The sequence below is a fragment of the Symsagittifera roscoffensis genome, chromosome 9 (genome assembly GCF_963678635.1).
Source record: "Symsagittifera roscoffensis chromosome 9, txSymRosc1.1, whole genome shotgun sequence".
Lineage (NCBI taxonomy): Eukaryota > Metazoa > Xenacoelomorpha > Acoela > Convolutidae > Symsagittifera > Symsagittifera roscoffensis.
This window is the reverse complement of record NC_087070.1, coordinates 39,281,189-39,352,069: the sequence shown is the minus strand read 5'-3', so window position 1 is coordinate 39,352,069 and position 70,881 is coordinate 39,281,189. Positions and strand designations below refer to the sequence as shown.

Below are 70,881 nucleotides of genomic sequence, written 5' to 3'. Positions count from 1 at the left end.
TTAAAGTTTTGTTCAGACCCAAAAGTACTATTTCCTTGATTGACTTTTGATTTTTTCTAGGTCAAGCTCATTTCCTTTGACCCAAGAAAGGCAAACTGCACTATCGAACAAAAAGTGTAAAAATCACAAAAAACGTAATCGACTTCTAATTCAAAGTGAATTTGATTATCGAATTTTTCAGCGGTTTAAATGTTTTACCTCTTGATCCAGTTTTCTCAAATTGGGTCATTATGAGTGCTCATACTGTTTTTGAAGCCATGGTGTCGTCGCCTATTATTTTGCTCGTTTTTTAAACAATAGCACAATTTTCTTTTCCTTTTTATAAACTGAATTTCTAGTTTGGTCAGTATGAAGTGGTGTTAATTATGTCATTGAGAGCTTATTGTTTCTACCACCAGGTATACCTATATTGCCGCAACCAGTTGCACATGTTTGCTTATGAAGAGGTAGTTTTGATTTTGATCATTCTAAGGTTGACGTTTTTAAGCTTCGATGAACGTATTTTAGACTCTTAATTATGTGGCGATGATTTTCAGGAAAAAACTTTTAATTTTTTTCAGTTTTAAATGTTCTTTTTCGTGGATTGACTTTTAGTTACTTAAGTTCAGGTCATGTTTTTGTTAGAACACCGACAAACTACCCTATTGATCAGCAAAAGGTAAAGGCCACAAAAGTATAATTGACTTCTAGTTTCGAAAATGAATTTGATTATAGAATTTTTCTGCGAAATAAATATTTTAACCTTTGATCCAGTTTTCTAAAATTGGATTATTTCAAGTCTTGAAACCGTTGTTGAGTCCATAGCGAATTCGACTATTGGTGTGTTTATTTTCAAACAATAGCACAAGATAACAGTTTTTTATTTCATTTTTTTTAAAATTGAGTTTCAGTTAATTTTGTCTGTATGAGTGGTGGTATTTTTGAGCTCATTGTTTGTACCAACAAGTACAATTACTTTGTCGCACCAGCTATACCACGTATGTATTGTCGAACCAAGTAGGACATATTTGCTTATAAAGAGGAAGGTTGTGATTTTGATCACTCAAAGTGTGGTGTTTTTAAGAGTCTATAAACTTATTTCAGACTCTTATATAGGTCGCGATGATTTGTTTTCAGGAGAAAATCTGTTGAGGTCCGAATGTAATTTTTTTACTGATTTCCTTAGTTAAAAGAAAGGCAAACTACACTATCGAACAACAAAAATGTAAATGGCACAAAAAACATAATCGACTTCTTGTTTCAAAGTTGAATTTGATTATCGAATTTCCTTGCGATGTTTAACCTTTTAATCCAATTTTCTCAAGTTGGGGTGTTTCGGTTGCTGATGCGGCTTTTGAAGCTATGGTGTCGTCTTATATAGTTCTGCCTATTTTTTGCACAAGTAAGCAGTATTTTCATTTCATTTTTTAATTTGAATTTCTGTTAATTTGATCAGTATGAAGTGGTGGTAATTTTTGCTATTTTAAGCTTATTGTTTGTACCACCACGTACACTTATATTGTCGCACCAAGTACATATTGTCGCTTCAAGTAGCACAAGTTTGCTTACGAAGAGGAAGTTTGTGATTTTGATCAATCAAAGTGTCACGTTTTTAAGAGTCGATGATAGTAGTTCAGCCTTTTATATAGGTCGCGATGATTTTATTTAGTCTTTTCGCAGGAAAAATCTGATAATTTGTTCAGGCTCAATTGTATTTTTCCTGATTGATTTTTGATTTTTTTTTCAAGATCAGCTCAGTTCCTCTGTTGAAAGGAAGGCAGACTGCTGTCAAACAGCTTAAAGGCAAAGGTCACGAAAAACGTGATCAACTTCTAGTTTCGAAGTGGATTTTACTTATCGAATTCACCAAAGAAATAGATGTTTTTTTTCTATTACTCCTGTTTTTTCAAGTTGGGTTAGTTCATCGAAAAAGCGTCAATCATAAAATGTTCTGGAATGTCAAAGAGGTTTAAAGTCATCTGTTTTTTCTTTGAAACTCGAAAGCTGAGATTTTTTCAAAAAATGGTCCGTTTTTTTTCTGGTAACTTGCGTTCCTTGACTCTTTTCCAATTGTCTGTTGGCTATGTTTGTTTTGCAATTTTGTTTAGGAGGATTATTTCCTTGAATTGTTCAGACCCTTTTTTTTGGTTGTCTGCGAAGTGCAGCTTTGCTTTGGTGTACCAAAAAGCATCAATTGTAAAACTATCCTGCAATCAAAAGATCCTTCAATTTGTTCTATTTTACCTGTGAATTGAAAGATCTGTTCTCGTATAAGCAGTAAGCAAGGGTCTTTTTACTTGTTCCGTGCAACTTAAATGATAAAAAGTGAAAGGATAATGGGTTAATATGATTAGTGGAAACCCTGATCTGAGCTCAAAAATAAAAATAGAAATCATATTGCTCTTATCTGATGATGTGAAATTGAACTCGACCGCCAAATATAGTTCGAACAACGCGTTAAATGATAGTCGAGAGCTGTGAAGTAAACTTTGGTGGAATAAGTAAACAGACTTGTAAGCTATATCACCTATCTATTATGCTTTTACCGAGAATTCTCCATTTGTCTTTTTTGTTTAAGGAGCTAAACCCGACTTTCACATTAGCATGAAAGGAGACGAATCCAAGAAACTGTATGAAAATTTCTTGGAGACAATCAGAACTTTCTACAAATCAGAAAAAGTCCAAAGTGGAGTTTTTGGCTCAAAGATGAGTGTAAACTTAGTAAATGACGGTCCAGTTACTATTTTGTTAGATTCGCCTTCAGAAAAAGACGATCAGAGCTCAAAATCAAACACAGAAAATAGGCCGACAGTTTCTCAGGATAATTGCACAAGCGAAATGGTTTCCTAGATCAGCTGATATCAAATAATTGTAAATAGAAAAAAAATTGCCTTTGTAGATAAATGCAATTATGCTTCTTGGTTAAATTGGCATTGTTGAGTTTTTGCTCAGGAAGAGTCTTAAAAGTTGTTCGAGCTCAAATTTCATCATTTGCAGTTTGACTTTTGGTTTCTTTTTTTAAGTTCAATTCAGTTTCGTTTGCTTACAGAAAGACTTACGCCCTCCGACTACAAATTTGGAAATGGTGCAAAAAATGTGCATTACTTCTAATTTCAAAAATTCATTTTGGTTTTGAAATTCCAAAAGCTATTATAAAAACTTTCCCTTCAAATTTTTTCTCAAATATGGTTAGTTTGATGCAAAAAATGTCAATTATAAATGCTTAGAACCAAGTTAAGATTCCCCCTCCCCAAACCCGTTTAGGCGGGAGGATGTTTACTTGGTTCTGGGTTTGAATTTTCGGCAACTCAGACTAAATAACTTAAATTTAAGTTGAACGCTGGGGTGAATGACCATTACTTGGCATTTTTTTGGGGAGGGTGGGATTGTTAGCTTGATCCAAAGATTTATGAAAATTGACTAGCTGCGAGTGATATATACTGTTTATTGGTTATGAGTCAAAGAATACAAAAAATTCTCAAAATTTAATTTAAATCAACGTTATTTTCAGTTGTTGAATGGAAATTGAGGATCAAAATCAAATCGAGAAAGCAAATCCGTGTTTGGATTTGGACCAATCAGAAGCCGAAGAGAACGATGACGTTAGGATAATTCCGAAGCTAGTTGAACAGGATTGGATGGCGACTGTCGAAGTATCTTTTTCAACCACACATGCTGCAGATATTGCTCTTAATTCTCTGAAACCCGACATTGAACCTCGTGTGGGATGTTATCGCGAACTCAACTCGGCTGAGGCTAAGCTTACTGGCCTTTTTTCGGCACCAGATCCTAAAGGTCTCTCAATATCTTTGAAAGGCTTCCTAGACCATGTAGGATTGATTGAGGCCTGTTTTGAACGCTTTAGCCCAAAATCGATGCCCGAATCCAAACAGAATTCACATGTTTGCAAGTTTCGATTAGCAAAATCATGCGAAATGTTTTCGAGGTCAAATGAAAAGTTTTTCGCGGACGGAAAATATTTGATTGAAAGTAAAACTTGTGTTGATTTGGGCGAAAAGATACATGAATATTTGAAAGTATTTGTTGATGAAATTGTTGTACATAATAAAGAAAAGACAGATGAGTAAATTTTTTTTATTTCGTTCTGCAGAACTAGTGTCATGATAAAAATGTTAGATACTGTGCCAAATTTTGTTAGATACTGTGCCATTAGATTTTGTGTCAAGGGCACCGACGAATCAAGTTCTCGGGATAGTTGTTTATTCAGACCAGACACGGCGATCGAAATAATAGTTTTCAACGGTAATGTTTCTTAACCAATGAAGATATCGACACCATAATAAGCTTCAAATACTCAGCTAAAAAGCTTTTTCAGTTCTTTTTTTTTTAACCAAAGCCGCCAATTTTATTGCAAATTTTAGGTATAAGTTGCATAACGTCTGCTCTAGCTATATCATCATCGAAGCGAACATAATCTCTGCTGCCTAATTGAAGTTGGAATAAGAGACTGTCTCGTGTCTAAATTCGAATCCTGTTGTGCCCGTTTTTTTAAAACTTTTTTAAAGTTGATTTTGGTAATTTCTTTCTTTTTTCTTTTTGGAGTTCGTTTTTTTTTGGCTTGTGTTTGCGGAGAGCAACTGCACTTCTGTGTATCAGTTATAACTAGATTTTGGCTGTCATGAAGGGTGAACAAACAAAAAAATTGGTTTTAGAAAAGTTTTTAAATTGTTTTATTACATTGGTGAGATTAGTTGCATTCTAGACTTTTGTCCTGATCATCCTTAAGATAAGCAAGGGTACTGCAACCGGGTACTAGACTTGTTTCCCGTGGTTAAGCTTGTTCTTAGAGTATTACATTTTAAAACAAGTTCAAAATGGTAAATTTAAATATATGATTTTTACGTTTTTTGCTTATATAAGGGCTACAGTTTGCTTTGTAGGTAGCAGATGCATTTTTCTGTATGATTCTTTAACTGAAAATAATTCGGCTGTCTTTCAGCTTTCTAAGTGTCCGCTTTAATTCTGTCGGTTTTGTTATTATTGTTTTTCTTTATTTGTTTCCAGTCGTTTTTTGATATGTACTCTTTTTTTGATTAGGTATGTTTAAAATTTAAAAATTACTGCTCCGACCGTTGAAAATTTTACTCTTTTTTACTGACTTTTTAATTTTTTCTTTGCACTAAAGCTTTGTTCGGGTATTTTCCTCGAAATTTCTCAAAGGACCGGACTTGCTGTTCTTACCATTTTTTATGGCGAATGTAATTGAAATCATGAGGCATTTCACATTTCCCGGTATAATTTTCAATCAGTTTTTTGTCAATTGTTTTTTTTTTGCTTCCTTGCCTGTTTGTTTTGAGTAATGAATGTAGTCAATACTCTTAGTTTTTCATAAATTGTTGTGGAAATTCAAAGAGCTTAACGGGCATCTATTTTTTTCTCTGAAATTCGAAAGTTTGGAGATTTTTTCGAGAAAGTCAGTGTTTTTTTATGTTTACATGCGTCCATTACTCTTTTCCAATCTTCGATTGGCTATGTCTGTAGAATGATATTTTTTTCAAGCATGGTTTTGAGTTTAGGAGGCCTCAAGTGCTATCAGATCACAAATTACCTTAAAATTTTTTTAATTAATATTTTTTAGTAATTCAGATTTTTTGTTTTCAAATTAAATTTAGTTTATTTTCGCTATTGGTTTCTTGTACAATTGTTGTTTTGCTTTCCTGCTGTATGGTGTTTCTTTTTCTTTTGCAATTCAAATGTATGCAGGTTATTGTAATTTAAGTGCTTCTTGTTTTAAATCTAAAGAAAAAATTTCCGATAGCAAAAAAATGAAAGACAGTTTTTTCGCCAGCATATTTTTTTGTACTAGTTTGTTTGGACTTAGTTCAGAGAACCTTTTCGTCCTAATCCCTTGTGGTTTCTGAGACTTTTTTTATTTAATTGATTCAAATTAATGGCACATCGAATATTTGACTGAAAATTCAAAAGTTTTTCTACTTTAAAAGGTCCCATGATTGGGTTTTTTGGACCCTTTATACCGATTTTGTCGGCATTGTTACAAGATAATTTTCTATTTTTGTTCTATGCTGGCTGTTGTTTTCCGCCAGAGGTTTTTATCAAATTTAGTTTCATTTTGAGATAACATATGAAAATTTTGTAGATTTTTTTTGGCATTTTTTTAACGATTCGGTGGCGTTCTGTATCGCAAATGGTACGAAACTCAGCTTCACTTTTGTGTAAAAGGATTCAACCGGATTCAAGTGATCTTTGAGATCTGTTCCGTGTACGGTTCGCGGTCAGAATCTAGTCGCCTCATACTGCCTCACTTGAAAGGAGAAAATAAATAGTCAAAATAATTTTTTTTTGGCTCAATGGGCGTCTTTCTAAGTATTGTTGGCGTGCGTACTGCTTCGTAAGTTCTGTTTTAATGCTAATTTAACTCTGGTATTTGGTTCTGGCGACATGCTTTATCAAAACTAACTTCATTCGAGACAAACATCGAGAAGTTTTGATAGACCTAGTTTTTTCTTCGACATTTTTACAAGCAGTTTTTACAACTTCGGAGCTTTCGTCTCGTTTTGTATCGGCTAAATTGCCATGCTATGTTGGTGATGTTTTGCAAGTGAACCGTAGCTCTGCTTTTCATCTCTGATCAAAATGGTTTTTAGTGTTAACGATTATGTGAAGAAGCGAACTTTTAAAAACAAAAGTAGTCTTCTGCGTTTGAATAGTTTTTGCATGTTGACTGAATCGGAATGTAGTTTGCTGGGTATCTATACAGTGCTGATTTAAATTAACCGGAGAAAATGCGTTAAACTTGAAATTTAAAACCCGTTTTTCTCAAATTGGGTTGAGTTTAGGCGAAAATTTATGAGGACAAAACTTGCTTAAAATTTTAGCATAATTAATATGATGTAATTTATTTTGCGAAATTCGGGCCCGAAATTTTACTCCAAAAATGGGTCATTTTGGCTTTTCTTAGTTAATCAAAAATTACGCCAAAAATACTCGGACGATCACAGACATAATTGTATCAAAGTGAGCCCCTTACGTAGCCCAACAAACTTTAAGAAGGGTATTTTCTCCAAAAAAAATTGCAAATTGTTTAAAAATTGTTTTTAAATAAAAAGTTGGTATTTTATATAGTAAAAACGACCTTTTTTGTCTATCAAACAAAAATAAAATTTTTTATACAATATTTTGGAGGTTATGCCCCTCTTAAAGTTTGTTGGGCTACGTAAGGGGCTCACTTTGATACAATTATGTTTGTGATCGTCCGAGTATTTTTGGCGTAATTTTTGATTAACTAAGAAAAGCCAAAATGACCCATTTTTGGAGTAAAATTTTGGGGCCGAAATTCGCAAAATAAATTACACCATATTAATTCTGCTAAAATTTTAAGCAAGTTTTGTCCTCATAAATTTTCACCTAAACTCAACCCAATTTGAGAAAAACGGGTTTTAAATTTCAAGTTTAACGCGTTTTGTCCGGTTAATTTAAATCAGCACTGTATTACAGGTTTCGCATGAAATCTAGTGTTTTTTTTTCGTTTGAAACCTTGTGTAAGAAGCTTTATTTTCATGAAAATTTGAATAATCAGTCCAATTACGCGTTGTTTCAGATAATTTATGTTCTGATTGCTACCAGCGGAAAAACAAGAATGACATTGGGAGGTTTTTCGCAGAACAACGCAGGCCGAGCAGGTATGTTTAATCTTTCTATTACTTCATATCTTCAGCTTCGGACTAGTTTGGCTCTAGTTTGCTATTTGTTTGTCCGAGTTAACATAAACTGCGCAGAAACTAAATCTGTAACAAAGAAAGGCTGACATGGTTAAAGTAACAATCACCTCCCACATCTTGCTGTTTGATAATTTAGCCACGGTTTATTGGTTTGTTTTCTCTAAAACCGACACTAGAAGAAACTTACCATCTAAAAGAAAACTCTATTAGCGTCAGTTTAGCTTCCTGTCCTCGATATTTAGCCATAATATGATTAGAGACTACTCATTTCATAGAAACTGAAATTGAACTTATTACATTGATTATGTTGTGTAAGGACATTTCCGGTTTACCGTTTCATTTCGTGTTCCATTTGGGTTTATACTAAGTTAAAAAAATTACCTTGCTTTTGTACTTTCGGTAGCCTTGAATTTTGCCACGAAAAAAATTAACCCTAAACCTTTGTTTCATTTTCGCAGCTTTTTTGAATTTTATTCGTTAAACTTGTGGAATCTCAACCGCTTACGATAAATTGTAATTGTTATTTTCCACCATAAAAGTTAATTCTTCTATTTGGAGTCCAAATTCTTCTTATATTATTTCTGTTGGTGAGCATAAAAGGTAATTTGTTGTTGTGGAAAGAGATGCCATTAGTGGTATATTATCACGTAGGTCAGCTGGAGATCTTCCTGAGGGAACAGTGGGTCAAAGTGGAGGTGAGGCTGAACGAGGAGTCCCTCACAGTCCAGGCCGAACAGACGTCCGAACAGTCCACTGGCTCTTCTCAAGGTCCGTTATCAACCACATAAAATCATCGGAAAAATCCACATACTGATATATTAAGTGATACATGTAGTAAGTGATTACAGTACGGATATATTGATACTATTGGGATGTAAGCTTAAATTTATTATACAGCCATGTTCGATTAGGACTTGGATAGTTTCATTTTGAGACCTGATTTGCATGCGACTGGGCTCAAATTCAGTGATAATAACTCTTTTTTGTTTTGTTTACACTTGCGAAGCAATGTGTTATAGTACAAACTTTCTTTTTTCCAACCTTAGTCGCAAATTTTGTTGCGACTACTATATTTGCTGCAATATTTGCTGCATCGAATTGGCTTGACAGCTTATTTGTTGCACCTTTACAGTTTATTGATAACATGTGCTTTGACATTCGAATAGTTTACACATAAGTTTACGCAGCTGATGCATTTTTAATTCACCAAGTGAGCCAAAAAAAGCTATTTGTTTCAAAGAATATAACAATAATAAAATCTCGGTTCAGAAATTTTCTAACTGAATGTGTCTCGTAATTTTTTGAAGTGCATAATTTATACATAATGTGGCTTCATGATTTGCAATTTATTACACGCAATTTTTTTTATCTTTTTTGTATTTGGTGCTACTTTTGCTGCATCGAATTGGCAATTTTTAGCATATGTACGTGCGTTAATGGTGGCTAGCTTTTGGGGATTTTAAGCAATCGGCTGAATGGTTAGTGCGTGAGACTCAAATTTAATAGGTCGTAGAATTTTGGTAATTCGAGTTATTGCCAAGCCTCGAGTTTTTGCAAATTCGAGGCTTATTTCTACTTTTTCTTATGTCACTTGATAGAGCTGCTTTTTAGTCGTGTTCTCGCAAGTGTTTGCGAAGCAAAGCTTCGCCTCTGTGTAACTTATGTTTGCGTTTCCCTATTCGTTTTCGTCAAGTTTCTGTTTTTTTTTTTCTAACTTACATGACCCCCAAAGTTGATAAATCCTCTGCATTCCTCAAAAAGAATTATGTATACGCTTTGTCGGCCCATTTGTAGTTTTCAGGATATAATTAGCAGTTTTGCGAGCATTGTTCTCCCTTTAATTAGTAGAGCATTAGCGAGATGAAGAAAAATAGATGAAAAATCAGTTTTAGCGGCTGAAGTTGTCGCAAAATTGTTTGTTAGTACTTTTTACAATTCTTGTCATGTTCTTCTACCGTCTGATTTGATAATGGAATGGAAGTTAGAGAAAAAGAATATCTGAATGTTTCCATTTTTTCTCTTGATTAAAAAATGAAAAAAAAATCACAGGACTTTAAGCTATAATGAGCTAACTTCCGATCTATTTTTCAAAGACGAGAAAGTTTTTTCAAAGGCAAAAAGTTTTCAACTTGGCGAAAATGAGAAAAAAGTAGCTAAAATAATTACATTTTTGTGTTTTATGTCAGCTAGTTAGCGAGATTAGTTATCTCCTCGTGATATTGGACCGAGCTAAAGGTGGGGTAAGGGGGATGCTAAATTTTCTGATCCTAAAGACGACATAATCCAAACAGTAATTTTGTTCAGCTAAGCTCCTACTTTTCGGCTCAATGCTGTTTTTTGCGTCTAGTATTTTCGCGTAGTTCGATTGGTCAGGCTGTGGTAGACCTGGAGCTAGAGGTCAAATGAGAGACATGGCAGGGTATCGAATACTTGATCTAGCGTTCTTTGCGTGAAAGCATTGCCACTATGCGAAGTGTCTCTGAACCCTTACTGTACTGTCTAAACTTCTCGGAAAAATGTTTGCAGTTTTTTGAAGTAAACAAACTATAACTCGGGCAATTTACGTGGCTTTAAAATAGCGCCAAGAGTTTTCAATGTGATATGATTCTCTGTCAATATTTCTAGTTTAATTTTGTTTGTCCATAGCAACTTCATCCCAATAGATAGTTTTTGTGTTCTTCTCGAAGCAACCATCTGCATTCCAATGTTTTAAGTTAATGCTTCCGGACTCTTTGAAACTAATTAATCTGCAAACTGGGCTGTAATTAGTGCCACAGTGTATACACCAGTTGCTTTTGCTGAATGGTCTTGACTTCTGAGTATAGACAGCAGAGCAGTTGGCAGTGCGCGCCTAGTCGATTGGCTTTCTTGAGTTTCTTGGCTAATTCCAAATTAAGAGCTGAAATCGTTTTCGACTCCTCCTGATCGTTGGCATTTCTTTTTGGCATTAACATTGTAAAAGTAGGGCCTCGCGAAGTATTCATCACTTCGCTCTCTTCCTTCTCCCCTCTCCTCAAGTAATGCTGTAACAATTATAAATATTGTGACTTTTCTAAATGTAGTTGTAGATGATCGCCTGTTTTTTCTGCCTCTGTATTATCAGTGCTGTTTAAATATCAAAAAAAAATAACTGATGTTGCATCACTTTTCCCCAGTTTGTCGTATCAATTCTCATTTTTTTTTACTTGTGAAGCGTTGATCTCTGTTTTCCGAGAGTAATTGAGTGCAATAAGTTTCCATTTGATTTTTGTTACCACAGTTTGACAGCCTAAACTAGCTTTTTCAATCTGTTTTTCGTTTGAAGATCTAGTTGTGTTCTTCCATAACATTTGTTGAATTTTTTTTATTCTTTTTTTTTCAGGGTTCCGTCTACTTATTAGTTTTATGAAAAGAAAGAGCATAAAAAGCTTACTTTGATACATTTCTTTTATAAAAAGCGTAAGTACAGGAAAAGTTGTGGGCATTGACGCTTTTCTTATTGCCTGTTGCTGGCCGTGTTGAAGAGTCGGTGAATGTAGTTCGGTGAAGTCGGTCTCATATAGGTCGATGATTATTTTTGGAAAGGTCGAAATTTGTGTACGCTCAATTTTGAATTTTCGCGGTTAGACTTTTGATTTTTTTCATGTTTACTTCATTTTGTTTGTTAAAAGGAAGGCAAGCCCCACTATCAGAAAGTAAAAGTGTAAAACAAGTCCAGGAAAACAAGTTTTTTCAAGAAAACAAGTTTTTTCAAGAAAACCTTGCTTTTCCAAGAAAACAAGTTTTTTCAAGGAAAGGTTTTTTTGTTTTTTTATTCTGTTTTTGTGTCAATCAAATATTCTTTCAAAAGTGAATCAATTGTTTAGGGCAAGAGGGTGGGCCTGGCGGGGGAACGACGGACAATCTGGTGGCCTCTTACCCCACCCCAGACGAGAACACGCCTGATGCAGTATCCAATCAGAAGAGGTCACTTCTACTCAGTTGCATTTCATAACATCAGCTAATGCTAATCACATATCGTTGGGGGCAAACACGTTCTTAGTAAAACGGCATTCACTATCTTTTATCTGTCAATTTTTCTCACTGAATTATATCTGTCAATGCTATCATTTAATTAAGTGTTATGTTTGATTAAGTAGACGTATCGCAATAATGGCAAAAAATGCGTATGATCAGTGGCGTTCGCAGCAAATGTTTGCATGGTGAGGGGAGAATTGTGAGCGGAAAAGGGCGGGGGCATTAAAATAGTTTGATGACTAGAATTGAGATGGAGGGCTTTCGCTCTCCCCTAGTCACACTACTGCTCATTATATACGTGTTACCAATATTTTGTCAATTGAAAATATGCAGATGCATTCATGTCTCTTAGGATTTGTGGATCCCATCTCAAAATCTATGATCAGAAAAAGTATAAGTAGAAAAGGCAAATTAAAGCACCACGGGATGTTTGATGCGCTCTGGAACAGAAAATTTATATTCAACTACAATTAATTTTATTTTTATTCTTTTTTATCAGGTATTAAAAAATAGCATATTTACCGAGTTATCAAATTGGCTTAGTTTTTTTAAATTGAGATACAATAGCGAATTTATCAAAAAAGATATTTGCTTTATTGTACATGGACACTTTTACAACAGTCGGTTGGCTTTCGATTACTGAAAATACTAAATTAGAATAAAAACTCCTCTTTTCATTATCATTTTTGAATTAGTGAGAACAATCAATCTATCCTGATCCAAAAGTAAGAACAAAAGCATCGTTCGAAAATAGCCTTCAAATGCTCGTCAGTAACATTCGTCGAAGGTTCGAACATTCGATATTTAATTGGGCTCTTGAAAAAAATGAAAATCACTATTTAATTGAAAAATTTCCAATTTTCACGCAGAATATTTTAAATGTTTTCACGATCTCCTGTAAGTGTTGCCCTTTTCTTGGTAAAAACGTTTTCAGCAGTGCTGAAAACAGGCTTAAACGGGGCCTTTTAGAATGGTATGCAGAAAATTTTCCTCGCCAAAGTAGTGAGTCTTGGATACTTAGTGTAAACAACTCAATAACACGCAGGTCAAAATCGCGAGAGCTTTCGAAAGATTTTTGTCGAACAAACGTTCAAATATCGGTCGCATCACTAAATTTTAGACAGAAATTGTTCTTTGGTTCCTATAATTTGGCAATAGTAGCGTTAGATAAATTTCACCAAGTGATTTTTTGAGGACGTAATTTTGAAAAGCAACCGATGAGTAGTCTTAAATCGCTTATCGTTTTTTACACAATTTTTTGCTTTCGTAACTAACAACGCACTAACAACTCAATTCCTTGAAATTCAACGAGCTAACTTTACAAAAGTCATCTACATATACATACAGAATTACGAATATAAATAATTTATTCCTAGGATTTAATTTGAATAGCTAAAAATGCAACCTTGTTAAAAAAAATTACAATTGTAGGTAACGAAATAAATTAGAAACCAATGTTTTCTTACACCTTGAGAAATAGCTTGGAAATAAATGATTGATGTAGATACTGAAGCACGTGTTTACCCTCACTGAAGTTTCATGGATAATAGTTGATTATGTTGCATTTTTTTAGTCTATCACTCAAAAATTTGAAAAAAAAAAATTATACTTTATTTCAATTCGTGGTTAAGCTATATCGTATATTCCAATGCTTAAGATTTTTTTTTCGATTTTCCAGTTTGAATCTAATGTTTGTTCCAGCTAGCTAAAAGTTAGCAACACAAAAGTGGGGTTGCGAGTTCGTTCTCCAATTCAGTAAAGTTGATTTTTTTTTAAAAAGATTTAATTGAAATTTGAAGCCCCCTTCCTTGTAATGGGAGGCTGTCAAATTATTTTCAGTGGTTGCGAATCTTACCTCCGAATATGACTGCTCAGTTTTTGTAGTTCTCGAGAAAAGACGTTTTTTGCGATTTTTTCTAAAAAGTTTTCAGAAAACGCTTTCAGAATTCTCAACGCTTTAGTTAGGGCCTGTCTGATCACTCGAAGGCTTTGCGAATCTCGCCTCCATATATGACTGCTCAAGTTTGTAATTTTTGAGACATCATGTAGTTGAGTATTGTGAGAGTACTCTCAGGAGTTGCAAGATTTGTGTCCAAATGCGACTGCTCAAATGCTTTAAATTTTTCATGTCATTTTAAAATTTTTCAAAGATTTTAGATAAAAAGAATTTCACACAATTTAATGGGTTTTCAAAATTTGAATTTAAACAACTCATAGAAAAAATCTTATCAAAATGTGAAATTGCGAACCCTTTTATTGAGTGATCTTTCGTACACTGAAATGTTGCCGATCTTTTTTCAATATATGCGGCTTTTTTGGAGTTCGAAGCACCAGGGTGCCTTACACGCTATTCGATTTTAACTGATTAGAAATGGATCAAATGGTAATGTTTTTCGAAGCAATAAAATCCATTTTTAATTGATTATAAATATTAGAATATTTTAAACTTATTTTGATAAAAAATATATCGAACGAAACATAATCCATTATAACCATAGTCTTGAATTATAATTATAGTCTTAAAATTTGTTCGTGCTCAAATTTGATTTTTGGCGGTTCAACTTTTGATTTCTTCTCAAGTTCAGTTCATTTTCTTTTTTTTGCAAGTACGACCCTTTTTTTCTCTAACCTAACTCCTAAATAAAAGTGTCCATTGAAAGTGTTCAATTATATGGAAGTTCTAGGTAGTATTTGTGGCTAGTGTTTGTGAGTAATGAAATGTCCATGGTTAAGTGGTTAATGCGTGAGACTGATAATCTCTACTTTTTCCTTTAGCATTTTGTAGAGCTACTTTTTGTCGTGTTCTCGATATCATACCTCTGCTTTTTATATAGGTATGTGAAAGTGGTGAAGGAAGAGGTGGGTGGTCTGGGCATCTCGATCAAGGGAGGAAAAGAAAATAACATGCCTATTCTGATCAGCAAGATCTTCAAGGGACTAGCAGCTGACAAGACCAATGCACTGTACGTGGGAGACGCCATTCTGTCTGTGAACAACGAGGATCTCCGCAATGCCACTCATGATGAGGCAGTCAGAGCTCTGAAGAGAGCGGGCAAGGAAGTAGAGCTAGTTGGTGAGTAGATTTTGACCAAGTAAATTATGACCAAGTAAGATTATGAACGAGTAGATTATGACCAAGTAGATTATGAACGAGTAGATTATGACCAAGTGGTTATGAACGAGTAGATTATGACCGCATCTTACGAGCTGCTCAGCTCTTTACGGAGAATAGCTGTTGTGGCAGTTAGAGAACTACATGCAAATGTTTTGGTTGTTGTTCTCTGCTGAGAACTGATCCTTGAAGAACCCTTTACCTTTCGATACCTCTAGAAAAACCTCAAGTTGTCGATTTAAGAAAGGTCAATTAACAGGGGCTTTGCATTACGCAACGTTCATTGCATTGTAAAAGTTTTCAAGCTATTAGAAGATTATTATTATTTTTTGCCCCTCTTCTTGTACTAAGACTTGCATTCTTCTGGATTTGCTTTCTTTGTTAGATTTTTCTGATGAATTTAATTTGGTTGAATTACTACTGATGTTATTGATAATTTAGCTTCTCTAGTGCTATCTTTTTCGCTATCTATGCGTTTAAACAAAAGTTTTGGTGATTGAATTCTGGTTTGGTTGAGCAGCACTTGAAGAAGTGGACTTTATAAGTTTTGTGTGAAAGCCTGATTACCCGTTACAGACAGTTAAGCTTCTATTGGTTTTCTTGAACTATCGCTAGTATTCGTGAAACTGTTCGTTCGATATTAAAACTGGCATATTTTTTTGCGAAATTCCATTAGATAGTTTGAGAACGGTTTTCATATCTTGCTGCGAAAACCGTTCGCAGCAAACCGTTTTCATAACTTGAAGCGTGTTTGATAGGCTTCTATTGAATGCGAACTGTTCCTACTGATGCAACTGCTCTAACACGTCTCCTGATTTAAACTGTACGCAATATTGCAGATGGTTTGTTTAGTGCGATATCTCAAAGAGATTACACCCTACTTCAAAAAGAATTTCCAGCTGGACGGAATTGGCTGGCAACTCGACAACAGACGACCCATGTCCAAACCCGCTCCCTCGGGCGACATCAAAATGATCCCCCTTGCTTGGGCTATCCTCGGCAGACCCTCCAACGAGTTCTTCGGGGGTTCCGAGGGTCTAGACGGACTCGGAAATAGCAGCATGTTCGAACTGAAAGCACCAGACGAGAGATTCTCGGTTATTTTCAGATGCAGAGACACGCAGCAGGCCAATGCATGGTTCAATGCCATTCAGGGCAATTTGTTAGCTGTGAACGAACAGTGCGCAAGAGAAGCTAATGTTCTTCTGGCAAATTCTGACTTTCAGAAGCAGATTAAACTCATGGGCTGGCTGCATGAAAATGTAAGTTAGTTTTCAAAGTATTTAGTTGTTAAACATATCCATTCCTGTGTGTCGAGGAAGATATCAACGTTCATACACAATAAGTTAGCCCCAGCCGGCTTTGGAGGGGAAAGATATTATCAGCGACGTTCAAAAATGCATGGATCTTCCGAACTTGATGATCTTGAAAAAAGGGGAAATTGCTCGCAACGTTTAAAATTCATTAAGCTGAACTGTTAGATAATTAGATAATTTATCGGGGGTTCTATGGAAGTTCTCTAGTAGGTAGCATTGAGAGTAATACTCCATAAGACCTTAATTGAACGATGAAAAAATCCTGCATGAAAAGTTTGCTAGCTGAAATGTTTAAATGGCCAGTTTGTTCATCTTGCGATGAAACTTTCATAAATTAGTTCTGCAGCAGTTATTTGATATCACGAAAGTCTACATAATCTATCATCAATTAGTCTATTTCAAAACAGCGAAAGTTGTTAGGGGCTAACTGTTTCTAGCATATAAAACATTTAACATGCTTCTAAATGAGCTTTAAAAAATAATGAACTGGGTCAATCTTAAGCAGCAGAAGAAGAATAGTAAAAACCAATTAATTTAAAGTGAGTTGGATGAGGTCGGGTTGAGCCCTTTGTGGGGCGCCAAATGTCAAATTTTGAACCCATGTTGCCGTCAAGGCGATGTGGATTGAGCGAAAATGTAAAATGAATGTTTTTAAATAATATAATTCGAGTGTCAAATCTTCGTCCATCAAAAGCAATTTAAATTAATCAGTTGAAATCACTCTAAAACTTGAAATATTTAAATTGATAGTATTTCTGCTATAAGTACTATTTCTGAGTCAGTTTTAACAGTGCTTCTTTCTTATATTATGCCAAAAATTATGATATACATCCGCTTACTCCAGTAAATTTAGTGTTGGAAGTTATTCAGTGTTGAAAGTCGTCTTGGGAATAGAAAGCTTCAAAAATTCAGAAAAAAAATTATTTGCTTTTTGCGCGATTATCTCGTTGATTTCTAATTGCACTTCCTCGAGTTGCCTCATGTTTTAAACGCTAGCATGTGTCTCGATCGGATATAGCTTTTCATGGCCCAATAACGTCAAGATCGAAAATTTTCTATTTTTGCTTTGAATGGCAACTTCAGATGATGTTCAGCCGAGTTCAGGATCCTAGTTCAGATTCTTATATAAGTCGTGATGTTCTTATATAGGTCGTGATGTTCTTATATAGGTCGTGATGTTCTTTTATAGGTCGTGATGTTCTTATATAGGTCGTGATGTTCTTATAAAGGTCGTGATGTTCTTATATAGATCGTGATGTTCTTATATAGGTCGTGATGTTCATATGTAGGTCGTGTTGTTCTTATATAGGTCGTACTGTTCTTATATAGGTCGTCATGTTCTTATATAGGTCGTGATGTTTTTGTATAGGTCGTGATGTTCTTATATAGGTCGTGATGTTCTTATATAGGTCGTGATGCTGGCTATGATGATTGACCATATTTATTGATGGAGTATTTGCAAGTTTCGTTTTAGTTCTGAGACAGGTCAAGTATTTCCGCCGTTTTTTTTTCAGGTTAGCTGCTATTTTGGCTGCTATTTTGATTTTGATCTTTACAAGCTGTCTTTCTGCTATTCTTACTCTTTTAAGATTTGATTGTGCCTCTTGAAGTCGGCGTAACAATGGTTTTCCCTTAAGTTCTTCAAATGTCTATTTTTATACAACGCTTCTAGATGGTATACATGAAAGCTGAAATTCCTGTTTGATAAAAACACGTATTATGAAAATGTATATGATGTATAAAAATGTGTTTTTATTATTTTGTAATTATTATTTTTTGAGACGCTTTGGAAAATTTTTCACTTTTTTAAAGAAATAGTTTTCCTCAAAAACAACTCGGCCAATTTTTAAAAAGTAGTATTAATTTGGAAGTCCGCCCACTACCTTGTGTGAATGAACAATTCCCTAGGCTCTTTTTACCTTGCCCCACTTTCTACAGCCGTCGGGGGGAACCCAATTTTTGGATTTTTTACGTTTTCTCAAAAACTACCCTCAAAAACTGGATAGGTTGTAGGAAGTTTCAATTTTGACCGTTTTTTCCAAATTTTTTTACTTTTCGCGAAAACTACCCTCCCTTATCTGAGATTTTGGAGTGTGAGCGATTTTGTCCAATTTTTTACTCATAAGTTCTGGCCCTCGGAAAAATCAAATTTTCGATTTTCTGACCGTTTTTTGAAACTTTTTGAATTTTCTAGAAGTATGCCACACCTGGATTTTTGGGTTAAATCGAAATTACAGATTGAGTGATTCAGCGGCTTTGACAAAATTTTTGGTACAAAAAATTATGGCCGTCAGAAAAGTCATTTTTGATTTTTGATCGATTTTCGAAACTTTTCTCAAAAAGTACCATCCGGAATCTGAGTTTTTGATGGGAAGCTTTTCTTCATCAGCGGCTACGCCCAATTTTTTTACGCAAAAAGTTATGGTTCTAGCAAAAAGTTATGGCTCTAGGTTTACTTCTCGAGTGTTTTGTTTCAGTAACCCATTTAAAATTCCATTTCGAAGGGCGTAAATGAAATTTATAGCGAAATTTTTGCCTTTATGATTGAGAGTGTTTGGTTTTTATTTTTTTTGGCTGTGAAAGTGCGTTCAATTTGTTAAGGAATTTATTGCACAAAATTTAATCAGCTTAATTTTTTTCATTATGTTTTCTTTCATAATGATGTTCAGCAGTTGACTTTTAAATTCATTCAAAGTAATAGCACAACGTATTGTTCTAGTGTCTTCTATAAAATTGGTGTCTTTTGAAGTAAAAATGTATAAAAATCAAGAAATTGTTTTTCCAACTGTGACTGCGGGGTCTTGTGTACGGAAGTATTTGAGTTCAAGAGTGTAGTTGAAGTTCAAGAACTTTTTAGTCATTAACTGATCTTTTTGTTTCTTGTTATATGTTTTAGTAGAGATCAATTCTCGCACCATTGCGTATTCACTTCATCCTTGATAAGGTTGATGTTGGTAGTTTAATATCATTTGCTTACAGATTTTCTATTTAGCAAATTCTTAGAAACTTTTTTTGATTTTCGTTTTCAGCTTCTGTTTTTTTATATTAGTTTATAGCAGACAATGGATGGAGTCTTTTGATACCTCCAAATTTTTGAGTTTTGAGCAGACGATTTCAGCAGAATTAGTTTTGGGTTTGTATCCCAAGTGGCGCGAGGCTCCGCTTCGACACTGGGTATGGTTTTAAGTTCGAATGATGATGATTTCAATTGGATGATGATTTCAATTGGCTGATGATTCCAATTGGGAAAACACCGGTTTTAAGCTGAATTTATTAAGCTCTCTGAGTAAAATTTGATCTATTGTGTTTTTATTATTAAATTGGCATGGTTGCTAATAAACTCGTATTAGTGAAAAAGCGGTGCTTTCTATTTGTTCTGTTTGAAGATTAATTACTGAAGGTAATTAGAATTTTTGGTTTTGTAAAATGTTTTTACGGTTTTTTGTATGCTTCTTTTCCTTATTAATGAGCCACTTCATGTTAACTGATTCCAATTGATTGATTTCACTATCATTAGCTTAGCACTCTTAGAATTTTTGGGTAAAAACAATTTACTGTGCTCAATTGCGTTTTGGCGTTGAAAAGCTTACTTCGTGGAATTGAACTTGAAATCTTGTTGTTGGTATTATTTGTTGTTGTGAAGGCACTCCTCGAAATCCTGTCTGATCATTCGACGATATTTAAGCTCAGCTGAATTATAGTTTATAATCGTTTTTGCATGTTTTTGTTTCTCTCAATACTCATGGTAACGTCGGTACATGAACGAGTATACTTGACAATACACTGTTTTGGTCCTTTTTTATATTTCCTAAATCATCAGAGAACTCGAGTGCATGAAGTAGCTTCCTTTTTTACATGCGAAGCGTAATGTAATATTACGAAGAATTTTTTTACGAGAGGTTATTTCCATGCTTTAGTAGACAAAAGTTTTTGGATTGGGGAAAAGTCAATATTTGAGTTTTTGATCATTTTTTGGATTCTTTTTCACTTTTTTCGAAAATTACCCAGCCAAATCTGAAAGAAATAATTTACTTGAAAGAGATAGTAATAGTTTTCTCCTTCAAATAAGCGGCTAATCCCCTAATCTTAAGGGTTCTGCGTAAAGTCCATTTTTTGAATTTTTTTAAAATAACGCATTTCTGTATCAGTACAACATGATTGAAAATATTAAAACAGGCGGATGTAGCATTAGCTGGGCCACTAGTTTAACCCCCTGCCGACCCAAAGGGACCCATTTTGATACTTTTTCAGAAATTCATTTTTGGCCGACCGACCCTAAAGTTTTTCTAAAGGCGCCTTAGGCGCCAATATATGCTAACTTTGAGGGGGAGCACGCGCCGAAAAAAACGCGATTTTTTTGTCAACATTTTTCAAAAAGTGCCCGAAATCTCAGCAAAAAAAAATTCTCAAGTAGTATTTTTAGTCTTTCCTCTTGCCCTAATCACTTTTTTTGCTCTTTTTTGCACTTTCTTCGCTTGTGTTTGCAAAGCGCAGCTTCGCCTCTGTGTTGAACTCAGATTCAAGTGTTAAAGACAACATGGATTGTGGTCTCAGACCCTTGATCTAAGCAAATGAAGCTCTATTATTATTATTTTTAAATAATCAACGCCAAAAAAATTGAACGGCTGAGAAAAAATTTATTTGAAAAAAATAATAGTAATAAAAAAATTTTTCTTCAGGAAAAGTTTTAAAATTTGTTCAGGCTTAAATTGCTTTTTTCGCTGTTTGACTTTTGATTTTTTTAAAGCTCAGTTCGTTTCTTTGTTAAAAAAAGACAGACTCCACTATCGAACAGCGAAAGTGTAAAGGTCACCACAAACGCGATTAACTTGTAGTTTTGAAAGTGGAAATTAATTTTCAGATTTGCCAGCGGAACAAGAATTCACCTATTGATCCAGTATTCTCAAATCGGGTCAATTTTATCGAAAAAGTGCCAATCATAAATTGCTCTGGAAATTCGAAGAGCTTAAGGACATCTATTCATTTTGGAATTCGGAAATTGAGATTTTTTCGAAGTCAGTATTTTTTGTTTTCTTGCGTTCATTGACTGACACGGTAGATAAAAAGCAGCCTTAGCTTCAGGGTATTCATAGATGCATTTTATTGTAGAGTATTTTAATGGGTTGTTAGGTTGTGGACCAAGTGAGTGGATCGCAGTCGTGGCGTCTGGTGTTCGGGGCCATTCTGGACCACGATTGGAACCTCTACCGGACCCCTCCCACCACGGCGGAGGAGTGGGCCAAGCCCATGACTGAACACAGACTCATTTGCACAAGGTCAGTCTTCACTGTCCTACTTTTTCCTAATGCAAATAAAACTCTTCACTCGACTAGTTAGTTTGTGTTTATTACGAGGCCTCTTTTTTCAAAACGAAGTCGCACATTTTTGGGTGCAACTCTTGTGTGCCATATATACTCCAAAGTGAGGCAAAAATTCCTATGAGGCGATAATTTGATAACGCGACAATTCGTAACCGGCGACAATTCGTAACAGGCGACAATTCTTAACAAGGGACAATTCGTAACAAGCGACAATTCGTAATATTAGATTAAGCGGGAACACTGATTCACGCGGAGTATTCTTCTCTTGCCGGATGTAAGCGAAGCGGAGCAAGCGTATTCTGCTTGCCAATGCCTTGGTACGAATTGTCGTCTGTGATGAATTGTCTCCCAATCTTACTCCAAGGTTTTTTCTACTAGGATTTTGAGGTAGAGCGAATTAACATGACGGAAATAAAACAGTTTAAAATATTTATAAGGTACATTAATAACCTTAAGTCTTTTGGGCTCATTAGTTTATGTAAAGTGAATGTATTAATTGCTGACTACAAGTATTAGATAACGATGCTTGCTTAGCCACTAAATTTCCACTTATTTTTTAAAAATACTTCGCGCTTTGGTGCTAAAGTCAGGGGTGTCAGACTGATAATGTGGTCGTCAGAATTCTTAGAGTTTCAAGATAATGCTGGTTCAAAAGTGTGTGAAAAAATATATAATTTTATTTTTGTTTAACTTTTTGGTTTTTCCTGTTCATTATTTTACTTTGTGTTGTCTATTACTATCTAGGTTTCAATTGTACTATACAACATGGCAGTATCAGTAGCTGTGAGTTTTTTTGTAGAATTGCTTATGTTCGATAAATAGATTTCATTGAAGAACTTATTTTGTTCAAATTTCTAATGTTTGATATTTTAGTATGCCTTTCGGATATCTTCTCGAGCGCTAAGTTATATCTTCAAATAAACTTAAAACTCTTAGTTGTACTTATTCTCATGACGATTTCATTAGCATATCCTTCAAAAAGAATCCTTTGCTTTTGAACTGTCTCATTAAGTTATGAATAAAATATGAGTTTCTTATCAATTGACAGAGGTTTCAGTTTTGGTTTCATTAAATTTATCTAAAAGTTGAAATGTTTTTTCATGCCCAAAGCAGATAATAAGGCAGAGTCCTGTTTTTGTATCTTTCTGTTTAAGGTCTTAAGTTATAAAAGCGTTAGATTAATTTCAACCAATTAGATTCAACCTTGTGGACGTATGACCAAATATCAAGATGATCGGTTTTGGACTTTGTGTTAAAAATAACCCGTGTTTTTGTGGTGCTCCATATTTTTTTCTCGTGAATTTAAAATTTTAAAATATCGTGTTAAATATAATTTTTGTCACCAGGGTTTTACATTGAAACTGTAGCGTCTCCACCATTAAGTATCTGTAATAAGTTACGATTTGTTAAATTTTGTACTTATGTGATTTTTTGTTTTTTTTCTGATATTTTAAGTGAAATAACTTCTTGTGTTGCAGACTAGTGCACAGTGGTGCTCCGAGTGCGGAGCGGAAGACGAACTTCTACACGTTCACCACGCGCACAGGCACCAGACACGGGGTGGAGGGCCACGTGATGCGGGTAGAGACCCAGCAGGACTCCTCAATGTGGACCAGAGGCATAGTGGAGGGCGCCCATCTGTCAGCACAGACTCTGGAGACTGTACACATCAGTGAGTGATTACTGGATGTCGGTTTTTAGGTCCCGTTCGTACTCAATGCGGGACCAGTCGTGGGGAAGGAGGATGTCATCCGTTTTGCGGTAATGGGATGACACTGGGACCCCTCCAACCGTGGCCGAAGTGGGATTCGAACACACTAACCACTGGCTGATGTTGTTCGGGTTTCATTTTTAGAAACGGATCTGAAATTAAAACAGCAATTATCAAAGACTTCAGAACATATTTTAAATTAAATGCTTAGCACTCAATCGAAAAAAGTGAGGTACGTGCGTACACTAACCAGTGTCTTACCAACTTGAATCGGGCACCCAAATTTGGAAGTTTTCAAATAGTACTAAATGGGTCGGAATTTGGTCAAATCCCTGTTGAATAAATCAGCCTCGCGTAACTTTGACTCGGTGATGATCTGTGTGTCTTCAATATGTGTCCACTTGCACTTGTTTAGATGTTGTATGGCGTGGCAGTGCGTGCGTTCTGACAGTGCATTATGAGAATGGCTTCTTCCTCGACGACCAGGCCTCCTCTCAGCAACTGTGGCAGTATCCCTTCGAGAGACTCCGCTACTCCTCCGACGACTCTCAGAGACGACTCATCCTCGATTTCGGAGGACAGGACGGAGAACACGTTAGTCATTTTATTCACATATTGTTGCTGTTTTAAGCTCGTTCAATTCATTTAAGGTACTCTTGAAACAGATTGCTTGCTTGGTTACATTTTGTTATTTGGATGACAGGTTTGTGTCGGTGTCATATTTGTTCTTTTTCAGTACTTTGGTTCAGTTGAACTAGAGGTTGATGTTATTCACGTCATTGGTTTCATCATAAATGAAGAAATTTTTTCGATGATCCTCAAGTTGGTTCAAATAAGTTGAAGACCATAATTAAATCATGCATTTGACGTTAAGATGGAAAATTGTAGCTGTTTTCATGGAAACTGAATTTGGTAGAAAATATTTTGCTTCAGGATATCGACGTTCAGACGAATCCGAAACCACTGGTATTTATTATTCATACTTTTCTCTCCGCCAAGGTCACAAGGCTCGGTCTCATGGCATGAATAGTGCAGTGCTGAAAGATACCAATCGACCGTCTGATAAAAAAAGTAACCTACAATTGGCATCACTAGCCAGTTTGTTCGATTGAATTATTAACTAATTTGCTGAAGACAAGTGAACTTCACTGCATTCCAAATTGTGCATTTAATCGTGCAGTCTCGTATAGTTCAATCTATTTTCAATTATTTTTACGCGTTTCATCTTTGTCACATTCTGGACTATTTGTTTTTAAAAGTTGTATATGCTTGAGATTTTAGGTTAATCTGTAATATTTTATATAATTCATCACTTTTATTGTCAATTTACTTGTTAGATTAACAAGGCAGTGAAATGTAAATTATGGAACCAAAAGCTTTTTAATTGCTAATTTGTAATAAAATTGATATAGTTTAATTTTTTGTACTTACTTATTTGTCAATTTTGCATTAAAATGGATATTCGTGGTTCTTTTGTAAATTGCCCGATTGAGAAATCATGATGATGGTTTATGCCTGCGGATCTTGAGCTTTATCTAATTGCATTTTATGCTTTGGGATTTATAACAGCTTGAGCTGCATCGGATTAAGTTAAACAAGACTGCTCTTCAGGGGCGGATTTAGGGTGGGGGGGGGGGGGTATGGGGGGAGAGAGAGAGAGAGAGTCTCCCCTTTGAACTGTTTTGAGATGTCCATTTTTGGCTGATGGACCCTAAAATTTTTCTAAAGGCGCCTTCGGCGCCAATATATACTAAATTTAAGGGTGGAGCGCGTTCCGAAAAAACGCAATTTTTCGGTAAAAAAATTCCAAAAAGTGCCTAACAACGCCTTTTTGGCCTGTTTTTTCAAAGTGCAGAAGAAATTTTGGCCAAAACAGGGTCTTTGTAGTGCTTTGGGAGAGCTCGGAAAATCAATTTGGTCGACCTAAAAAAAGGTCGACAAAATTTTCGAATTGTTTTTGAAAATCCGCCCCCTTGAGAAAATCCGCCCCTGCTGCTCTTATCAGGGCGAAAGCTTGAATGTTCCTATTGGCTTTAATTATCAATGGAATAGTGTTCGCTTTCGAAAAAGAAATTTTCACAAAAATGAAAAAATTTTGTTTTAAGATTTTTTTGTGAAAATCATACCCCCATTCCCTATGTTAGTACAAAGTGATATATTGTGCATATAACAAAATATTACATTGACCAAATAGCATGCATCGATTCAATTACTTTTTTCGAGTTCTACTTGAAGTTATCAAAATTGGCTGAAAAAGTATCGAAATGGGAACCTAATCCATAGTTCTTTTTCACTTTGCTAGTGATAGAAACAATGATGCTGAAATTCTCTATGCAATTTCAGCTCAGCAAAATAACTGTACGTTATCTTTGTCGCTTGTGGACTAATTCTCGCGTATTGTTATTCCGACCATAAAATGTGGGGAGGAGCTTTGTATTTTGGTGTCTTTAAGTTTTTTTGTTTTCCATCCAAAGTCAGATACTAAAATAATTATTGGAATGGGTCGAGTCATATATCATATTTACACTTGCGAGCAGCGTAGTGTTTTAGTACGAACCTTTTTTTTAACCTAACTCGCAAATAAAAGTTCATTAAGTGTTCTTCAAAATAATATCTATTCAAATTAATGGCACATCAAATTTTTCACAAATTTCCAACATTTTCTGCTTTTAAAAATCCCACGTTTGGATTTTTTAGGACCATTTATCCCAGTTTTGTCTGCATAGTTACCGCAAGATAACTTTTCATGCTAGTTAACTGCTGGTTGTTGTGGTCCGCCACTGCTGGTTGTTGTGGTCCGCCACTGGTTTTCCTCAAAATGCGTTTCATTTGGAGACAAACCTATAAAAACTTTGGGTGTTGTTTTAGCGTTTTTCATACAAAAAATATTGTCATATTAGCTTATTTTATCCGTAATGTCGAATATGTTTAATTTTTCGTTCAGATCCTCAGCTCCGTGAGATTGAACCAGCGAATCATATTCCTGGGCACCATCACTACAGTAGCGCCACAATTTAATTCCCTATTCTTTAACGGAAGATCTATCAGCGTAGCAGAAAAAATTGACAGCAAGTTTTTGAGCCATTTTTTATGGAGAAAATGCAGATAATGCTCCGATGGCGAACTTGCTGTACGCTTTGAACCCAATCTATGATTGTATAACGAGAGTGAGTGTACTTGATAACGGGAGTTATACTTTTTGCCGTAGACAACTTTTGCAATTTATCGCCTTCCTTTTAAAAACTTGACAACTTCCAGGAGACTTCCCACTTGGTCTGATGGTTAAGCGAGTACCTTGGAGTCATTTTTTCCAAATTTATTGAAATGGATTTTTTTGAACAACTTGAATGGTAGGGTCGGGCTTTTTGAATTCATTAAAATTTGAAATTCTTAAAGGATAGAACTTCCTTCCGATTTAAACCATTATAACTATGATTAAATGTTGTTCTTTTATTTGTTTACCAACTCTGATTTTGTATAATTTTCTTTTTTTCCGCGATGGTGATTTTTGCGTTTTTTGTTGGCCTAGTCACCTCATACTCGTTTTTTTTTTTAAAAAAAAGAAAAGAATAGATTTTTTAAGGCTTTTTGTAGGTTTCAGGGTGATGAGCTTGCGAGTTTCAAAATTTTTCATCTCACTTTGTTTTCAACAGTTTTGTCTTTGTAAAATTTCTTTACCTACTTTCTGTTACCATAGCAATTTAACATCACTAAATTTCAAAACCATTTCTAGAACTTAACCAAAATAAAAAAACAAGGTGACTTTGGTAAAAATCATAGAATAAAGCGAGAGAAATGTTTGTCATTTAAAGCCAGACATTTTCGCGCTACTTAATATGCTTGAGTCTTGAACAGAAATGACCTTGCCAATAATTTGAATCGTTAGAAAGATTTGAACCTAAAACAAGCAATCGTTGAAGAAACTTCAAATGCACGCAATTAATTAGACTGTCTTTGACTTAATTGGGTTGATTTTCAAGAGGTTTTAACCGGTACTGTTATTAAAAAATCATTCTCGATCTTACGTCTATAACCTGGTCGTTTTGTTCAGCTTTTTTTCTTCAAATTTTGGCATATGAATGCAAAGCGAAAGGGTTTGCCATCGCCCAGTCCTAACCTAGCATTCTGAAAATAAAGGCGATTGTCGTGGGATTAAATTGCTAGTGCACGAGTCAAGTTGTTGCGTTTAGTTACGCTTTCCTGGTGTCTGAAAGTAGACGTTTTTTCAAGTTCAAATCAGTTTGCCTTCTTAAACGGATATTATGTTTTGTACTCGGGCAATATGTTTTGCATTCAATACACAGTACTTTTTTCGTGATTATGTGGTAATTTGACGCATAAAAAAATTATGCCCACTTATGCCCGCTAAATTTGTGGCCCACTACTTCCGACATAGGGTTGGATCCCGAAATGCCATCCTTCGACAACAATTGTTGTTCTAACAATTCGGCTCACGGCCGCATTTAGCTGGATCCAAAAGGAGGGTTGGAATAAAACTTCACTGCTTGGCACCAGGCTTTTGATATAAGAAGAGCAAAAGTAGAGAAACAGCTTGTCAGTTTTTCAATTTTCGTACTCTAAACAGTTTGTCGCATAAATTCGGAATTTCATTAGGACTCCACGATCTCTTCTCGTTTTCGAATGCAAGGGAAGGCAGCATTTTTAATGCCAGCGCTTAAAACGTGATTGGTTTCGTTGGTCACTTTCTCAGGACTGATTTCATTAATTTTTCTTGTAACTCTGTGAGCGATGGAAAAACACAACCCTATAAATGCGCTCCGGGGATTTTTTGGAAGGATTTAAAAGCAGCTTGTTCGAAATCTAACGAACTTTTTTTCAGGCCGGCAGTTGGGTGCTTAATCAATTAAAGCCTGCAATCGTAGGTTTTTTTTTATTTTGTTGCAAATGAAGACGTATATGCAAGCTGAGGCAAAACCAGAATTACTAACATGGATTTATTATAGCTGATAGAACATTTTCGGCGTGATTTTAAAAGTTCCATCGGCTAACAAGAAACATGATTTTTCCAGAACTCAGCTTTTCGGGGTCACCGCACAAAGAGATTCGATCGTGATCATTTGATCCACTGCCATGTCGGATAAAATTTCCATAAGTTTCAGGGATCTCGAAATTTCGCCTAACGGGCATCGATAGCATATTTACATCTAGCTGCCTAAGTGCGCGCAGCAGTTCGACCAGAGTTTTTCTTCAGTTGGGAGGGCAAACTGAGTGGCCAAGTCTTTTGCAACTGCGACAGTCGGGGTAAATCTCTCGCTGAGATCTTTTAAATGCTTGATGAGGTTTCGTGCATTTTATATTCCCGCTGAATTTTCATGGTTATGCTCCCCTCGCGTCTCGATTAGTTCGTTATTTTCTGTAATAACAGATGTTCGACATTCATGTGTTTGGTATTTCGAGCAAATCTAATTTTTGATAAACTTATTTCTTCGCTTGAAATAAAATTGGTGGCCGGACGCCGCTATAAGAATTGGCTTAATTTCAGACGAAACTGTGAATTCGAAAAAAGACTCAATCATAATTTGTTTTTGGTGTTTGCGTTATATTTTGTCAGAAATATTAAGTCAAGTTATTATGAATTAGCACAAGCAGGTTTTTTTACTAATAATGGTTTAGTGAAACAGCTAATTGAAAATAATGAAAGAAAGAACTTGAATGATAATTGAAAGAACTTGTCGATAAGAGTCCTAAGTAACTTATGAAGCCTCATTTTAGCATGTATAACTAGATAAACCAAGATTTTCAATGTGATGAGTGAGTTAATTGCAGGATTAACTTTGGTTTGTTGAGATTTAAGACGTTTTTGGCGTTAAGTTATGAAATAGTAGTTAATTTGTTGTGGATTCAGTTTGTTTAGTAGTTTATTGACTAGATATTAAATTGTACGGTGTTAATATGGCTGGTATAAAATTGTAGAACACCGATTTTCGTTTGGTAAATGAATCTGAATGCTTAATTTATTCTGGTTTTTGAATTTTGCGACAGGTTTTTCTCAAATTCTTTCGATACAAACGCAATAAGTTTGGATAGATTGTGTCGTCATTTTTCTGAAAATATTTTTTTCGCTTCTTGTGTCTGACTTTATAACTTATTTCGACCAATTTTTGCATGCATATCTTGAAGATGAACATTTTAAATTGGTAGTCGATTTGCCGAAATGACTGGGTTCTTTGATGTTTCGGTAAGCGGTGAATGTCGATTGTGAGAATATGTGGACTTCTGTGTGCTGTCAAGAAAGGAAGTCGAATTATCGCCGAGCGTCAATCGCTAATATCACGGTTGTAGTGGCATGCAATGGAAATCGATTCCTAAACAGCCGGGAACCGGTCGCTTCTCTCTCGGTTCGCTTTTAAATAGTTTTTGTGAAAGTGAGGTAATTGTGCTCGCAGACACAAACCAAGTCATCCTCGGCTCCCAGGCCAAACATATTTAACTCAACCTTGAAACGCTTGAAAGATAGAAACGCTTTCAAAGATATCGTTACCAACTAACACTTCGTTTCCTGATTTAATTTGATTTTCCTACATTGAGTTAAGGTTTCTAATGTAATAAATTTCAAAAGTGATCCGGTCGGGTCGAGTCGGGCCCAGAAAAAAAAACCGGATTCCATCCACGTGTAAGGGGACTGAAACATATTTATTTACTATTTAAGTTTGAGGTTATTTGGATTGCTTAAACTCAGTCCCCTAGTAAGGTCATAGAACAGACTGCGCGTGAATACTTCTTTTCTTCCGCCCGCAAACAGACTTAATGCGGTTTTGATTGCTTATTTTCCAAATCATGATCCACGAGTATAAGCTTAAAAAGTTTTTCTTCTAAGTCTATTATTTTTTTTTTGGGGGGGGGAGTTGTGAACTAAACAAAGTTGATGCCTTGAAAGATAATGTGACGTTGACGAATTTCTGAAATCCATCTCCGAAATGAGCGATCGTTTTTTCTGTAAAATTTAATTCTTTCAGATTGGTTTGTGAAGTTATTTTCTCCGAAAATGTTTACATTCGAAGACTACATGCACCCGACATTCAGTCACAGCCAATCAACTGGGTATGCACAGGATCCCAAAACACAGACTCTGAACCCAGCTGTGACTGGTGCCTCTGTCATCGGCATCAAGTATGACTCAGGGGTCCTGATTGCGGCGGACACTTTGGGATCCTATGGTTCTATGGCCAAAATCAGACATGTATCTAGGCTGCATACCATCAATGAACAGGTTTGAAAACCACCTCGTTGCAAATTTTTTCAGCTTTTTCTAAGTTTTTGGACAAATTATTTGTGGTTAAGAACTATCTTACAATTACCTTAGAAGCTGACTAGCTTACTAATCGAAAATTCTGTCAATTTCTATTTGTTACTAAATCGCCAGGATATCAAATGAAGCAGTGTGTATCAGTAAATATTCACTCAACTGTTCATCGTTTTGGCTGAGCCACCATCAAATTGTTCCAAAGCCAACTCGATTGGTTTTTGTCATAACGGATTTCTTAATTTCGACACGTTTTTATTTTTTTGCAATATAGGGTGGTAGTTTAACTGCAGATTGGACTAATTAACTTCCCATGAATCTTAAATCAACGCCTGGCTTCGAATAAATGTTTGCACGCTTGTTGTTTGATCACGCAACTTATGGTTCTTCGCACTAGCGAGCTTGCGAGCGTTGTGTGTATTGATACGAACCTTTCGAGTTTCTGACCGTTTTTTGAAACTTTTTGACTTCACTCAAAAATTACCCACCCAAATCTAATGAGCAACGTTTCAAGCTTATTTCAATCCAACAAGCTATTGTAATCACTTTAAATTTTAAGAAAACTGAAGTAATTGATGCAATTAACAGTTTTTGAAGCCATTAAATTGGGATTTATATCTCTTTCCTATAGGTATGTTTTTGAAATGACCCTTGTCCTTCCGTATCAATACAAAAATATGAAAAATTGTCAAACAGTTATTAATTTCCAGCTCAAGCTGACCTCCAGTGAAACTGTTCATTGAAACTGTTCACTCATATGGAAATTTCACTGTAATTGCATAATATCTGTTCTCTCTGCTTTATTTGTAGCTAGTGTTTGTCATTAATTGAGCGTCCGTGGCTGAGTGGGTACTCAAAATAGGTGCATGGGACTCATAATCTCTGTGTCACAGAAGGGAGTAGGTTCAAATCCGAGACGTGACTGAATTTTTACTAATTCAAGGCTTATTTCTACTTTTTCCTTTTTTACTTAATAAAACTGCTTTTTGTCGTGTTCTCGCTGGTATTTGCGAAGCGCAGCTTCGACTCTGTGTTCAATTAAATTAGGAGCAAAATTTGTAAGACTGGAGCAAAACAGAGTTGGAAGACTTTACGTTATTTGCAGAGGCACCGGGTATATATTGTAGATTTCAGTATTTTTCATTATCATCATCACCGAAAATTTTGGATCTTTTCAACTATTCCCTCATCTTTTGCAAAAGTGTGGAGAACCGTTTCTAGGTACAAATTATACATATACTTAACTGTTGATTTGTTCATTATGGGGGTGGTGGCGAATCGTTACTAAGTAGCAAAGCGAAGATATTATTAAAGAAATCCCAAATTTATTGTAACACCAATTTTTCCATTTCAAAGGTGTTTTAGGGCTCGAAAAATTTTATAGATGCAGGTCGTTTCATTAGAATCGTTTCGTAATTTTTAAACTTATTTCCAAAGCCAATTCGATTGGTTTTTGTCGTAATGGATTCTTTAATTTCGACGCGTTTTTAATTTGTTTTCCAATATATTTTAATTTTTAGGTTGCAATTGGTTTTGCGGGCGACTTGGCCGACGCGCAGTTTATCACTAAAATAATCAACAGCATGGTGTTGGACGACCAGGTAGCCGCAGACGGTACCCATATGAGCCCCAAGGCCATGTTGAACTGGCTGACAAGAGTGTACTACAACAGACGATCCAAAATAGACCCTCTGTGGAACCAAGTGGTGGTGGCTGGATTCGACAGACAAACCAGCCAGCCTATGCTAGGCTGCGTGAACCTTTTGGGCTATTCATGGCAGGACTCAGTTGTAGCTACAGGCAAGTTAACATCCCTTCAAGCTTCAACTTCAATCAAAGCAATCTGCAAAGATCTTTTTATTGGGTCAAACATTTCAAAGCGCTAATTTGGTTGAACTATATGTCAATATCTGAAAAATAAATTCTTGACTCTTGGCAAAAAATTCTAACTGAATTAATAGAGACAATTAGTTTTAATAACATTTACTGTAAATCAGGTAAGGCAATGTTCAATAAGCTTTCGATTTTTGCAGCCGCTATGCAAAAATTTCCAAAACGTTTTCCTACAAGAAGCTAGAATTAAAAGGCTTGTTTCAAAACGCTTCTATTTCTTGCCTAAAATGCGATCAAAAAGTGTTTTTATCAATTCTGAATTTTTCTCAATTATCATTTTTCTGCAAACATGACGGTGGTGGGAGTTTTCTGTGCGGCACATCATTAGGTTATTTTTTTCAAACAAGTCGTAATTAATTATTGAAAATTATGCACACTAATATCATGGTCCTATCTGCTCAGGTATGGGTGCTCACTTTGCAATGCCGTTCATTCGGTCGAAGGTCGATGAGAAGAAAGCGCCGTTGACATTAGACGAAGCAAATGAGGTGATTAAGAAATGTATGGGCACTTTGTATGCGCGTGATGCTAGATCGTGGCCCGAGTATGAAGTAGTTAAAGTGGATGCTTCTGGTGTTGTGAAGTCGGAGATTCAAACTGTGCAAATTGTATGGAAGCCTTATGCTGATTACCAAGAAGGACGAAAACATTGAAGAAGATAGAAAGTAGAAGCAACGATGATGCCGTGAAAAAGATGACTGAGAAATTGGATGTAGAGAATATACTTATTTGTTTTGATGCTGATCTAAGTTTAATTAATTTTTAGTCAAATCAAGTGTTTTCTTGATATTTCGATTTCAAAAAATCATTGAAAGCCACCTAAAAGTTTTTATTAATTGTTGTCTATGAACGTAGTGAAGACACGTACATTGGTCTTGATGATTTTTTTTTCATGGATAAGTCTTAAACTTTGTTCAGGCATAGTTAGATTTTTTTGCGGTTCGACTTCGGATATTTTTCCAAGTTCAATTCATTTTCTTTTGCTGAAGGGAAGACAAATTTCGCATTCTAATTAGGAAAGCGGCGTGGTGCAACAAATTAATGTTCTTTAGGTTCAAAAATGGATTGTAATTTTAAAAATTAAAAGAACCAAATGATTTTCATTTATAAAGGGTTTGATAATTTTTTTTCAGAAAAGTCTTAAAATGCTCAATAACTCCAGAAGTGCATTCATACATATTATTGCATTAATGAATGCATTTAGGTATAGGTATTTTTTTCTGTACATTTGTGCTAAAAGTTTGCTAAATTGCGCTCTACAATTAATCAAGCTACTATGGCGCAAAAATGTGAAACACTTCTAGTTTTGAAATCATTTTTTAATTTTCAGATTTCCCAGCGGAATAAAAAATTTGTCTATTGATACAGTTTTGTCAAATTGGGTTAATTGTATCTTAAAATTGTCAATCATAAATTGTTCTTGAAGTTCGAAGAGCTTTAACTCCTTGCGTACATTAATCATTTCCAACTGTCTGCTGGCTATGTTTTTTTCCTCGCGTAATCAGTTGCCACAAGTTATTATTAGAATGGGTCGAGTTATATATCATTTTAAAGCCCTTTCAGTCGTGATTCGAACGCCATAATTTTTCCAAAAGTTTTCTCTGTGTCGAGAAGACCATATTTGAAGTTTTTTTGGTGTCATTTTGTGCGAATAAAGTGAGTGATTAGTCTTATTTTAATTTTCACCTAAATCGATCCCCTGCTAATCATTGGAATGGTTCCATCATTTTTTTCTGTTTTACTTGATTTCATCTTCTAATTGGATGCGCCTTTTTATGGAAAGGGGATTAAACTTTACAAACGCTCTGTTTTTTTTTACAATAGATCAGGTGAATAAAATCCAGTATGAATATACCCTTCTAACGACATTGAGTTTGATATTAGATTAACTTCTAGATTTTTTGCCTAAAAGTAATGGTTTTGCTATTTACACTTATTTAAACAGAAGGCTAATTAGAGAAGTGTGTGAATGTCCGAGTTCACTTATATTTCATTTTTTTTTTCAATGAATATCAATTGTTTTGCAACCTATTAAAAATGGACCGAAGTTTTTACTTACAACTTTTTGAAGAATTAATGACGTGTTTTTTTTTGCGTGAGGCGACATTTTGTAACAGGCGACAGTTTTTAACAGGCGACAATTCGTAACAGGCGACAATTCGTAACAAGGGATAATTCGTAATAATAGATTAAGCGGGAAACACTGATTCACGCGCAGTTTTTCTCTCGTGCCTGATACTGGACATTTTCAGGCAGTTTGAAGGGTTTCAATATGATATAGAATACTGTAGCGTAAAACGTTTCAATGCTTAGTTATACGCGAAAAGTTATATTTGAATTCATTCTTTATTCACGATTTTATAGGAGCTTCTATAATTGGGAACTAGCCTATTTTCTTGATTACAACTTTCTTAATTATTTACCGTTTAAACTCTTAACTTTTCAATTCCTATTTTTATTCGCCAACTATTGTCAATATCATCGCTCCGACGCTTCCTTTTAATTGTTCTTAAATTTTTTTTAGCTTTTTTCCTAAGTGTATAAGACTTGGTCGGCTTAATTGCCAGATTTTTTTCGAACTGGTACAAAATCTGACAAAAGCTCTTGATTTGGGGCATTTTCTTTTTGAGAAATTTAGACTAATTCGATTTACGAATAGGGCCAAAAAATAAAACATGCATTTTTTTTATCTACAAAAAGTTTTTTAAAAACCAATCAGTTTTTTATACCTTTCTTTCAACCCAAGGATTCTACAATCCAGAAATACAAACCCACTGCTTTTATTATTCCGACCATTGGCATTGCGGAGGAACTTTGTATTCGGTTGTGTTTTAGTTTTCTATCGCAAAATCAGGTACAACAAACAATCATTCGAATGAGTCGAGTGATATATCATATTAACCCCTTTCAGTCGTAATTCGAACGACATTAAAACTAAGAAATTTCAAACTGATTTTTCTCGATTTGTGACAGTTATTTTTGTAATTTCGAGTGAGTAAAGCAATCGAGCAGGCTTATTGAAAACGGACGAGTCAAAAAATTATAGTTTTTATATTCAGTTAAATTGTATTATGAAGTTTTTTCGACAAAAATTGTTACCCGATTTGTCTATTTTACTGTGATTGTCGAATTTGCCTAAATTTTAGGTTTTTGTGATATCTTTTCATCTCACCAAGCACTAAAAACAACAATAATTTGATTAGATAGTATGAACAAAAAACATTGTATTTTTTAAAGCAACCGTTTATCCTTGTTTCCGTAGGTTTTTGGCAGTTGTAACCTCACTCAACAAGTATTGTTGATTTCTCTTTTTTCAGCAATAATTAAACGATTTTTTTTGGTTGTATGTCCAGTTGAAGCTACCGCTCTAAAAGTTTCGTCTCGTATTAATACTATGCCGCTGTATAATTCCATGCAGCATATTCATTTTAATCTTGCTCGTAAAGTTGGGGTATCGGCATTTGTTTTCTTCTACATCACGAAATTATTTCTTTTTTTAACGAAATTTTTGCACTTTCACGAGTTCAAAGTTTTTAAAATATGTTTGTACGATAGCGTAGCATTTTACTACACATGAGCCTATTGTTCCTGTCATAATCTAAAGGGGTGGTCCAAAGTGCTCCTTATGTCATGGTTCGTAGATGATTTCAAGATTGCACGCATAATACTGAATTATAGCGAGAGAATAAGAAGGCTCCTCTCAACATTAGTTTTATTTCAAAGAGTGAATGAGCTTCTCGGAAATTGATATTTCTGGTCCCAGCAAACCCGAGAAAGAGAATCTTTGTTTCGGGCATGACTCTCTCGATGCGATATTTGGAGAGGAAAAAGGAATACCCGCACAAGTAAGCTCCATGAGTGATGTCCATTTTGAGCCTTTCAGAGAAACTATATCCCTGATGATTCACATCCTTAATTGAATCTGATTAGCTGTCGATCAAATTGTTGTGAACATGCTTGTTATTTTTGGTTTAAAATGTTTCAAGCCTTCATAGATGATGTCATAATTGAACGCTAAAATTAATTGCTGTTATCTTGAACTTTTGTATTCGAAATTTCACAGTGCAAGTTGTTCAACCAATCTGATGATAATCGAATAGGGTTTTTTCCGGTGATAAATGACGTCTCCCAACCTTGAATCGCTTTGTAAATATTTTGTTCAGATCTACGAAGCTATGAAATATTTTGTATGCGCATGTGTGTTTTTATTTCAAGATTTTTCAGCTGATGAATAAAAAAATGAGTAGAACATCAAAAAAGATCGCTGAAGTTCTAAGAGCTCAAAAGCTGAAAATGTTTTCAATTCTCTGGCAACTATGTTTTTAAACTCGGTTTTAAAATCCAGGGAAGGAGCTTCTTTGTTCGATAGTCTGGCTGATTATGAATTTAAAGGTTTTTCACTCTCACCTATTGATCTTAGTTTGACTTTTTTGAAAATTTGTTTTTTCATCCCAATTTTGTTTTACTCAGTTTTCTATTTTTAACACAAGAGATTTTTCGAGCGTAATGTTATACGGCACATCGCTTATTTTTGGGCAAAATTTATGCGCAAATTTTTCGAATTCGTGTTTTGGTGAAGACATCGAAGCCATGAGCCTTACAATCAGGGGCGGATCCAGGTTTTTCTCGAGGAGGGGGGGGGGGGGCGGATTTTCAAAAAAGTTTCGAACATTTTGTCGACCTTTTTTTTTAGGTCGACCAAATTGATTTTCCGAGCTCTCCCGAAGCACTACAAAGGCTCTGTTTTGGCCAAAATTTCTGCGCCGCATTGTCTAAATTCGAGCGAATAATGCAAGAAAGCAGGGTTACAACAGCTTATTTTTGCTCAATTTATGTCGTGAGAACTTTCTTCTACTCAAATAAATTTTTTTTTTGCAGTTTTTTAGCGCCATTTAGGAATTAAAATCTTCACAAATTCAGAAAATTTCTGCAAACATTTTGAACTAAATTTTTTAAAGTCTTGTCCAATTTGCTTCTTTTCTTTGACCATCGACTATTTCTAGGTTCCAGATTTTCATTGAGATCCTTTTATCGCACCAAGAAAAAAAATGACACTTAAGTGAAAAAAAAACTTTTTTTTTTCAGACTATGGTCGGAACATTCTGTGCTACTTGCACAGTATCCGGCTATCCTGGTTAGTTTTTGTGCCTACCCATTTTTCAAATGGTCGGAACAAAATGCAAGAAACATGTTGCGACCATTTGAAAAAGTGGAAAGGAACTTTGTATTCGGTTTTTATCCATTCAAATTTAGTTACTACAAATAATTAGAGAGAGAGAAAAAAAGAGAGAAGGAGAAAGAGAGCGCGCGAGAGAGAGAGAGACAGAGAGAGCGAGCGAGCGAGCGAGCTATGAGTCATATATCATATCAAAGCTCTTTCATTCGTGGCTCGAACGACATTTTAAATTTCAAAAAAAAAATTCCCAATGTTGAGAAAAACCGGTTTGAAATTTTTCGTCTAAATTCGAGCGAGTAAAGCGAGAGAGAGAGAGAGCACGCTTGTTTATTCTTAATTCGGTCTGTTTACAATAGCTTAATTATGCTTAATTTTAATCGAGGTAAATTAGTTTTTGGAGATTTTTTAATACCATTTTGGTAATGAAACACTAAAGAAAATTGGTAAAGAAAATTTGAAAAAAAATTAGATTTTTTTTTTCAAATGTTTGATTTTTTTTTCAGATTTTTTTTGTTATTCATTATTTTTCATCGAATACTTTTGTCCTGTTTGCTGATGTTGTTACTATGGTTGTTGAATATGCCCTAGCTATAGTTTTACGTCAGATCCTTTTATCAAACCACGCAGAAAAATACTAGTATAATTTGAAAAAAACTCTTTTAATCGTGTTTTTCAAAACTATGGTCGGAAAGTTCTGTGCTACTTGCACAGTAACCGGCTGCCTTTGTTTATGCTTGCGATTAGCATGCGATATCAAGTGATTCTGTTAAAAGTTTGTTAGACCAAAAAAAAAGTCATACTCCGATTTGATATCGCTTGCTAATCACTTTTAACAGAATCACTTGGTATCTTGTTTCATAATGAATTCAAAGTTCTAAGCGTCTCTTCTACGCTTAGTCTGGAGGAAACGAATACGTCTGGGAAGGCAAAGATACTGGGTTTGAATCTGACCAGGACTTGTTTTTTGTTTTCAAAGGAAAATTTTGTTTCAAATAAAATTGCTTATTGGCCAATGGTTTGTCTGCTAATGTTTTGTTGGCTTAGTTGCCACATCTTAGAATTGTTTTGCTCTATGCAGGTTTTTAATTGTAGTTGTTGTTTTTTCATTTACTCCTGCAGTTTGTAATTCTACTAGCCTTGACTTCGTATAATTTTTACCCTTGCGATTACCCAATATTGATTTTTCGGGATTCGTGGGTTTTGGCCTAGTTTCCGTCGGTTCGTTTTCCGTTTTTTTTTTCAAATATCCTTTATATTATCTGGTTCTAGTTTTTTCGGACAACTTGTTGAAGCGTGGATTTTTTTTATTCTTAATTTTTTGTAGAATAATTTAAATTTCTGTTTTTTCTCATTTTACCAAGTCCTATTTTGAATAAAATTGTTCTTTTTTTAAATGTTTTTCAACTAATTTCAAAAAAGAATGTTTCGTAGATTTTTAAAAACTATGGTCGGAACATTATGTTTTACTTGCACAGTAACCGGCTAACCTTGTTTGCCTGATAGAATTCGCCTCTTTGCCGTTTTGCTGCTAGTGTTTACGAGGTACAGCTTCTGTGTTAAAAGTTAAAGAATTTTGCTTTTTGTTAGAGATTTTTGATGACATTTTTGTTCAACTCAGCTTGTCTGCAATGAGCTTGTTGCTTTCGGAAGTGCTATGTGGCCCTGTCTGTTCTATTTGGTTGTTATTTTTCTAACTAAAACCTATTTTTGCGTGCCAGGCCGTTACAGGGCAACAATGCCGCAAAAAAAAAAACGGCGAAGAGAATGATCAGCACCAATTACGTCAGAAAAGAGAGTTAAAATTTGTTTTGCGCATTGATTTTGAACTGCTCAAAATTACAGTGTTTGGAAATTAGTGGGCTAGTTGCACAGCAGCAGGTTATTCTTTATTTATGGCGTTATAATGGACACCACTGGAGAAATGGCCTCTCTTAGGGCATAACTGAGTTCTATGGAGCCAGTGGATCAGGAAAGACCCAGATAGCTCTCCATCTCACTCTCACTTGTCTGGCTCAACAACACAACAACAAAGGAAGCCCAACCATATTTAACTTCATACTCCACCCAGGGGCGGATTGAGGGGGGGGGGGGATTTGTTAAATTGTAAGGGAATTACACTTGGTTCAAAATAATATAAATGTTTGATTTGACTCCCGTTTGAACGCTAAAGCAGCACCAAAATTTGCAAGTACACCAATTTTGCGAGAACAAAACAATGTCAACTTTGGAACTTTTACTATTTTTTTATCATCGCAAACAAAATTACTGACAATTTAAGCTACAAACATATTGTCGCAATTTTTTTTATTCGAGGTAGGTGACAATTTATAAATTGCTGAGAAGTGCATATTCTTTTTTTGAACGACAAATATGAATGTGCGGTAGCAAATTGCCGCAAATTTTGGAGTAAAGAGTTAAATTGGTACGGCATCACAGTGGTATACATTTGCACCGAAGGAGTTTTTCCTTCCAAGCGTTTCTCCCAGCTGGTCGAAAGTCGGACTGAGGAAAATAGAAGTAGTGATTTGGGAGATTTCGGAGAACGACTTCTGTTACGCCACGAGGCTTCAATAGACAGTTTGGTCCAATGCATCTCAAACAGGTTTGTAAAGTGCCTGTCTCAAAATGCGGAAAAGTTTTCTAATTGGACGATAAGAAAACAACACTTTCTAAACGATAAATGTAAATCTATTGTTCAGAAATGAATCCATTGTCGTTGTGTGTTGTTTCGGCAGAGAGTTCCGCTGTTTCGAGCAAAATTGTTATACGGCTCATCGCTTATTTTTGGGCAAAATTTATGCGCAAATTTTTCGAATTCGTGTTTTGGTGGAACATTTGAAGACATCGAAGCCATGAGCCTTACAATCAGGGGTGGATCAAGGTTTTTCTCGAGGAGGGGGGGCGGATTTTCAAAAAAGTTTCGAAAATTGATTTTCCGAGCTCTCCCGAAGCACTACAAAGGCTCTGTTTTGGCCAAAATTTCTGCGCCGCACTGTCTAAATTGGAGCGAATAATGCAAGAAAGCAGGGTTACAATAGCTTATTTTTGCTCAATTTATGTCGTGAGAACTTTCTTCTACTCAAATAAATTTTTTTTTTGCAGTTTTTTAGCGCCATTTGGGAATTAAAATCTTCACAAATTCAGAAAATTTCTGCAAACATTTTGAACTAAATTCTTTAAAGTCTTGTCCAATTTGCTTCTTTTCTTTGACCATCGACTATTTCTAGGTTCCAGGTTTTCATTGAGATCCTTTTATCGCACCAAGAAAAAAAATGACACTAATGTGAAAAAAAAACTTTTTTTTTTCAGACTATGGTCGGAACATTCTGTGCTACTTGCACAGTATCCGGCTATCCTGGTTAGTTTTTGTGCCTACCCATTTTTCAAATGGTCGGAACAAAATGCAAGAAACATGTTGCGACCATTTGAAAAAGTGGAAAGGAACTTTGTATTCGGTTTTTTTCCATTCAAATTTAGTTACTACAAATAATTAGAGAGAGAGAGAAAAAAAAGAGAGGAGAAAGAGAGCGCGCGAGAGAGAGAGAGAGAGAGAGCGAGCGAGCGAGCGAGCGAGCGAGCGAGCGAGCGAGCTATTAGTCATATATAACTTCAAAGCTCTTTCATTCGTGGCTCGAACGACATTTTAAATTTCAAAAAAAAAATCCCAATGTTGAGAAAAACCGGTTTGAAATTTTTCGTCTAAATTCGAGCGAGTAAAGCGAGAGAGAGAGAGCACGCTTGTTTATTCTTAATTCGATCTGTTTACAATAGCTTAATTATGCTTAATTTTAATGAGTTAAATTAGTTTTTGGAGATTTTTTAATACCATTTTGGTAATGAAACACTAAAGAAAATTGGTAAAGAAAATTTGAAAAAAAAATTAGATTTTTTTTTTCAAATGTTTGATTTTTTTTCAGATTTTTTTTTGTTATTCATTATTTTTCATCGAATACTTTTGTCCTGTTTGCTGATGTTGTTACTATGGTTGTTGAATATGCCCTAGCTATAGTTTTACGTCAGATTCTTTTATCAAACCACGCAGAAAAATACTAGTATAATTTGAAAAAAACTCTTTTAATCGTGTTTTTCAAAACTATGGTCGGAAAGTTCTGTGCTACTTGCACAGTAACCGGCTGCCTTTGTTTATGCTTGCGATTAGCATGCGATATCAAGTGATTCTGTTAAAAGTTTGTTAGACCAAAAAAAAGTCATACTCCGATTTGATATCGCTTGCTAATCACTTTTAACAGAATCACTTGGTATCTTGTTTCATAATGAATTCAAAGTTCTAAGCGTCTCTTCTACGCTTAGTCTGGAGGAAACGAATACGTCTGGGAAGGCAAAGATACTGGGTTTGAATCTGACCAGGACTTGTTTTTTTTTCAAAGGAAAATTTTGTTTCAAATAAAATTGTTTATTGGCCAATGGTTTGTCTGCTAATGTTTTGTTGGCTTAGTTGCCACATCTTAGAATTGTTTTGCTCTATGCAGGTTTTTAATTGTAGTTGTTGTTTTTTCATTTACTCCTGCAGTTTGTAATTCTACTAGCCTTGACTTCGTATAATTTTTACCCTTGCGATTACCCAATATTGATTTTTCGGGATTCGTGGGTTTTGGCCTAGTTTCCGTCGGTTCGTTTTCCGTTTTTTTTCAAATATCCTTTATATTATCTGGTTCTAGTTTTTTCGGACAACTTGTTGAAGCGTGGATTTTTTTTATTCTTAATTTTTTGTAGAATAATTTAAATTTCTGTTTTTTCTCATTTTACCAAGTCCTATTTTGAATAAAATTGTTTTTTTTTAAAATGTTTTTCAACTAATTTCAAAAAAGAATGTTTCGTAGATTTTTAAAAACTATGGTCGGAACATTATGTTTTACTTGCACAGTAACCGGCTAACCTTGTTTGCCTGATAGAGTTTGCCTCTTTGCCGTTTTGCTGCTAGTGTGTACGAGGTACAGCTTGGCTTCTGTGTTAAAAGTTAAAGAATTTTGCTTTTTGTTAGAGATTTTTGATGACATTTTTGTTCAACTCAGCTTGTCTGCAATGAGCTTGTTGCTTTGGGAAGTGCTATGTGGCCCTGTCTGTTCTATTTGGTTGTTATTTTTCTAACTAAAACCTATTTTTGCGTGCCAGGCCGTTACCGGGCAACAATGCCGCAAAAAAAAACGGCGAAGAGAATGATCAGCACCAATTACGTCAGAAAAGAGAGTTAAAATTTGTTTTGCGCATTGATTTTGAACTGCTCAAAAATACAGTGTTTGGAAATTAGTGGGCTAGTTGCACAGCAGCAGGTTATTCTTTATTTATGGCGTTATAATGGACACCACTGGAGAAATGGCCTCTCTTAGGGCATAACTGAGTTCTATGGAGCCAGTGGATCAGGAAAGACCCAGATAGCTCTCCATCTCACTCTCACTTGTCTGGCTCAACAACACAACAACAAAGGAAGCCCAACCATATTTAACTTCATACTCCACCCAGGGGCGGATTGAGGGGGGGGGGGATTTGTTAAATTGTAAGGGAATTACACTTGGTTCAAAATAATATAAATGTTTGATTTGACTCCCGTTTGAACGGTAAAGCAGCACCAAAATTTGCAAGTACACCAATTTTGCGAGAACAAAACAATGTCAACTTTGGAACTTTTACTATTTTTTTATCATCGCAAACAAAATTACTGACAATTTAAGCTACAAACATATTGTCGCAATTTTTTTTATTCGAGGTAGGTGACAATTTATAAATTGCTGAGAAGTGCATATTCTTTTTTTGAACGACAAATATGAATGTGCGGTAGCAAATTGCCGCAAATTTTGGAGTAAAGAGTTAAATTGGTACGGCATCACAGTGGTATACATTTGCACCGAAGGAGTTTTTCCTTCCAAGCGTTTCTCCCAGCTGGTCGAAAGTCGGACTGAGGAAAATAGAAGTAGTGATTTGGGAGATTTCGGAGAACGACTTCTGTTACGCCACGAGGCTTCAATAGACAGTTTGGTCCAATGCATCTCAAACAGGTTTGTAAAGTGCCTGTCTCAAAATGCGGAAAAGTTTTCTAATTGGACGATAAGAAAACAACACTTTCTAAACGATAAATGTAATTGTAAATCTATTGTTCAGAAATGAATCCATTGTCGTTGTGTGTTGTTTCGGCAGAGAGTTCCGCTGTTTCGAGCAAAATTGTTCAGATTTTTCTTCCTTTTTGTTAGTTTCGGAAATTTGACGAAAAATGGGAACATTTTGATGGTTATTCGATAAAGACTTAGGTTTTCGGACGAGTCTTTCTTTGTCGCATTTATTTGGGATACGAATGTCTATGAACCGAAATTTAGCTTCCTTCTGTAATTAAAACTCGTAAATGAAAACTAAAGTTTATTTGAGCCACCCCTCTGACTGAAATTAATTTTTCCGCTGCTTTGATATTATGACCTTGAAACAACGGGGTTTCTTTTTTTTCGGTTAGTCAAAAACTTTTCGTTTTTTTTTTATTGCAGCTCGAAATCACTAATACACGCTCGAATTACTCTTTAAGGTGATATATCAATCGAACCCGTCTTATATTTATTTGTGGTACCTGGAATTGGCGGGAAATAAACCTTCTCGACATTGGTCGTTATCAGAACAATAAGATAACAACAGTATCAATTTTATGCTGACATTGTAAAGGGAAGGGGTCTTCTGTGAATAGTTAACGAATATTTTTGGGAGTATGCAGATGTTTATTAAATTAAAGAAATTTAGAAAAGAAATAAATTGAAGTAGATTTGAAGAAACAAAGAAATATATTGATCAATATTCAATATGAATAAAAAGGATCTCTTTTCTTTATTTTCTCCCTGACGTTATTTAGTAACGAATTGTCACTCCTATTATGAAATAAATCAAAACTTAAGAACCTGTGAATTTTGTACCTAGAAACGACTCTCCCCCTTTTGCACATGGGGGGGGGGGGGCTAGTAAGAGAGAGCCAATAAGTGAGTGTGATTTAAATCTCAATGTGTTTCAGACTTCCCAAACTGGTTTGCTCGACTGAAGGTGTTAAATGTGTTATTGTGGACTCAATAGCGGCAGTGTTTAGATGTGAAACTAGAAGTGACATTTCACACGTAGAGAGGAGTGAAATATTCTTCCAGCTCGCTTCTAGGCAGCCCCATTCTCTTTTTCCTTCTATTCTTCCACGTCTAGGAAGTCAATTAAGATTGAAAATCAAATCAGTTGAATCGTATATTATATAAATTCTTTTTCAAGAAGGGTGTTATACCCTCGACCGGTAGGTGAGGTATAATCTATGTTGATTCTGTGTTAGTGAGAAACTACGCAGAGAGAGAGAGAGAGAGAGAGAGAGAGAGAGAGAGAGAGAGAGGACTTAATTTACCCCTTGGGGAATTTACAAAACAATCTTACAATTTACAAAACTTAACAGCAATAATAGAAATAGTTTATAATTTTTAAAATAGATATTAAGAACGACAATACAGGCAAATACATTTTGCCGACCACGTACAGCTCACTTTTTCATTGTAAGTTTGAAGCTTGCTCTTGTAGAAAAGATGAATTTTCCTCTTCCATTCACAAAATGAGTCACGAGCATCAATTTTCAGGTGATTTACCAGCCTTACAACTCGATCAAAATAAAAATTTCTCGTCTTCAAATATCTTCGATTTTTCAAAACAAAATGCAGTAATTTGAGCTCCGCAACGACGAACAAGATTCTGATAGGGTAACGTAATCGAAAATATTCAGGTCATATTTCCCGTTGAAAAGTCGATGGAAAAGGAGTAAATCACTTATCTCTAACTTATAGGAGATAGGGTAAATATTCAAGTTCAAGAGTGTAGAATTATAATCACCAGTCATGCCAATCCACTTTATGCAACGCTTATTTAAAGACTACAACTTCTGAAGATCTGTTTTGCTTGGGGACCAAATTGGAGATGCATAAGATAAAATGGAGAGAATACAAGTTTTGTATAAATTAATTTTGAGTGATCTAGATGCACTCATCGGAACATTTCTTTTCAGCATAAAGAAGACCTTATAACACTTCGAAATTTTGTCAGCAACGTGGAGGGACCAACTAAAATTCGAAGTAAAAATAACACCAAGGTCTTTAAAACTTTGAATTCTATCAAGCAAAGTATTACCGATATAGAGAGTCGTTGTGGAACAGTGAAAAAATGAGAGTTTTTTGCACTTCTCTGGATGTAAATCAAGAAAATTTTCAGTGCACCACCGCTGTAGAGCGGACAAGTCAGTCTGTAAGGAAGTAGAATTTACGCTGCAGCATTTGAGATCATCAGCAAAGAGAAAAGAAGAGGTGCTAAGGGTTGAGGGAAGATCGTTTACAAACAGTAAGAATAACAAAGGCCCTAAAATGCTACCTTGGGGCACCCCACTTGTCACTGAGGCTATTTCAGATAGCATGCCATCTATGCGCACACGCTGGTAGCGATTGGATAAATAACTAAGTAGAAGTTCTAGGAAATCATGATCAAGGCCATATGACGCAAGTTTATAAAGCAGCCTGTCATGTCGCACTGAATCGAAAGCTTTCCTAATGTCAGCATAAAACACGGTAGTAAAAAGACCCTGCTCATAGCCTTCAAAAATTTTATCACAAAAACTCAAAAGTTGAGTTACAGTTGAACGCCGAGACATGAACCCATATTGCGATGACGAAACTTTGTACCGGATTTTCAAATAAACATGATCGAATAAAACTCGTTCCAGACCTAGTGATAATTTCGGTAATAGGCTGATTGGCCGATAATTGGTAACATCACTGTAACTTTCTTTCTTATGAAGAGGCGAAACATACGCAGTTTTCCAAGCATCAGGCCAGACTTTGTGCTTCAAAATATTCTCGTAAAGCGCAATAACCAGGGGACACAGTTGATTAGAGCAGTACCTTAGAAATGCAGGAGGTACATTATCACAGCAAACTGAGGCTGAATCATCAGCAGAGCTTAAGAAGTTGAGAATTTTATCGAAAGAGATATCAATGGAATTTAACGAAATTGACGAACAAGTATAGAGCTGTAACAAATCGACCGAACAGAAGGGTTTGAAGACTGAAGCGAAAAAGCGATTAAATAAATTGGATTTTTCTAAAATGGAGCGAGCTTTAAATGACCCCCAATGTAAGGTGCCAGGAAATGTACACTTGTTGGAAATGCTTTTGAGAATTTTGAAACAGTTGTTAACATTCAAATTTGCAAATGAGTTGAGATAACATAATTTATCTAGTTCTAAGTTTCGGTCAAGCTCAAGTGTCAGAGAACTATGATCGCAGGCCGGGAATTGTCGTCTCTTTGAAGTTAGTTTATTAATAAGGTGAACGGTAGATGAACTGTAGTAAAAAGGTAGTTGTTGTCGTTTTTTCCGTTTCAGCTGTGCAGATGCTGACACTGCACCTGATATTGTAGGTATAAACAGAGTTGAAAAATTTTCAAGTAAATGGGGATAACTTAATGCATCGTAGCATGCATCTAGGAAACTATTAAAAGTAACGAAATCAAAAGAACTTCTGGAATAAGATGGTGGAAATATCTCAGCGTTTGTATGCATTGAAAATGTAACCCCAACGGCACGGTGATCAGAAAGTGCACAATCAAAGACAACAGGTTCATTTTCTAGAAAACGGTCAGTTAGAAGAATGTCAAGTATATTCCCACTATTATGAGTTGGTTCATGAATCAATTGCTGCAGATTGTAATCCTGGAAGATTGAAATCAAACTCATGTCATAGCTGGAAGAACTAAAGCTAGTATGCCAATCAATATCCGGTAGGTTAAAATCACCGCCAAGTAAGAAATAATTATTTAAACAACCAATTTTTGAACATTCTGTCCGGTAAGCAGAATATACTAAGGATAGGAAATATTGAACTTCTGAACAGCGTTGCCTGAACCTAGAAGATGCAGGAGGGTTATACACTGTAGCAATGCATAAAACATATGAAGAACTCGAAAGTATAGCAGCGCATCCAACATTAGAATTGCAATGAACCGGTATGATATCAAAATGTGAATTTAAGGTAGATTTCATGGCTATAAGAGCACCCCCGTGTTCGCCATTTGATCTATCAGATCGAGCAATAACGAAATAATCAGAGAAAGGAAAAACGTGGTTAGATTCGGTAGAGTCATTCAGCCACGTTTCGGAGGCACAGAAGATACCACAGTTCCACGAATTTAACAAGTTAACAACTTGTATTCGTCTATTTAATGAAACCAAACTTTGGCAATTTAAGAACACTTTAAATAATTCAGAATATAGTCAGTCTTCATTGGAATTTATTGGAACCTCTTGGCCATCCAAATAAAGTTTTAAATCTCTAATTTTAATGAGACTTTTGTCATGCCCAGATTCGCTAAGTTCAAATCGCTTTTTCAGAAGGGTTCTTTCAAGTTCTTGGCCAGTTTTTGTGAGGGACTTACTAAGGAATACGGCAGATGAATAGTCTTTCAGCTTGTAGGCTTTGCTCAATAACTTGCGAGCAGACCACGCTGAATTCAATTTTACAATGATACTTCGGGACTTTCCTGAATTGGGTTTCACTCTGCCCGCCCTATAAACGTCTTGAATACAACCTGAAGCATCCTTTTCAATAAATTCCAGCACATCGGTGACTAGTTTCGAATCATCTTCGAATCGTTTTGCTGTGATTTGAGATGAGCTCTCAGGTATGCCTTGAATTCTGATTTCATCTACTTTATGGAGGGTTTCAGACTGTGAAGAGGTTGAGGGGTTGGAGATGACGGTTTGGACAGCAGGGGTGACAGGCACAGACTTGATAGATTTTTCTACCGCAGATATCGAATCGACAATTAAGGCAGTGGACTTCACCCTGGACAAGGCTTCGCGTAATAAACAAGTGAGATTGCTTTTATTGACAGTGGCGAGAAACTTATTCAATTCTTCAGGATTACAATCAAGCAGCTCGTCAATCGCAGAATAATAGTCCTTGGTAGACGGTAACTGCCCACGTCCACTATCGCCGTCCACCATAACAATCAAATCAGTTGTCTCTTTTTTAGCTCTTTAAATAAATCAAGAAGAAGTATCGGCAATAAAGCAGAGAAAGATAGAGTTAATAACCAACAACGTCATGTAAGTGAAGTGAATATATCTTTTGTTCTTCTGGTTCAAACGCTGTGTATCATCAATCGGATCTCTTAAATCCCTTAGCATAGGGCTATCCACGTAAGTATCCGATTCGCCGAACAGTGCGCTCTGAAATGAACTTATCAAATAGCAGCTAGTGCTATTTAATAAGTTTATCACAACAATTAGGCTGTGGACTGAGTGTGTGGATTGAGTGTGTTGAGTGAGAGTTAAACGAATAAAAGAACAACTTAAATTCAATGTTCTATGTTTAAGTCTGGCTGACACTGACCTCGAATCATTTGAGAGACAGTGCCTTATAAGTACTAGTACATATGTGATTACGTATAGATAGGTACTTATTTAATCATCAGACTTCTATAGGTTAACTAATTTACTTTAAGTCTATGACATGCTAATGTTACCAACTGGTTATGTTAGCACCTGAACTAGTTTTGTTATAATATCCGTACGGATAACATTCCCCTCTTTTTGGTAAATTGAGTCTATCAATTTAGTATGTCCCCGCAATTATATGTCCTCCTCTTGCTGGCTCTTGTTGGCCTTTCCTATCATCATAGTTGTGTGCTGATCATCTCTGGTAGTTGTTATAGGTGAATGTTGTTTGCTCGATCTTCTAGCTATTTGTTCCTTTTCGCTTAGAAAGGTCATGGAGTTGCCTCTAATTGGGCTGATTGATTGCAGGAAATTCATAGCATCCTCGAATTCTTTGCTAAACGAATCTTCCGTTGTTCTTGGTTTATCAAGGATGTAACGCGAGTTTGTAGTTCTGGGTGGTGAGTTATCCGCTTGGACTGTTTCTCGTGCGTTTTCAGGCGTGTCACTATTCATGTGGACCTCAGTGCACAAGATATCTTCGGATGTTTCTGATAATGGTGATGGGAATGCCGCAGGGTCCTCGGCCACCGTGGTTGGTCTGTTGTCTAGTGCTGTGGGGTTATTTGATTCATTCGCGGTAGTCCCAGCATTGTTGGAATCATGTATTGTTGTCACCGTAATTAATGCCTCCGTATTGTTCGAGATGTTTCCGATTGGGATAGCGTTACCGAATTTCTCCGCTAGTGTACTCTTTCTCGTTCTCGTTGAACGCCGGATTTCAGGTGATTGTGGTTCTGGTGTGGCTTTGAGGTCAATTCTTTTGGCGGCAGGTTGTTTATCCGGTGACGGGGATTTGTGGTTTAGATCGGTATCCGACGAGAGTGAGATTGAGGTCTCGCATTCGAACTGGATTTTCGTGAGATGGACTTTCGATTACTTTTTAGGGCTCATTTTACCTTGCGGTATTGTTTTTGGGAGACGTGTGGACGGTTCGCTTTTGTTTCGTTTGTCCCGAATGCTGAATGATTTCTTGCGTTGTTTTTGTTGGTGGCCTTTTCGGACTTGTTAATGCTTGTCCTCCTTGTGTCTCGTTGATAGGTGTCTTTTTACCTGAAACATGTGGTTTGGCTCTTGGTAGGTGTTTATAGGCCACGAAGTCCTTTAGTGCTGCTGGTCTACATTTCCCATAGACCCTTGGGTCTGGTATGAATGCGAGACCGTCATGCCTAATAACTCTAGGTTGTTTTCCATCCTCCCTTATCCACGCAGTATGCGGAGAGTAATTTATTATTGCACCATTTTCAATAATTTTGAATTATGCCCCAAATGTCCCCGGATTTTTAGTTTTGCTGGCGATTGTTCCCGTTTTTCTAGCGATTTGTTCGAGGCGGAGTCCTGTTTTCGAGTCTATCGTATGGGCTGGACCTTTGAAACGATCCTTAAAGAATAGTAACGGTGCCCTTTGTAAATCTTGTTTTTCCTGACGTGTTAAAAGTCTTATGGGTTTACGTGTTCCTAAGTTTTCGAAATCGTTAGTTTTTTCTTTTAGAAAAGATTCCTTGAGTGATTTATTTTCGTACGGTTTATTTGACAAAGGTAGGTGCGCACCTATTGGGAATTTTTGAAGTAATCTCCTGTCGAACTCCTCATCGCTGCTATCCAGGGTAATTGCATCCGTGTTTGGAAGAGTATCCTGTTGGTATTTAGCGCGTTGTTTGCCTGAGTTGGTTGCTGTGCTTGGAGGGACCTCGATTGCGTTCTGTTCCCCATTGTTTTGTGCGGGTGGTACCGGGTTGAAGATAGGTTCGGGTACGTATTGGTGGTCTGATGTGGATTTGCCTTGGTGCTTGAATTTTAACCCAGTTCATCCTCGCTATTCACCTCTCTGTTCCACATGGTTTCCGCCGACAGCGCGGGCTTAAAAAGCACTTTTTCATCTAAACATGACAATTTAGTGTTTTCCCAGGAAAGATTTGAGGATTTAGGCGACGTGCTGAGGTTACTTAGTGGTGTATTAGCTTTTCTACCATAGTGAGCTTCGAAAGGCGTAACCTTTGTAGATGCATTAGGCGTAATGCGGAGTGTTTTTATTAATTCCGCCACGTCTGATGCTAATTTGTATGGTTGATTTGATTTATCAATTTTCATAATAGCTAATTTTGATTTTAAGGTTCGGATGAGTCTTTCGATCATACCCATAGCTCTGTGGTCGTCCACTGGTGCGAAAATCAGTTTTATATTATAAGTTTTACAATATATGAGGAATTTTTTGGCCCTGAATCCTTGTGCCTGGTCACATCTGATTGCTCGTGGTACGCCTTGGTTTACTATGTGATTTTGCATAAATCGGATAATTGTATCCGCTTTGTTATTAGTTACGACTTTAACGTATGGGAAACGTGAAAAACGGTCGACACCCACCAATATGTAAACCTCTTTATCGTTTTCTTCAGGAAGGGGCCCCCGCAAAATCCAATTGGATTTCTTCGTTTGGTTCTACCACCGCGTCCAATGTTGTGTAGTGTTGTTTGCCCGATATTACTTTAAAGTTCTTACCCTTTTCACGGCAGTTTTTGCAGTTTTGTGCAGTTGCTACAATATCGCGATGTAAATACGGGTACCACATATGTTTTGCCGCTTCTAGCATTCCCCCTTGTCCCGGATGTGTAAGGTATTTTCTCTGACGGTTAGGCGGTGTCTTACATTATAAAAGTAAGGGCCATAGCAATCCTTGATGTTGTCCCACTTTTGCTGTTTAACCATGTTGAGAAGCGGCGATAAGTTCCGGTCTCGTTTCGTTGCGGCTGCTAGGAAGTTTAAGTCCATCACTTTTCGTAAGTTTTTGCGGAACATCGGGGTGTCCTCTTCCTCTATGCTGGCGTTTGTTTGACACTCAGTGTCTTGACCGGTTGAGCGGTCCTCCTCAGTCTGCGTCTGGCACTCTGTGTCCTGTGTTTCCGCTAATGCCAGAGTCTGACAAATTGCATCGACCCGGTCGTTTTCAACTCTTCTGAATGTAAGGCTTTCCGTGGACGGTATAACCTGGTGTTTTACGTCACTGATGGTGAGTTCTGGCGGTGGAGATTTTGAGAGAAATGCATTAAAGGACGCGTAATTTATTGAAAAGAAAGTAAGTTGGGTTTGTACACCGCTGTGAGTTTTTCGCGTAATGCCTATTCATTATTGAATTTCGATTGAATTTTGAATTTTGGTGGGTTTTCACTGAATTTTGTTTAGAATTTTGTTTCGATGAGAAGCGACTTGATTCAAACAATTGACTACGAACAGTGAATGCAGTTTGTGTCTGAACCGAATTTGAACGTGGGAAATCTCGTTCCGGTTGAGCGCTTTGGTGCCTAGATAATTAATCGAATTAACATTATTCAAGGATAGGTTATTACTGCTGCTATCTTGAAATTCGACGCATTTGACGAAGTCATCGATTAATGCTACGACAAAGTTTTCATCCCAGTACGCCGGGGGTATTGGTTTTCCGACCGGGTGTCATGAAATGTAGTCAATGAGACCCATTTTACTACCGGCCAGATGCTGTATATCGAAATCAAATGGAATGAGTCGATCAATCCATCTGGTTAACCTACTTTGGTAGGTTTTAATGCCCCGATTACTCTTTAGGGCACTTACTAATGTTTGATGGTCCGTTATCAGAGTAAAACGTCTACCGTATAGGTAATACTTGAAATGTTCAATGGCCCATACTACGGCCAGGAGCTCGAGTTCGTTTACCGAGTATTTCTGTTCGCATGAATTTATGAACCTTGATGCATACGCAATGGTTGCCCAACCATCTGGTGTATCTTGTTCAAGAGCCGCGCCTACTCCTTCGCGGCTCGAGTCACAAACAATGCGAGTTTCCCTATCACTTACGAAGTGTCTGTTTTCCGTAATATTTTTAACGGCATTTAGAATGTTTTTGAACGCTTTTCCGTTTTCATCGCTCCAATGAAAATTAATTTTGTTTGCCGTAGACAATAGTGGTCTTAAAAGGTTACATAATTGAGCTAAATTGGGAATAAATTTGTTTAGATGATGGATCGAACCCATAAAACTCTTCAATTGTTTGAATGTTTTTGGGTATGGTAGATTTATTATGCGTCCGTCTTCTTCTGCATAGGTGTGGTGCCGTGTTCGTTTATTACAAACCCCAACTACTCTACTTCTTTGCAACCAAATTTACACTTATCGATTGAAATTGCCATGTTTTCAGTATCTAATTCATTAAGGACTTTAGTCAGTTTCTCGATGTGCTGTTCTTTTGTGCCGTGTGATATAATTAAAATATCATCTAAAAACGCGAACGTGTCTTTTTCGTTGTTAAGGGTTAGATCGATGGCTTTCTGAAATTCTGCGGGCATATCTGTGAGCCCGTAGAAACCAGTTTGAAACTGATAGGTTCCCTTAGCCTTTCCCCCAATTATACTGAAATTACACTGCGTACGGGTTGAGGCGTCCAGTGGCAGTTGACTATACGCGTAAAGTAGATCAATTTTTGAAAAATATGTCGTTCCTGGCTTATTTGTACCATCCTGTGCCGATTGCGCTATATTGTCTAACAGAACATCAATATTCGGCATCTGGTACTTATTTTTGTGGATCGACTTATTTATTTGTTTCGAATCCATGGCTGATTTAATTGATCCGTCTTTCTTAACAGTGATTACAAAAGGGCTTATGAATTGTTGATCACTGCATTTTTCAAGGCGAATGATGTGGCCTTGATCAATTAAAGATCTGATTTCGTGTTCCACTTTTTCTTGGATATGGATGGGAATGCGGCGCCCTCGTTGTTGTAAAGCTTTGAATTGTGATAAGAATTTTGTATGCACCATATGGTTTTTTGAGCGTCCGATTCGTGTACAGAGTCCGGGGTACGAGTTTCTTACCCACGTCGCAATTTGTGTATCTGAATTATCTATACTGTTAACATGTAGTGCTGACTTACCAACTGGCTTTCTCTCCTGGTGTAGATGTATGCCAATTTGTGGGAGAAGATTACGCCCCAGGATGTTCGCTCGTCTGTCGTCCACCACTATAAAAGAGGCTGTGTGGATCGTCCAACCACCTGATTCAATTGGAGCGGTTAGGCGGCCAAGGGACGGGATTTTGTATCCATTGTAGCAGACCATTCGGTTAGCTTCGTCGTCCTCTCATTCTTGTTCTTACTGCTGATTTTACTGTCGTGGCCAGTAGGTTGGCTGTTTTTTCGTTCACGAAAGTTGTTGGGGATCCTGTGTCAGCAATAAAAACGATTTTATTCGTCTGCGAGCGCACCCTTATTAGATGTCCTTGTAGGTCTGTGTTCGTGATTTCTTCTGCCCGTCTTAGTTCGAAATTTATCCAGTTGGTGGATGTATCATCCGGATGGATTAGTTCCCACCCCGGAATAACGTCACCAGCTTGCAGGTAATTGACGTACGCGGTCATATCGGTGTCTTGAATATCTTGTTGTTGTGGACTATCCTCCTGGATTGCCATTACCTCGCTAGATTTGCAGAGTCTTGCAAAATGACCTCTCTTGGTGCACTTATTGCAAATTTTGTCGCGTGCCGGACACTGTGCCAAGTGATTTGCTGAGAATGCGTTGCCGCATTTGAAACAATCTTTTTTCTGTCCAGATTTATCTGTGAAACTCCTCGACGTTGTTCCTCCTCTACTGCGTCCACCTCGCGGTTGAGACTTGTAGCCACCCCGCCTCTGGATGAAGTTTACTGGTTCTGACTTTACATTTGAAAATCCGGTGTGACTGTTTGAAGTTCCCTGTTTTCTGATATGGACCTGATTCTCTAGGCCTTTTTCACGTCTTACCGCGTAATCCAATGCTTGTTCGGGCGTTTTTGTTTCAGCAAGAAGATCTTTTTGAACTTCATCGTTTGACATGTTTGCTGTAAACAAGTCTCTGACTATTTCGGATTCGAAACCTCCATCGTTGCATGCTGTGCATTTGAAATTTCCTTTTACTCTAAGTTCCGTAAGTCCGCAATGGAATTCTTCCAGGGATTCTGTTTTTCCCTGTTTGCGTGTAAAAGCCTCATACCGATCGATTGTTACATTTCGTGCCTTGACGAAAAGACGGGTTAGCCTGTTCCAGAAGTCTCTAGTTGCAATCTCCTGTGTTTTGAGGTCCGGATAGTATTGGGTCAATCTTCTTTGACCTTCCGTCCCCAAACACAAGTAGATGTAGCTCCTGCATTTAATGTCGGCTTCTTCCCATGGGATTCCGTCTACTGTTGGACCCAGGTTGTCCAAGTGTTGACACTGGTTTTCCCACGCTACCCGTTTCTCCTGGTTCCGCAGATTTCGATCTCGGATTTGCTTGTCGGTTTCCCCCTCTATAGGAAGTTCGTATCCTGGTTCTTGCGGTTTTCGGATAGCTGGAGGATTTCGTAACAATTTTGTCAGGTTTACGCCGTCTTTTGCAATAATGCCGAGGAATAGTTGCTGGTTCCACTTGTCCCACTCTACCGGTGGTTCCGCTGAGGCTTTTTGCCAGAATGGTGTTATTCCCAGCGGGTTCTTTGGAACTGCTGGCTGCGCCATGTTATACCCTCGACCGGTAGGTAAGGTATAATCTATGTTGATTCTGTGTTAGTGAGAAACTACGCAGTGTGTGTGTTGAGTGAGAGTTAAACGAATAAAAGAACAACTTAAATTCAATGTTCTATGTTTAAGTCTGGCTGACACTGACCTCGAATCATTTGAGAGACAGTGCCTTATAAGTACTAGTACATTTGTGATTACGTATAGATAGGTACTTATTTAATCATCAGACTTCTATAGGTTAACTAATTTACTTTAAGTCTATGACATGCTAATGTTACCAACTGGTTATGTTAGCACCTGAACTAGTTTGATCACAACTGAATGTTTTGTTATAATATCTGTACGGATAACAAAGGGAATAGTCAGCCTATAAATCACATAATTAATTATGATTAAAAAATCCAATACTTGGAAACCCAGTAAAAGACCAGAGCTCCAAAAATGCTGCTGTTTAATTTTATTCAGTTTAAGTTGATCTAGTTCAAATTGGACCAAACTTTCTTTAAGTATAATATTTGATCTTAGTTTTAAATTATCAAAGTTGACAAAAAGATTGGTAAACGTTTATCACCACAATACAACGAGTTCGTGTAGGTTCTCCCTGGGTGCAAAAGTTATATGGGGCAAATAAATAGATTACCAAATTTGATGGAAAACTGACCGAGTTACTCCGAGTGTTTTATAATGTTTCTAAAAGTTACCGAGTGTTTTATAATGTTTCTAATAGTCACCGAATGTTTAATAATTGTTCTAAAAGTGTCGAATTGAGGAAAAAGAGCGGCCCTTAGTTTGAAGCGACTCTCTGTTGAGCATGGAGTGCATGTGATTGTGATGAACCAGGTGTCAGACATATTTCCAGAAGATGTCATGAATATGCACAAGTGGCTCACTGGCAGTAAGTTTGCCTCCATCAAAGTGGTCATCTGACCTCGAAAAGGGGAAGCAAAGCTCTTTGAGCTCAATAATTTTTTTGTTCAAATTTAAATCACATATACTGTTAAAAAATTTTAAAAAACGTTCGTATACTATGAAGGCTTTTTTTTGGCTGGGAATCTAATTGCAGCGATTTTGTTTCTAAATTTTGGTCGTGCCGAGAAGTTGATCGAAATGTTTACTTTTTCAATTATTTTGATCAGTGATTGTATGATGGAAGATCTTCTATAATACAGTGCTGATTTAAATTAACCGGACAAAACGCGTTAAACTTGAAATTTAAAACGCATTTTTCTCAAATTGGGTTGAGTTTAGGTGAAAACTTATGAAGACAAAACTTGCTTAGAATTTTAGCAGAATTAATATGGTGTAATTTGTTTTGCAAAATTCGGGTCCAAATTTTTACCCCTAAAATGGGTCATTTTGGCTTTTCTTAGTTAATCAAAAATTACGCCAAAAATACTCAGTCGATCACAGACATAATTATATCAAAGTGAGCCTCTTTTGTTGCTCAACAAAATTTAAGGAGGGTATAATCTCCAAAATATTGTATAAGTTAACTTATTTTTGTTTGATAGACAAAAAAGGTCATTTTTACTATATAAAATACCAACTTTTTATTTAAAAACAATTTTTAAACAATATGCAATTTTTTTTGGAGAAAATACCCTTCTTAAAGTTTGTTGGGCTACGTAAGGGGCTCACTTTGATATAATTATGTCTGTGATCGACTGGGTAGTTTTGGCGTAATTTTTGATTAACTAAGAAAAGCCAAAATGACCCATTTTAGGGGTAAAAATTTGGACCCGAATTTTGCAAAACAAATTACACCATATTAATTCTGCTAAAATTCTAAGCAAGTTTTGTCTTCATAAGTTTTCACCTAAACTCAACCCAATTTGAGAAAAATGCGTTTTAAATTTCAAGTTTAAAGCGTTTTGTCCGGTTAATTTAAATCAGCACTGTACATCAATTTAGTAAGTAGCTAAAATAATGAAATTGTTCAGCGTCAATGAGTGTATTAATTACTAGTTTGAAGTTTGAGTTTTAATTACACTATCGACAATTTGTTGAGAAAAACGGAACACTGTGGTCGTAATGTTGTGCTACTGGTCTAGTAATTGGCCACGTTCGTTGTTTTTTGTGGATTTTTTTATGAAATCATTCTCATTTCTCATTCTCAGGGGTTATCAGACCAATAAGTTGATTTGAGGGGTGTGATAGTCCATTTCCATTTTGTCCTCTTTTCAAACTCTGATTTTCATTGATTGCCTCATTACGAAGTGAGTAGGAATCAGTTATGGCTCAGGATAGATTTTTTGTAATAGTTTTTTCACGAAAATCAGAAACTACACACAAACGCGGATTTGGGTTGGGGGAAGGGGTTGGATATATCATTTTGAAGGTATTTTAGTCGTGCTTTGGATTTCATAAGGAAAATTTAAAAAAAACTTGTCTCGACGTCCAGAAAAAGTGGGCTGAATAAGTCCGCTTAGCAGGCTAAATAACCGCGTTGGTAAGAATTAGAAATCTGATTTTATTATTATTTTTTTATCAATACCATAGCTATCAAGTTCAGTTAACTCATTGACTTGTTCAAATCTCGGTTTTATGACAAATTATCCCTTATCATTTTATCCCACAAAGGTATCCCACTCAAAAATAACCCAGCAGACAGAAAGCCCAGGACGAAGTAGCCCACGCAAATTAAAATATTCCATCTGAGGAACTGAAACAATAAAAAAATATCGCTATAGGCTAATCCAAGCAATGAACACAAGATGCCGCATTTGAACTAACAGATCAAATCAATGCTAATTTTTTTATTTAAAACCGCGTGAAATTAACCTCAGTTTAAAGTGTGAAAGCGAAAAGATATGACTTTCTAAGCTCACTTATCTTTATGGTTAAAGAATTTCACTCTTGGTCAAATGATCAAAATGTTGATTCACCGGCAATCAAAAGTCTTAGTTAGAAATCAGTAAAAACTGTCTTCTAAACCCCAAAACCCACCTGTACTGAGTAATCGGTATGGCGGATGAGGTAAAATGCAAAGTTATTGTTGTATTGGTCTTTTTCTCGTCTCAAAAATGGTACCCCCACGATGGCTATGAGTTCAAAGTTTTTATGAATTTAGAAAATCAATTAAAAAAGCATCCAAATGACGACAGTTTAGAAAAGTTATACGTGCATCTAGATGAATGGCCATTTAGCAAAGTTTTCATTAAGCTCTCGGTACACCAAAGGTGTTTGAGTAAGGGTGCCTTTGCTTGCTTTCAGAATATTGACCAGAATAATCAATCTGAAGTTTTTCTCAAAACTTATGCCAGCCTTCAACTGCATTGGTTGTTCGAATGAAAACTGCTGCCGCGGTGTCGTAATGCTTTCATAGAGCTGGTGAAATAAAGGATCACAAGTCAATGAAATTTTTCGGGCACAAAATCTCCAATAAAGCTAATCAGGGCTTCAAAGATCCTGTTGTAAGTGGACTCTTTCTTTTATACTGCTAAGCAAAACGTAAATTCAGGAGGGTCAAAAGCCGCCTTTCTTGATATGTACTGCGTACTTTTGATAAAACTGAAATGGACATATCTCAAACTTTCCGTCACGAAGCCAACCTTTGCTATGGACGCGAAAAGTATTAATTTTCCGTGTCCTCGAAAATAATGAAAATTTCGTCCCTTTTTGCGCTATCATATAGACAAAAAGACAAATATTTTTCGGGAATGTGGAAGTGCCGGCCTGTCGATGAAGTCACTTTGACTGTTTTTGCCATTTTTTCATGATTGAAGGTTCCTGCCAACGTTGCATGTGAAGGAAGTGAAAGCTGTTTTTGCAGGGTTTTTGTTCACTGTCTTCAGGCTAGCTACTATCAACTGGTTACTTACAGGGTTGATTTGAGATTTCGCTGTTTCTTTCAGCTGGTTAACCAATTGCCTTGCTTCTACGCGACCCATGTTAAACTCATGGCTGTGATCCTGACTGAAAGAAATAATGGTTTTGTCGCAAGCTATAAGAGTCATTAGACATTTATGAGAACGCAACTTTGCACAACGACAGTGAGTAGTAGGTTTTGTGTCTCGCTTTTTAGTGAACTCGTGTCCATCCAAGATAAGCAGCGTTTTGCCTTGTTGATATTTGCCGTAGATAGCACCTGTCAAGTTAGTGTTTTTTGTAATAGTGCTATGTGTGTAATGTTATATATTTTCCTTGTTTCACTATCAAACTATCATGACTCCATTAACAGGGCGAAAAACAAAAATTAATCCCTGAAAACAGTCTTTTACCAACAGCACTATTTCTATATGGCGTCTCAAATTAACTGAGGAAGCTGAATTGCTACTCTTTTTATTTTCGATAAATAGATATGCACCGATCTTTGGTAATTTATGTCTTCTTTAATCCTTCATGGAATGTTTTAATTGACAAAGGCTATAACGGCATGGGCTTTTGTGTCCATTGGGGTTTATATGTATGCGATATTTTGTGATGGGTTACCTTGTCCTGTCACCCAAACCTCACTTTTATCTATGAAAACGTCAGAGCGCTGAGAAAAAGTTTCAGTTGCCTAACAAAAAGAGTTCTTTTTTGAATCATAGCCCACCACCTATTACTAAATTTTTAGCTATAATCGCACTCCTTAAAAGCAATTTTTTCATATTTGAGCGAATTTTGCTGGATCTCAAAATAGGCCAGAAATTTTTCAATTTGGACAGACATGGTTAGTGATATGTTACAATAGTTGGTAATTTTGAGTTTAGTGCAAATTTTAAATTTCAGAACTATATTGCATAATATATATTCATTTCATTTTCAATCAATTGTTCTCTTACTAAGATATTTTTGTAAATACATTACTCTGCCAAATGAAATGCTATTCTAAGACTCAATTTTTACACTTCTTTTGACGAAAAATTTGGCTTTTGAAATAAATTAAAAATAATGTGCGAAGTATAACAAAAAGCGATCCAGCTGTTGATATTGAAACTACCACCTATTGTTATATATTACATTGTTTTATAACAAAAGTGTGTTTTTCAGCGAAGAAGCCATCCCTTGGGCTCTCGTGGTCTAACTGTGTCACTACGCGCATCCTAGTCAGCTGCACTCAATACCTTATGCCACCACTAGAGGTCAAAGGTAACCATTACACTGGGGGATGTGGTCAAGGCCAAAGCGAGGGTCAAGTGGCTGTGGCTGCAGTGCCTTTGAGGCGGCTAGATGTGGTCATGTCTCCATTTTGTGCGAGGAGGTCATGTTTCTTTGTAGTGGACCAATCTGGAATACAAGCCGTCCAATGAAATCCAAATAGTCCGAAATCCAATTGTTTCGCAATGCATCATCACTCGAAGTTTCTCAATAATGATGTTTTTTTTGCTTTATTTTCTGATAGATGTTTTTGTTTGTTTTGGTTTCGTTAAATTTGCTTGCGATTGGACTATTCAGGTTAACTAATAGGTTAACAAAATCACTTGATAAATGATTCTGATTAATTTTTCACTTCGATCTTCGTTTGAAAGTCATTCGAAACAAAATTATGAATTTTTTGTAATTATAGTTTTTCAGCGTTTCAAAATATTTATCCGACTTTTTCCTTTCAATATTTTATGCTGGCTTGCAACGCTTTTTTGGTATTTTCGTGACGTATCTCAAGTTGTGCGAAGCTCCGCTTCGCCTCTGTTAAAAATTGTATTATTTGTTTTCTTTCAGTTGTTTCTATATTTGAGCTACAAAAGAAGCCGGTTGAGCCGTATAAATCTCATTATAGAAGTTATTCTATCAGTTTTTTTGAAATTGCTCTTTGTCCATAAGTACATGGCATAGATCCCTTGAACTTTTTCGTCCCTTTGGTACCTAGTGTAGAATAAGCACCCTTAGAAAGAATGCTAACATATTCAGATTTTGTACTTACAAAAAGGGGGGGTAGTTGAAAAGATCTCTCAAAATATCTCTATTTCTCCCATGGTGGTATGTGTGCGCTGTTTCAGGTTGTAGTTTGATGCTTTCGTGTAATTGAGGGCCATGACAGAAGAGAAATACAAGGAGCCCCGACGAATTAGACAGCTGCCGGAACACGTTGTCAACAAAATAGCCGCTGGCGAAATCTTACAGCGACCCAGTTCGGCCGTGAAAGAACTTGTAGAAAACTCGATTGATGCAAAGTCGACTGTTATTAATGTTACAGTTCAGGACGCCGGGTTCAAAATGCTCCAAATACAAGATAATGGCAGCGGAATGCAAAAAGATGACTTGAAAATCGTTTGTGAGAGGTTCACTACAAGTAAGTTGGAACAATACAAAGATCTGCAGAGTTTGACCACTCACGGGTTTCGAGGGGAAGCTCTCGCCAGCATCAGTCTGGTTTCTTCGTCGCTGACAATTGTAACCAAAACTTCCAAATCTGACTTGGCCTATAAAGCAACATATAAGGAGGGAAAGTTGTCTCAAGCTATAAGGCCGGCAGCTGGAAACAACGGTACTCAAATAACGATCGAAAATTTGTTTTTCAACATGCCTCTTAGACGAGAGTCGTTAGCCAATCACAACGATGAATTTCATCGAATTAGTAATCTTGTAACTAAATACGCTCTTCATTATTATCATGTCACTTTTTGCTTGCACAAACAAGGCGAATCATCAACCAGTGATTTCAGAACTTCCGGCACGAAAACACACAGTGAGAAGCTGGCAGATATTTACGGGTCAGCGCTGGCCAAGGACTCGATGCAAATCGAACTAGCACACTGCTCAGTTTTTAATTTCAGCTGCAGAGGCTTCGCTTCAAGGCCTTGTTACGTCTCAAAAAAGTATTCGTTCATTTTGTTTGTCAACAACAGACTTGTAGAGTTTCCGAGTTTGAAAAAATCTCTTCTCAATATTTACTCTGTATATCTTCTGAAGGGAAATAACCCGTTTATTTATCTCAACTTGCTAGTCAAAGGCGATGAAATTGATGTAAATGTACATCCTACTAAAGAAGAAGTTAAAATGTTACACGAATCCGAAATTGTGGATCGAATTTGCAAAAAGGTTGACCAGTTGCTGATTAATTCGAACTCAAATCAGCAATTTTTAGTCAAATCTATAAACCCATTCGTTAGTGTTTCTTCTTCGCAGACCGTCTTAACTCCCTCCCAAAATGAAAATAGTTTGTCGTCGAATAATCGCGAAAGTTTCCTCAATCACTCTCAAAGCGCGGCGAACTCACCATGCAACATGGTCAGAACTGACCCGAAGTTGCAAAGCTTGGACCCTTTCTTGGTCAAAAGGTCAAACTCCATGCTACCAAACAAAATGTCGCACGACTCTCAATTTGAATACTCAGTCGCCACTGGCAACGACAATGCCAATTTGTCAATTAAAAAGAATAGAGACATTGAAAGTTGTGAAAAAGCTGCTCCAAATTTTCCGCCAAGAAGAACTTTTAAGCTAAACAGCTTGCTTAATCTTCGGAAAATAGTCGAAGATAGCTCGTGCGCTAAAATGCGTGAAATAATTGCAAATTGTACTTATGTGGGATCGGCAAGTCCTGAAATAGCGTTTGTTCAGCACGCCACCGAACTCTGGCTGCTGAATTTCCAAAACTTAAGCGAGCAGTTGTTCTACCAAATAATTATATACGACTTCGGAAATTTTGGCAGGTTTTCATTTTCTTCTGAAACAATGAGTATATATAATTTGGCTGAGCTTGCTTTAACTAAAAGCAAATCACGCAAAGACAAGTTGAAAAATGAGGGCAAGTCGATTGAAGAAACAGTTAAGAAAATTGAAGAAAAATTTTTATCTCGATCCGCTATGTTGCTTGACTATTTTTCCTGGAATATAGACAAAGATTCTGGTGTCATGTCATCGTTTCCGATGTTGTTACGTAATTATGAGCCTTCGTTTGAAATGCTTCCCGAGTTGATTGTGGAAATGGGCTTGAAAGCCGATTGGAGTAAGGAGCAAGAATGTTTCGACAGTATTGCTCGGATTACTGCTAAATACTACGCGACTGGTTCTCGCTTTTGGAAGCATCGGCCGGAAAAAGACTGGAAGTTTGCTCATCAACACGTATTGTTGCCAGCAATGAAACTGTTTCTTCAGCCGAACTCAAAAAATCAACAAACGTTTTCACAAGTTGCGAGTCTTCCACAGTTGTATAAGATATTTGAACGTTGTTGAAAACGTTGTTGAGTAAATGCTGTTTAGTTCATTCGAAATTTGAATATGTCAGAAAATTGTAACTTGTTTTGCTTTGTTAAAATCTTTTGTTTTAATAGCGCGTTTTGATTTGAAGCATTCATTCTATTAGGGAACTATTTTTACACGTGATCCGTCTCTATTTCGTTCAGAAGCACATCAAGAGTTTTGCGCGCAGAGGGGCGTTTTCACTAGTTGATAGGGATAAATTTCGAATTTGATATGTTGTTTTTTATTACCAGTAATGGTGTGACATAATGGTGTGACATAATGTTGTTTCAGTAATGGTGTGACATAATGCTAGAACCGTAATAATCTGTTGAGTTTGTGAACAAGTATGAAGTAAAAAGCAGACTTCAATTTGCTAATCAAGCCTATTTTAGGCCGCAAAACACTGCTCATATCAGAGCAAAGCAGTTGAAAGCTCAAGTGCCCTTGGACTTGTCCTATATTTTTAGTTTAAGGAAGTTTGGTTGAATTATAATTTTCGTTCCGACTATTGAAAATGGGGAGGAACTTTAATCTTCGGGTGTATTAGTTTTTTCTTGTGTTCCATGCAAAATCAAATAACACAATTAATCATCAGAATGGATCGAGTGTTATTTTATTTTCGAGCTTTTTGTGTCGCGATTTCAACGACTTTTGAAAACTTTGAAAGAACTTTGTCAGTGTTGAGAAAAACCGGTTTGAAGTTTTTGATGTTTTATGTACTTTCGAAAAACACATAAATAGATGTATTATCAGCACGCAGGCTTGTAATAGAAACATTTGTTTCCAAACACTGAAAACTTAATTTTACAACAGCAAAATTAGTTTTCGAAGTCTTTTAGCGCCAACTTACGGATCAAAAACTTCCAAAACACAAGAAAATTGCAAAAAATTAATTGAACAAAATATAACAATTTATTTTTGCTTTTTTGTTTCTCGAGCCATTTTTTGACAAAAACTGTAGTCCAACAGGCCTATATTACTATGGCTATCGAATATGCTTTTTGCTCGGTGCTTTTGATCAGATCCTTTCATCACACCACGCACGAAAAAAAACGACCATTTTGAAATTTTTTTTCAATATGGTCGAAACATTCTCTTTAATTCCGTCGAAACATTCTGTTTGCATTTTGATAAATTTTCGGAAAAATTTGCACTTAAAAAAGGTTTTTAATTTTGAACTCCTAACGTCGGTGTTATAAAGTGATACGGAAATTTGGTCAAATTTGGAAAAACACTACCTCTTGCATTGTTCGGTTACTTTTTACGCTTGCTATTAGCAAGCGTTATAAAATCGCAATATAAACTTTTTCCGGGTTAAAAACTAGTTTTACAATTTTAGTTGAATCATTTGGCCTTTATGTTCTGATGGAATGCCCGGAAACCGATTTTTTTTGGCATGTCTGCAATTTAAATGACCGTTTCATTCGAATTTTGGTTGTTGCTTTCAGAACAACTCTTATCTTTTTTCTTGTTTTTTCGCTGAGTGTTTTCGTTTTTTTCCACTTTTGTTTTCTTTGGCTTAGATTGTTTCTGCTGATAATACATGTTTATTTTCCTGATAATTTGTTTTTTGAAGGGCCAAATTATTTTCATTGCCTTCATGCTCTTGAAGTGAAGTGTGGAAAAATTAGTTTACAGTTTTTATAGCATTTTTGGGTCATTTTCTTGTCTACAAGTGTTGTCTGCTCAGTTACCTTTTGATGAAAGTTGTTGTTCAAGGCCTGTTTGACATTGGCAGTTGTTTTTGTCAGTATCTTTCTCCAAAATCAAGCACCTTCGAGACAAATAAAAAACTTTTTTTTAAAATTTTTTTTTACTTTCATATCAGTTGTTTTTGTCCTTTTTTCGGCTAGCTGCCGTTCTATTTTTGACGTATCGCAAGTTGTGTGAAGCTCTGCTTCGCCTCTATGTTTTGAAAGTCAGAATAAGCTATTTTCAGAATTCACAAGTAGGATAAAAAAAGTCTTAATTAAAAAAGTTGAACTGCACAGAAATTAATGATGTCTTTTAAATGGTTTTGTTGGTTAATATGGCATAACTAAAGAGCGAAACTTCGAATTTGCTAAGCATGATATTGGTTCATTTGGCACTTTTCAGCGCCCAAAAAAGTAAAGAATGCAAATTGAGTTTTTGTATTCGCACTCCCGTTAAATTTTGGTAGTTAAAAGTCAAGTATCGTTTGTTGGAAAAAAATTATCTGTCGATTTTGATAGTTAGTCAAATTTCGTCTGTCTGAAAAAAATTACCTCGGGCACAAGTACTCCACTACTCTTCGCAAAAACCAACACAAAAATATCTAAAACAGTAAAATGATGTAATAATTTCGCTAAATTAACTTTACGAGAAAATGTTAAGTTTCTTGCTTTAATCTTTACAATTTAGCAATTCAATTAAAGTTTCAATCCTGTTTGACACCTCAAAATTTGGGCAGAAATTATTGCGTAAGATCCGTTTTTTTATCCGTTCTTATTTTTTTTACTAAAGCTGACTACCTGAAGGAAAGTTCGTAGGGGCAAAGAGTGGTATCGTTTTTCAAGCCCTATCAATCTTGATTTGAATTCTCAAACAATAAGAAAACTTCTCTGTGTTAAGAGAAACTAGTCTTATTTTTTCTTTTTGTTTTTCTGACTAAGTTAAAGAAACTTGATGAGGTTGACTTCAACTAACTTCCATTTACTAGTAGTATAGCGCTTTATTTAACGTTGTTTTAACTACTGGTGCCAAGCTTTGTTCTGTTTTCAAATATTTTTATCGCCCTTTCTAGATCATAAATAACAAATTTTCGACAACAAAAATTGCAAAAAATACACTTTTCTGATCTGATGAAAATATTGAGTTTTTTAAAATGAATTTGGTCAGAACATTCTGTTCTACTTGCAAAGCAAATGGCTTTTTTATTGTTCATGAAATTTTTGGGGTCACGAAAATGTGGTCTCTATGTTGGTTTTTGAAGAATGCTGTTTTCAGCTATAAAAAATAATATACGCTTAAAACACATACATAAGTATAAAAATGTTTTGCCATGGATCAAACTGGTTCTCAATCATAAGTTTTCAATTTTGCTTTTAGTGTAGAATTTATGCGAAAAATTTTTGTGAAACAATTAAGTGTTAAACTACCCGAGTCGAAGTGCTTACTTTAAATTTGCCTTTTCAAAGTCGAGGCATCGAGATTCTGTCGAGTACGTTCGAAACATACCTCAAGCTCGGTCGAAAAAATACCTCGAGTATGATCTTCCGGCGGCAAAATGAATAAAAAATTAATTTTTCAAATATCAACCACTTTTTAACGTTTTCGGCTCAAATCGAAAAAACAGATTATCTTTTATTTGTTTAAAAAATTTAATTCTGTTTATTTTCCACCTGTCCTACTTTTTACTACAATAAAAGAGAAGTTCCATTAGGCCAATCATAGGTCTATTACCAGTCTTACCTTTTATCAGATCGATGTTGTACTAAGCAGCAATACAAGAAGCAAATCAAAACGCTAATTTCGAATGCGGCCTTTGTAAGTTGCGATTGCTTACTCTACTGCGTTTATCGGCGCAAGAAGTATTGGTCGCTAAACTATATTGCTCTTCTTAGAAAAGTAGAAAATCTAGGCGAGATAGTTGTCGTACTCTGATTCAGCTCCTCAATTGAGACAAAAAATCGTTTCCCTGTAAAAGTCTTTTTTCCTGGTCTTCTTGGTCAGAATCTTGAAAGGGTTTCTTCTTGTGTCTTTTTCGTTGATTGTAAAAAATCCTTCAGTCGATGCTGTATCGTATAGACCGTTCAGAATTTTGAAGACTTCAATCATTCTACCGCGTTTGCGTCTATACTCGAGTGTTAGTAGTTTCGAAATCTGAAGTCGTTTCGAGTAGCTGTATTTGTGTATACCTGGAATAAGTTTCGTTGCGCGTCGCTGAACATTTTCAATCGTAATTTTGTTTTTTTAAGGTATGGATTCCATGCCTGATTTGCATATTCCAGATGTATTCTTACTAAGGCTTTGTACAGGGTCGTTAGAATTTCAGAGGTCAGGTTTACGAAACTTTTCCTGATTATCGCGACTATACTGTTTGCCACTTTCGTCTTTTTGGTGATGTGCTCACGGTATTGTAGTCTTGAATCAACGATAACTCCCAGATCTTTCTCTGATTCAACTTTGCTTAGTTGTTTTCCGCCATTTAAGGTATAGTTCCGTTCAGATTGTTTCGTTAAGAATGCTGTGATCCAGTTTAAAGTTTTCCCTTTGATCCCATATTTGGATATTGTGTTCAATAGTCTTTTCGAGTAGCTGTATTTGCGTATACCTGGAATAAACTTCTAATTTTAATTATTGATTAAACTTAATTTAAAATGATACATAAGTTCTGCTCGTGAAGCCGTTTGCAGACGAAATTAATGATGAATTTTAATATAAGAAGTAATTTTGTCAACAGTTTTCAGTACGATGGTATTTAAGTAACATGCCCTTTGAAATCAATTTGAGCAAAATTTAGATGTTTTTTTTTTCTTCAGAAAACACAGGAAGAAACACAACTTGAATGAGTTGTATCGATTCGGGAACACCAGCAATTTTTTCTGAGATTTACTAAAATGGTCATGGGATTCGGTGCATTGACATTTATGTCCCAGATAATTATATACCAGAAAAAAATTGCCCGAAATTGTTTTGCGAAATTAGTTTCTTTGATTTGACCTAATGATCTTTAATGCTTTGTTCTTTTGAGCTTGTTTGATCGTTCTATAATTGGACTCTATGCGTACCAATTAGCCATAGAACAGTCAAAGGCAGACGAAACTTTCAAGAACAGATTGAATTTTAAAAACGCGTTTGGCCGAGCGGTGAAGTCATTAGATTCAAAATCAAAAGGTCTGAAGTTCAAATATCGGGTCAGAAATTTTTTTTTGTAAATTTGGTAAAATAAAAATGGGTTGACTCGAGTGAGGCAAAAAGAAAGAGGATGGGAAAAGCTTGATTACAATGATCATTTTACTGCTTTCAAAACGGGTTTAGCTTAGTTTGGAAATTTCTAGAAAAAGTTGAATTTGGAAAAGTTTATTGCTTTGCATCATCAGCTTTTGAAAATAAACTGACATTGATTTATAGTTTGTTGTTGCTGCTGCACCCTTTGAGGAAACTGAAAAGTTTTTTTTGGGTCCTAGCCCACAACTAATTTGGGAAGATTTTGTCAAGTTTGACAAAGAAGTTTTTTATAACGTGACACTCTTTGCCCGCCTTACGTTTTTCCGAACAAGATTTCGGCGTTTTTCTGCTTGTCTTGGAATTTTCTATGAGTTGAGGAAATGATGGGTGCTTGGTGTTCACGAGCTTAACGAATTTGCTATTCCAACAGTCAACAGCACTGTTGGTTCTGGGACGCCCTGTTATCTTACGTTGATGCAGCTTTCAACTGCAGCTTTCAACGTCGAATCTGGGGTTTTTACGCGTTCCATTTTCCGCTGAGAGTCGACCAATGTAATTATCATCAAAGTAGTTGAAGATAGGGTGGAATGTTTTCTCAGGATATCGAAATAAGCGCTTTTTTGAAATCAATGCTTGCTAGCTTAGGAAATTCTATATCGAAGCAGCTCCAAAGACGAATAAAGGTTTCGTCTTTTTCGTCTGGAAGCAATGCATACACAATATGAATCAGAGTTCCCTCGACTGATGCGTGGACGTAGAAATGGTGGTGCCATTTCAGAACCAATCAACAGCGCCACTGAGAAGTTCGAGTCTTGGAAGAGTGGTTAAAACCATTAATCCCTTGTAATCATTAGGTCCAGAGTCAAAATGAAAGAAACGCTCGCCACTGTGTGTCACTCTCAGCAACTCTGGCATTTCAAAATCAGTTAAGGACACTGGTTCCTGCATTATGTGCCGTTTTTCCTGTTTTATTCTCCTAGTCGTCCTCTAGTTGGTCGGGATTACTGCTGCAATCTCTCAGTTGATGTCTTTTCGGACGGAAAGAATTGTTTGACGTAGTGGCTCATCTGCAACACCAGCTCTTGTTTTAAGAGCTGTCCTGAATTTTCCTTTCTCAATATCGGCTGGTTCCGGAAAATGACTGATCTTTTATGACAGTGACGGTCTCTTGGAAAGTGCGCACACGGCCATTGCATTCCGGTAGAAACCCATTGCCACGAAATTGAGGTGTCTGTTAGAGTTCAATGTTTGAAATATGCGTATGCATCTTGAAGTAGGATTTTGCGTTTTTTTGTCATAAGGATTTCCATTGTAATTTCTGGTCTAATTGCTCAGTAGCGAGGCCTTATCGATTTAATCCTTCCTATTGCGAGCTTATCAATTTAATCCGGTCATCGACTTGTGTGGCAATAGTTCGAACAATTTTTTGACAGTTTTGTGACAGTTTTGCTTGGGTACCAAATGCCATGGACACTTTTTGCCTTTTGGATTGTTTTTGCCGGGGCATAAAATTCTGGGACACATATGCCCTGTCAAGTGGGATTCGGGCGGTTATCGGAAGACAGTTGATTTTTATCCGAATCAATTCAAGTCAATTTTTCAGGCACAAGCAATGTTTTTTGTTTCCAAATTCTTTATGAACCCTTTATGATAAGCCCTATATTTGTGTTAAAATGATTCGGATGTCTCAGAAAATTGATTCAAAATGGATTCGAAGCAAAAGAAAAACCTTGTTCTGAACCTTTATTATTATCATTACCATTACATCTGCAGGAAAAGTTTTGATAAATGCATAAAAATGTAACAACAAAGTTGCAGAAAGCTTATTGATTATGTTGCGAAAAAATGCGCGAAAGTTGGACTTTTTTTAGAAAACAGCTCTAAAGATTTTTTTCACAAATCATTCAAAGTTTTAGAAAAGTTTTGGGATCAAGTTAACATCTTAGGCTTTGAATTTGAATATGCTAATTACAAATTTCCGTATGCATTTCTGAGAACTCAAACACTAACTTGACTCGGGTTACGTAGCAGTAGGCAGATAACTGCGTAAGTAGACAGGTCATTAAGCAGACCCCTTTTTCAATTTTTTTAATATCTATGACGATTTGTGCAATAAAAGCATCATTGTAATCTTCGGACAATCGTGAAGGTTTTTGTGTGTCATAGGGTTATCTCAAATATCTACTGTCTTTGAACTGTTCCTAGTTAAAAATTCTAACCAGAGTTGAAAAATTCTGTCGAAATGAAGCTTGATGTCTTTTTAAGCTAATCAGATTTAAATATTGCAACAAATTTTTGCCGTTTAAATTTTTATTGTTTTAATTTTCTGTCGTCTTAGGTAAAGATAACCACAATACCAACTATTGTCTCAGCTCTGATCCTTTGTTTGGTG

General features: G+C 36.1%; 5 protein-coding genes across 9 annotated transcripts in view; all 5 read left to right on the top strand.

Moving 5' to 3' along the window:
- LOC134854118 (uncharacterized) overlaps positions 1–3,151 on the top strand; it is a 7,342-nt gene extending 4,191 nt beyond the window's left edge. For both annotated transcript variants that reach the window (XM_063870235.1, XM_063870236.1), the window contains exon 3: positions 2,558–3,151. In XM_063870235.1, coding sequence (XP_063726305.1) covers positions 2,558–2,829 — 272 coding nt within the window. In that variant the 3' untranslated portion in view covers positions 2,830–3,151. The remainder of the gene's footprint in view (positions 1–2,557) is intronic.
- Positions 1–24,653, top strand: part of LOC134853927 (beta-1-syntrophin-like) — a 236,233-nt gene extending 211,580 nt beyond the window's left edge. The window contains exons 2-10 of the mRNA XM_063869899.1: positions 7,557–7,640; positions 8,331–8,447; positions 11,525–11,624; positions 14,510–14,748; positions 15,640–16,049; positions 21,234–21,379; positions 22,903–23,096; positions 23,551–23,729; positions 24,069–24,653. Of these exons, the coding sequence (XP_063725969.1) occupies positions 7,598–7,640; positions 8,331–8,447; positions 11,525–11,624; positions 14,510–14,748; positions 15,640–16,049; positions 21,234–21,379; positions 22,903–23,096; positions 23,551–23,729; positions 24,069–24,161 (1,521 nt within the window). The 5' untranslated portion in view covers positions 7,557–7,597 and the 3' untranslated portion in view covers positions 24,162–24,653. The remainder of the gene's footprint in view (positions 1–7,556; positions 7,641–8,330; positions 8,448–11,524; positions 11,625–14,509; positions 14,749–15,639; positions 16,050–21,233; positions 21,380–22,902; positions 23,097–23,550; positions 23,730–24,068) is intronic.
- Positions 24,654–30,116: 5,463 nt separating this feature from the next.
- On the top strand, positions 30,117–33,067 carry LOC134854235 (proteasome subunit beta type-4-like). The gene is made up of 3 exons (XM_063870411.1): positions 30,117–30,366; positions 31,920–32,199; positions 32,695–33,067. Exons 1-3 carry the CDS (start codon positions 30,142–30,144, stop codon positions 32,943–32,945), a joined length of 756 nt encoding a protein of 251 aa, XP_063726481.1. The 5' UTR covers positions 30,117–30,141; the 3' UTR covers positions 32,946–33,067.
- A 2,943-nt stretch (positions 33,068–36,010) lies between these two features.
- On the top strand, positions 36,011–61,465 carry LOC134853904 (uncharacterized). 4 transcript variants are annotated; one of them, XM_063869868.1, is made up of 5 exons: positions 36,011–36,137; positions 44,472–44,609; positions 56,261–56,367; positions 60,447–60,716; positions 61,394–61,465. In XM_063869868.1, the coding sequence occupies exons 1-4, from the start codon at positions 36,088–36,090 to the stop codon at positions 60,704–60,706; spliced, it is 555 nt and encodes a 184-aa protein (XP_063725938.1). In that variant the 5' UTR covers positions 36,011–36,087; the 3' UTR covers positions 60,707–60,716; positions 61,394–61,465. The 4 variants fall into 4 exon arrangements, 3 of the variants coding, with proteins under 3 accessions (XP_063725938.1, XP_063725939.1, XP_063725937.1); XM_063869869.1 differs by having other exon boundaries at positions 60,447–60,657; positions 61,394–61,458; XM_063869867.1 differs by lacking the exon at positions 61,394–61,465 and having other exon boundaries at positions 60,447–60,816.
- LOC134853903 (DNA mismatch repair protein Mlh1-like) lies at positions 61,428–63,719 on the top strand. The gene has a single exon (XM_063869866.1). The coding sequence runs from the start codon at positions 61,428–61,430 to the stop codon at positions 63,567–63,569; it is 2,142 nt and encodes a 713-aa protein (XP_063725936.1). The 3' UTR covers positions 63,570–63,719.
- Positions 63,720–70,881: the final 7,162 nt, after the last annotated feature.

Excerpts from the sequence above, each read along its gene's own strand:
- LOC134854235 (XM_063870411.1), top strand. The coding sequence starts at position 30,142 with ATGTTTACATTCGAAGACTACATGCACCCGACATTCAGTCACAGCCAA. Across the intron at positions 30,367-31,919 it reads TGCATACCATCAATGAACAG|GTTGCAATTGGTTTTGCGGG; the intron begins GTTTGAAAACCA and ends TTTAATTTTTAG. Across the intron at positions 32,200-32,694 it reads GGACTCAGTTGTAGCTACAG|GTATGGGTGCTCACTTTGCA; the intron begins GCAAGTTAACAT and ends CTATCTGCTCAG.
- LOC134853904 (XM_063869868.1), top strand. The coding sequence starts at position 36,088 with ATGACTCTCTCGATGCGATATTTGGAGAGGAAAAAGGAATACCCGCAC. Across the intron at positions 44,610-56,260 it reads TTCTTCCAGCTCGCTTCTAG|TTTGAAGCGACTCTCTGTTG; the intron begins GCAGCCCCATTC and ends AGCGGCCCTTAG. Across the intron at positions 56,368-60,446 it reads GCACAAGTGGCTCACTGGCA|CGAAGAAGCCATCCCTTGGG; the intron begins GTAAGTTTGCCT and ends TGTGTTTTTCAG.
- LOC134853903 (XM_063869866.1), top strand. The coding sequence starts at position 61,428 with ATGACAGAAGAGAAATACAAGGAGCCCCGACGAATTAGACAGCTGCCG.